At 34.5% G+C, this 72,089-nt stretch overlaps 1 pseudogene; it reads right to left on the reverse strand.

Annotated features, from left to right (window-relative positions):
• Nucleotides 1–13,858: 13,858 nt before the first annotated feature.
• LOC114074054 lies at nt 13,859–53,574 on the reverse strand (annotated as a pseudogene).
• Nucleotides 53,575–72,089: the final 18,515 nt, after the last annotated feature.

The following is a 72,089-nucleotide window of genomic DNA, read 5'->3' on the forward strand; positions in this document are numbered from 1 at the left end:
TGTCTATCACTCTCATTCACGTTTCCTCTGCCAAAATAACTCCAAAAATAGTAGGTAAACCAAATTTCTTCACCCTTTAAGAACTCACACGAAAATATAAGAAAAACAGACGTTAATCAATCAAGTAGGCAAAGAGAAGGTTTTCCGTCGAGTTTAGTGTTGAACTTTTGGTGTTGGACGTGTGTTTGGAGGATTTATTTGGAAAGCAAGGCGAGGTTTGAATGTAAAAAAGGTATTGATTCTCTTGTCTTTTAGTCCCTTTCCCAAGAGACCCCTAAGGTTCAGACGAATCTATTCCAAAAACTAGGATTGTTCCCCGTTGCATGTCCCTATCAGTAGCTCCCACTGAATCATAGGTTGGTTATGTTTGCTGGTAGAAAACTAGGGATGAAACGTGTTTTCGTGATGATTATGTTTTTATATGTATGTTTGGAATTATGTGACTTATGTTGATGTTTCCGACAATGTAACTACGTGTGTATGTGTGTGTTGTCGTGGCTATTGTTCATGGTTTAGGACTTGAAATGGCATGACAGTTCTTTATATTTCATGTACACATGTTGATTTAAATGTGATGTTCATATGAGTTTAAATGTGGCTGATTTGAGGGATAATCTCTTGTCTAAACGAATCCATGAAAATGCACCTAAAACGTTCTAAATGCACTACGAAATTCCCCTAAGAATTAAGGTGTAACTTGATGAAAGGATGCTAAAAAATTAAAAGAACATTTCCAGCTTCTAGTGATGAATTTCGGTCAGCAAAGAGGGTTCAAAATGTTGAAAAAATATGAATTAAAAACAAGTGAGGTCATGGAGTATTGAACCCGTGAACTCACCATGTTAAAAACCATGAAAACAAAGAAGTAAAAAGAAATGTGGTGAACGGGATTCGAACCATGGTATTGGCTGGAAAATGTAACTTAAAAGAAAAAAATAAGAAATGAGAGGAGTGGGATTCGAACCCACCACCTCTCAATCAGATTTAAGGAGGTGAATAAAAGTAAAATAAAGGGGGAGGCTTGTGGGAATCAAACCCACAACCTCTTAGGCAGATTAAGGAGGTTAATAAAAGAAAAATAAAGGGGGAGGCGTGTGGGAATGAACCCACAACCTCATAGGTAGATTTAAGGAGGAGAATAATAGAAAAATAATGAGAGGCTGTGGAGGTTTAATCAAACAACCTCATAGTCAACTCGTAATAGACAAGGAGAAATAGATAAAAATAAAATAAAAGGGGCCGTGGGGGTTTGATCCCACAACCCCTCTTCCAAGTAAGAGGTAATTCAAAGGAGAAAAATAACGAGGAAACGTTGTTATTGGGGCTTGATCTAGGATCCCAATGTCATGTGGATCAAAATACAATAAATGAAAAAAATGTAAGTGTTGTCTAAGGGATTCGAAATTGGGTTCCCTTGCCCAAATTCCGTATAAAGGCATAAGTCATACGTGAATTAAATCTTCACGAATAATGCTGCCTACTTAGATCGAAATCGAGATCTTGGAATACATACAAGATGCATAAGTCTTGTACTACATAATCTTAGAAATATATGAATAAATTCAACGAACTATGAATGAAGCCTCATAGCTTGTATGTATAGACCCATAAGTCTAGAATACGTTTAAAAATAAGTGAACCTAAGATGTATGTAATGAAATGATGTAACCCTAGAAGGGTTAAGTACGAGTGTAAAACACACTAAATGGCCAAGTGCATTGGCATACGATGAAATGATTATTATGTAATGAAATGATGAAACCCTAGAAGGGTTAAGTAAGAGTGTGAAACACACAAATGGCCAAATGCATTGACATATGATGATATGAACATTCACGTAAAAAGGGGTGAGTAATTATGAAGAGCAAATGTGCTAATGTTGATGAATGTGGTGACAACATTATATGAGGCTAATGTAAAAGATGAGAGCAATCTCAAATGAGCCTAAGTAAATGTTACCAAAACATACTCACCTATTAGAGTGTAAAGTTAATGAAGAGACCAGCCTCTATGAAAACTCTAATGAAAGTATTGAGATTACCACACTTAATACTAATGATGAGATGAGAAAACATCTATTGAACTATGATGTCCTCATACTAGAAGCCAACTTCAATGATGTATGAGTTTAATGTAATGGAACTTTATATTGAGCACCGATAGACTAGCAATAAGCGGTGATGCCTTTTCTCGAGAAGGGCGGAGGTTCACGTAACCCTCATAAGATGAGACTGTCCGGCATGCCGGGTATGTGTCTCCTTATATCTCCTAGTCTTTCAACCTATACTGCCAATATAGGGATCTGGCGGGGTTCAATCCTCATGTACGCTAGCATGTTTTGGGTCATTTTGGACGGTGATTCCACCTTTTTTCCGTGTGGGGTTTCATGACACTGGATTTCATGATGCTCAGATGATTTATGTCGGTTAAAGTTAAAGTTCCAAAAAATGAATGAGGCCAACCTCAAATGATGCACATAATGAAACGAATGATACCAAAGGTGTTAGGATAGGATTATCAAGAGGTGAGTTGGATTCAAGTAATGACATTAGGTCATTCTTGGTCATTGCATAACGAACCCGATGAAAGTCTTAAACTACATCCTAGGTATAGCTGGTGTTTACACTCGCCCATGAATGAAATGTAATTAAGTACGTACGAATGAATGAAGCTGGCTTTGTATTTGCTAAATCAGACTCCCTAGTTGAGGTCCCATACGTTGAGCCCTCATTTTTGGGAAGTCTTAATGTCAAGTCCATGATTCCAAGGTCTCATGGCATACGAATGAATGATATGAACAACTTTATGTGTTATATGAATTAAGATATGTGCTATGTGTACGCTCTTGTGTGCTGTGTGCAAAATGTTAAATATGATGAGCATGTTACTATCATGGCATAACTTTCCTGATCCAAATTTGGAAAGCTCATATACTTTCCTAATCCAAATTTGGAAAGCTCACTCACTTTCCTAATGTCAATTTGGCAAGTCCACTGATTTGACCTTCTACAATCATGTTGCTAGGAAAGAGCTATTCTTACTAATGCATGTCCTTGGTGTGTGCTTGCATATACCCATACTTAGTACAAGTGTGTACTAACCCTATAAAACTCTAAAATTTTAGGTGCAGGAACAGGTGGACGCCAGAGCTACAGGATCAACAATGTAGTTATCCGGACGTCGAGCATTCATCCGGACTTGGTAGGCCCTCATCCTTTCGAGGATACTTGCACATTTACATTCTAGCTTAATTGTAGGATTGAGCTAGTGGAGTATGTTCCACTAATGTTTTTTTCCCGTTTTTGTTCAGATATTGTATTGGTGCCATTTTGGCAAGTACATCTTTATCGTTATAATAAATTGTTTCTTTCATTTGATGATCTTAATGTCAGATGGTTGATGGTGAACAATTACGTATGTAGTAGAATGTTTAGTAAGCATGTTAAGAAACAAAACATTTTAAATTTTCCGCTAAAATTAACCTAGATGAAGTAAGAATGACGTATGTAGGCTTGTCTGCGACCTCTAAGAGGTTAATGACGCGGGTCTCGTCTGGCGTCTAGATTCCGGTCGTGACACTGGATTACTCAACTTGATCAACAGTGCATTGGATGCAGATCCTTGTTACTTGCGTCTATATCATTATAGATACAGGTCAATTAACATGAGTACATTGAATGTACGAGCATGCAAGTTTGAATGCTAAAAAACATTAAGCATGAAAATAGTAAGAAGGAACTCGTACTTTGGCTCTGCTCAACTCATACATAACATAACTCTATATAATTGACTCATTCAAATATAAAGCAATTTAAAAGCAAGTGCAATATAATTTTTTTGAAAACATGATGTAAAATCTGAATTTCTACAAAGATACAATTAACTATGAGATGTATGTTAAAAGACAAATAAACTAATGTATATATATAAATATGTCGATTGGGAGCATCCCCTAGACGTAGTCGGCGTCGTCCTTGGAGAGGACTTAGACAATACCTTAACATTCGTCATAACATATTATAGGTCGAAAAATTCAAAAGGTTTAAAACTTTTCTAACATATATACATCGAGAGGTTTACATAGACCTCTCACATACTATTTATATGGAGATTACATAGACTCCGCATAAAATGCTTACATAGGCTTCTCGCATAGGAAGCTTACACAGGCTTCTCGTTTAACCAACATAACAAATATACATAAGGTAGTCTAATAAGATCATCTCACATAAAACCATCTAAACGAGTACAATTGTTGGACATAGCCAATACAAACTCAATATGCCATTATAGCATTACATCAATGTTTCAAATGATTAAAGAATGAAGAATGTCTTTATGACAATACAACTTCAAAGCTAGAATGTCAAAAAGGTAAATTACCCAAACATGAGGACCTACCAATAGTTGGAGGAAAGATTCCAAGTCTTCTTCACTCGACCTCCTAGGAACTCAATGGCTGGAACCTACATTATTGTAGAAAACATAGAAATATGGGTTAGTACACCACTGGTACTAAGTATGGAAACATATGCACACTTGATCTTTAAAGGGACATTTTATTCAAAGTCATGCTAAGTCGCCTATTAAAGCCGTAATGCACAAATAAGAACTCATCCAAGCCATATAACCTTATTTAAGACAAGTCCATAATCAACACATGACGAATATCATCACCACGAAGTCAAGTCAACATGAACAACATCTTACTAATACCATATAGGCATGAATAACTAGAACATAACATTATACAACCCATTCATGTATAAGAGTTAATAACATTACAACATGTACAAGTCTATTACTCACAACCCCTTTACAAGTCCTACAAGTGTAATGGTCAAATGAATTCTCATTACCCCACACAACAAAGTAAACAAAATAAAGAACCACAAGCAATGACTAACTTCATATAACATATAATTTTGAGTAGTCATCATCATAGATAGTAATATAGACCAATAACATGTTCATAAGTAAAACTAACATCACATAAAATCATCACATGTGGAGTCCTCATAAATATTATATTTGTATCATAAGTACATTAGAACAACCTCCTAGGTTTTTTCTTAAGGCCAACTAGTGCAGTATATACGTAGAGTCCCATATCTCTACCCATACTAAGTACGACTTCTTAAGTCACCCTAGTTAATGTCCATTTACATTACTTTATTCATTTTACATTTGGGAACAATTTCCTTAACAAACATAGACCATGTGAGCTAAACATGGAATCTGGTGTCATGAAACCTTACCACAAAAGAATGTGGTTTCCAAGGAAGTACCAAAACATGAACGTAGCAGTCTAGGTGGATCCACTAGCTAGTATTCCTATGGGAGAAACATAGTTCAAGAACTAGGAGACATAATAGAGACCCTCTTTATACACATTGAATTATAATCTCAATCTCATTAGTACAATAGTGAACCTACCTTCTCACATTGGGAAGGGACACATCTCACATCTAGTTCGCTCGGTGCAAAGCTAAAGTTCCTTTTTGAAATGCCTTTAAGATTTTCTTAATAATCATATCTTAGTATTAGGTCATAGGAGACTAACCCATTGTATATCATAATCAGTAGTTCATTAGGTATTTCATGATAACTTCCTTTCATAAAGAACTTTCATTGGTGAGATCAAGGTATCACATTCCTAATATAGTAAGACACACAAGTGAATCACATTCATCCTTGTATCTTCATACCTCCAACATGATTAGACAATAACATAGTCAAGACATTTCATCACATTAATAATACCATCACCTTCCTAATCTAATCATACACAACACTTAAAGTGAACATCGACAACAAGTATAACCCATCGTATTTGAAGTAAAGACTTTCAAGATCACAATATATTACCAAGTAGCCTCCATAGCCTTCATCAAGAATCTCCCCCTCCATTAATCATAATTATCTAATAACTCACTTAACATCATCATAATAAAGTGAATTGAACAATAACATAACCAATTCTAACCACCCTAATCATCTTCATAATCAATTCATAACTAGGGTTAGGGTAAAGTGTCAAATTGATAGATTCATCATAAACTAAGACAAGGATCAAGAACTAAAATATTTAACATATAAAAAACTGTATTATAACATTAATAATAAAAGGAAATCAACATCAAAACCAATTGAAAGGCAAATCACGAAATTGGAAAGAAACCCATGTTTTTGACATCTTTTGGAATCAATTTGAAAGAGCCTTTTGGGTAAAAGAGTCGCAAGAGTGAAGAGATTCCATAACTTAACAATCCTCTAAGACTAATGTAGAGGAAGTTTAATTCTTGAATCCCTAATACACTTTGAACCTTGGTCTTCAATGGTCTTCTTTGGGGAGACAGAAAAAGAGAAGGAGAAGGATTTTGAGTTTGGGAAATGAAGAGGGTGATGGGTTAGTTTAATGAGGGTTAGACATTTTATAGTCCCTTAATTAACTAAGATAAAAACCCCCTAACCCTTAGTTTACAAATTAACCAACAAACTAATTAAATTACTTAACAAAAAACTTGACAGTAAAAGATAGACCGAATCGACAACTCCCCGACCTACGGACCGTAGGTCCATGACAGCCCATGATGGCAGGTCGTTGATGAGTTCAGAGACCGTTTTAGAGGATTTTCGTGAACATTAAAAAGTTTTTAAATATGCAGATATCGACGGAGTTTTGGCAAATCGACGGCTTGTCATTTGAGTAGTCGATTACACACTGTCAAAAGCAGCTTTTCTGTCAAATTGAAGGGTCCACTCCAAGGACCCCTAGGGTGGTCCTTGAGGAGTTGTACCCGGATGTTTCGAACCTAAACACAGTCTAATGCATGTTTAACACCTTCCTACGATATTTTCATTAAATTTCGACTCTTAAAACCCCATGAAACATGCCAAGCCACACTAACCTGTATTTCATTAATCTCTGGACGTCATGACTGTCTGACTCTAAAACCTCCTAATTGATTTATATACATTATTTTAGCCCTATTAACTGTGTTTGAAGCCTTAGTTTAACATGTGAGTCTCTAGAACAAGTCATGGACTTTCGGAGTGTTACATTATCCCCACTTAGGAACATTCGTCCTCGAATGACGCTAAATTATTTTGTATGGAAGGATAGACTCAATACTAGTAGTGCAACCAATAAACATATAATTAACATGACTCACAACTCAAAGGAGTATATCATAAATCCATTCAATATATAAACATGGCATTACATATAGCACTCAAATCACAAGTCACAGTACATAATAGCTTAACTTTCATAACTTATTGAGGAACTACCTTGTCAAACTCTTGTCATGAGCTCAAAATGACACCAAAGAGTTACCATGCTATTTTTCTCAAGACCACATCAAAAGACAAAAAATCTCAAGAAGAAAAAAACATATATTTTACATTAGTGCAAGTTAACACAAAAGCCTTTTTCATGAAAACTCCTTTTGACATAAACTTTTACCAAAATATGCACATAATTAGTGAAAAATCCAATTCATATATAGTCATTATTTTAATTATTAGTAGGAACTACTAACCTTAATTAGGAAAAATATGAGAATAAACGGACTTCATGTCGGCCTCGGCCTCCCATTTTGCTCCCTTAACTAGGTGGTTTATCCATAACACTTTTACAGATGCCACCTCTTTCTTCGTCAACTTCTTAAATTTTCGATGAAGGATATCCATCAGAACCTCTTTATAGGAAAGTATACATCCACACCCAACCCTTCAATAAGAAGAATGAGACCGGATCACCTAAACACTTTTTAAGAACAAAAATAAGAAATACTGGATAAGAAAAAGCTAACTAGGTAATTAAAATTCATAGGCAACCTTTCTGACTCATTAAAAAACCTCATAGGGACCCACATACCAGGGAATCAACTTCTTCTTACTGAATCTCATCACCCCTTTCATAAGTGAGACTTTCAAGTAAACCCTATAACTCTTTTCAAATTCAAGGTCTTCTCTCCTATTGTTGGCATAGGATTTTTGCCAACTATAAGCTGTTTTAAAACTATCCCTTATCAACCAAACTTTATCAATAGCCTCTAAGATTATCTCGGACCAAATAGTGAAGGCTCACCAACCTCAAACCACCCGATCGGAGATCTACATTTCCTTATATAAAGTGATTCAAATTGATCCATCAAATACTCGAATGATAGCTATTGTTATAAGAGAACTCAATCAATGGAAAGTTTTCATCCCAACTTCCCTCTAAGTCAATAACACAAGCTCTTAACATATCCTCCGAGGTTTGGATAGTAAACTCCGCTTGGCGATCCATTTGAGGATGAAATGCGGTGCTTAACTTTACTTGAGTACCCAACCCCTTTTGGAAGGACCTCCAAAATCTAGAAGTCCATTGAGAACCTCTATCCAAAATGATGGACAAAGGTATCCAATGAAGGCTCACTATCTCATCAATGTAGATTGTTCCATAATCCTCCGTCGAGAAAGTAGACTTAACAGGAATAAAGTGGGCAGATTTTGTTAACCTATCCACAGTCACCATATTGAGTCATATTGACTTCGTGTCTGAGGAAAACCCATTAAAAAGTCCATATTAATGTGTTCTCATTTCCAAGTCGTAACTTACATCTCTTGAAGTAAGCCACCCAACTTTTGATGCTTAGACTTTACTTGTTGGAAATTTGGACACTTAGCAATAAATTCCTCTATGTCCCGCTTCAAACCATCACACCAATAAACCTCTATAAGGTCACGATACATTTTTGTGGCACCCGACTGAATAGAATATCGGAAACCATGAGCCTCCTCCAAAATTTGATAACTCAAATCATCAACATCCGGTACACACAACCTATTTTGGTACCCCCCCCCCTCGAAGAATGACTCATTAAGATTACCAAGCATCGATTTCTTAAAATCCATCAATGATGGGTCAAGGGGCTGTTTAGACTTCACCTCAACCACAAATGACGATTTGGAGTTATGATGGAACATGAAACCACAATTTGGAGAATCCTCTAGGCGAACACCAAATCTAGACAACCTATGAACATATCTCACTAGGTCTTTCTTAGATTCTTCCACATGAGACACACTACCCATGGTCATACGACTCAAAGAATCTGCAACCACATTGGCCTTTCCGGTGTGGTAGAGATCATTCATGTCATAGTCCTTCAACAATTCCAACTATCTTCTTTGTCGGAGATTCAACTCCTTTATAGTAAACACATATTGAAGACTCTTTTGGTCGGTAAAGACATCCACATTTACCCTTTAGAGATAGTGCCTCCATATTTTCAAGGAAAATAACACGACCACTAAATTCAATATCATGAGTTTTATAGTTCTTCTCATGCACCTTGAGTTTTCTAGAGGAATAAGCTATCACCTTACAATGTTGCATGAGAACACAATCCAAACCTACTCGGGAAGCGCCACAATACACTACAAAGACCTTGGCACCCTCCGGTAATATCAACACCGTAGTAGAGGTAAGCTTATCATTCAACAATTGGAAGCTTTTCTCACAAGCCTCCGGCCTCTCAAACTTCACACTCTTTCGGTTCAATGTATTCAAAGGAGAAGTAATGGATGAAAACCCATTAACAAACCTTCTATAACACCCAGCCAAACCCAAGAAACTTTAAATATCGATTGGATCCTAATTTCTAGGACAATTTCTAACCGCTTTTGTTTTCTTTGGACCTACCTCTATACCCTCACTAGAGATAACATGACCAAGAAACACAACCGATCTCAACCAAAACTCGCACTTACTATATTTATCATAGAGTTGTTGTTTCTTAAGGACTTGCAATACCACTCTCAAATGGTCTATATTCTTACCCTCATTCTCTGAATATGCAAAGAATTCATCAATGAAGACAATCACAAAGGCATCTAGGTAATTCTGGAATACCCTGTTCATTAGGTCTATCAATTCCGTTGACGCATTAGTTAATCCAAAAGACATCACCCTAAACTCATAGTGACCCCATCTAATTCGGAAGACCATTTTAGGAATATCTTTTTCTCTCACCCTAAGTTGGTGGTATCCCGACCTCAAATCAATTTTAGAAAAGTAGTTTTCCCCTTGGAGTTGATCAAACAAGTCGTCAATCTGAGGGAGAGGATACTTGTTCTTTATTGTATCCTTATTGAGTTTTCGGTAGTCAATACACATATTGAGGGACCCATACTTCTTTTTCACAAACAACATTGGAGAACCCCTTGGAGAAATATTAGGTTGAATGAAAGCCTTTGTCTAGTAAATCGTTGAGTTGAGCCTTAAAATTTTTTAATTTGGCCTGAGCAATCCGATAAGGAGGAATTGAAATGGGATTCGTATCCTGTAATAAGTCTATACCAAAATCAATTTCCCATTTGAGAGGAATTCCGGGCAAGTCATCGGGAAAAACATCGAGAAATTTCCTTACTACGGGGACCTACTCAATAGGAGGAATTTCGGAGTCTAGATCTTTGACTCTTACTATATGGTATAGACACCCCTTAGAGATCATCTTACAAGCCTTTATACAAGAAATTAAATTTCTCCCTTTCCACTCTAAGACGGGTTCATTTGGGAACTTCAACTTAACTACCCTTGTTCTACAATCTATCAAAAAAAAAAACAAGAATGCAACCAATCCATTCCCAAAATGACATAAAAATCAACCATATCAAGTTATACCAATTCAACATAAGTATGTCTATTGTTTAACATTACAGGACAATTTCTATACTCTTTTTGCAATTACCAATTCACCTACCGGAGTATTAATCGAAAAATGGTTCAATTAAGACATCGGGTAATATATAAAATTTTCTAGTTACCAAAGGAGTAAATAATGACAAGGTTGCACCGGGATCAAGTAAAGTATAAACATTTATAGAGAAGACTTGTAGCATACCGGTTACCACATCGGGAGAACTCTCTTGTTCACCCCTAGAGCTGAGAGCATAAAAACGATTCTTCCTCAGAACATCGGAGTTAGAATTATTTGGTTGAACTTGACCAATCCCACTCTCTTGACTCCTCACATTAGGACAATATCTAACCTTGTGGTCGCTCTTGCCACACCCAAAGCAATTCTCCGTCCCAACTATACATTCACCCCAATGCTTCTTGCCACACTTTCTACAAATAGGCTTCCTGTTTGGTGAATTAGCACTCCTTAGCTTTTGGGACTTAGGTTTAGACACCTTATCATCACGAGACTTGAGGTATTTGGAAGGGTCTTGGTTGGAGAACCTCTTTTTGAATCTAGGCTTGCCTTGAATTTCCAACCTTCCCTTAGAAGAGCCACCCTCAAAAGACTTTGCCCGCTTAGCATCACTATTATTTATCTTTATCCTACTCTCTTCCACTTGTTGAGCATGCATCATCAAATTAGAGATATACATATTGTCATGAAACACATCCGTATGACATTCTTCTACTAAAGAAGGTGCATACATGGACAATTTCGTGAACTTCAAAGAGTAGTCTAGAACGCTCATACCTCCTTGACGAAGTTTGATGAATTCTTCCACCTTGGCTTCCCTCTTCTTTCTTTGGATGAATCTATCAAGAAAGGCCTTCTTGAAAATCTCCGAAGTCGCAGGACCCGCTCTCAAAGACCTATTATCCCTCCATTTGTAAGACCCCAAAAAATTACTTAGGTGAAGCTAGAGACTAACATGGTTGTCATGATGGTCTAAGGTCCTAAATATGTCTATAATGTGATATGGAGGAAGTGCCTAAGATATTAGGTGTGTCAGAAGTAAACGTCAAGGGACGACCAAGACGTTCGACGACTAAGTCACCTATGTGCCTCATGATGAGCTTTTTGTTGCCATTGTGAGGTAGCCCTACTGGACCTTTATTTGTTAGGGTAAATCTGATTGGGTTATGAACTTGATATGGAACCCTTTTATATGAACCTTATGTGTAAATTACTCTATGAGAAAGAAGGCTAGCACCGAGTAAGTATGATAAAGGAAATAGTTCTAGTTAAAGAATGAGACTAGATTACAAAGCATGCCCTTCATATTCTTTAACCATACGCCTACATGGGATGTGTCTAAGTTCTACCATTGGAAAGTAGAACACTCTCATCGGAGTAGGTCAGAACTTCAGATTCCATGCTTTGCTATCATGGTCTATGTTGATTATTGCCTATTCTCATCTTATGGAATACCTACTAGCATTAGAGAAGTTCTATGAGGTTTAGGTGGTGGTATGGACCCTATCTAGACATTGCACAATAAGCTTTGAATGTGTTAATTGGAGTTCCTAAGTCTTGTCCAAGACCATTACTTGAATTTCCTTTGTGTGTTGAATGTCTCCTAAATGAACTAGTAAATGTAATAACTTCAGGTAAGAAAGTACATTAAATGAATAAGTACATATCTATAGTAGTTAAAGGTTGTCTAATTAAGGTGTGAAGGGGGGCGTAGGAATGGTCACTTCGTATCTTACCTAGAGAGTCTTAAGAATGACTGTAGTTAAGGAAATTGGTTGATCATGTGGACATGATCTAAACTTAGGAAGTCTTAAGGATTATTTAGGTAGTCTTGAAGAGGTCAATCATGGACGTTATCTTCTTGATTTACTTAAGTAAGGCTTTTGATAGCCTTTGGTATGAGAATGTCATGTCATCTACATGTTGATGTGTTTGATGTCTGCTAATTGTGTATGTGTCTTATTATAAGTATTTTTTAGGGTCATTTAGGTATGCTTAAGGACGTTGTATGGGCGGTATCTTTGTGTTGCTTAAGTGGGTCTTAGGATAACTTTTAGTGAGAAGACTACACGTTAAGAAGTGTCTAAGAAAAAAGTAGACAACTTCACTGGAACAGTGAATTCCTTCACTATTCAGTGAGTTGAGCTTACTGTTAAGTTAGCTAAAAAATGTGTCAAATCGTTTAAATGTTATCTTATGTTTTTCAAAGATGTTAAATGTTTCTATTATGATTATAATATGATTTATAAATTAAAAGATACATATTTCTAATATAAATGATCGTTTTCATGATTTTTATGCATTATGCCATACTTAGTACATGTGGTTGTACTAATCCATGCTTTTATCTATCTCTATAGTTGTTGGTAGGTGAGAAGCATTTGGGAAGTGAAGACTTGGACCGTAGCATCATTCAAGTGAAGTCGAAGTATGTTATCATTTGATTTGAGGGCATACATTATCTTTTAGTTTATTTTAAAATTATTGTAATAGAATAAGTATTTCTATATTAGTATTGTGTATGGGCCGTGTCCCAAGTATTCTCGTGTCTTATGTTTGATGAGACTCAGACTTAGTATTTCCTATGACATTATATGAAAGCGCTTTTAAAGAATATGATATATTTTGTGAAAAATTTTAATTCCGCACTACTTTTCATTATGTATATGCGATTAATGATATGTAAGGGCTTGTACAAGACCTTCGAGAGGTCAAGTACGCCGGTTGCAATATGAGATTGCCCCTAACTTCTAGGGTGTGGTTTTGGGATGTGACACCATTGATTATACAAATGTTTGGGCCACATCCTTGAGTTGATAAGCGACTAGCTCGACTTTTTCAATTGAAGTCACCCCATAGCAAATAGGATCTTGTAGACCTCATCAAGAATGTCTTGGGGATCTTCTCAAACCTTGGATCCAAAGAACATAGGAGGATTCATCCTAGTAAAGTCCCTCAAACGGTAAGCCGTGTGCTTGCATGTTGGTTCACTCAGGGTCCAATCTCTCTATTTGCTTGAGCCGTCATGGCTTGTACTTGGGAAGTCAAGGCTTGTCTTCAGTAATCATAGCTTGAGCCAAAGTCACTAAATCCGACCTTATCTCTCCATCCTTCATAGCCGGGGGAATGACCAGAGGTTGGCCATCTTAAGAAACTTGCTCTTGATGAGGGACTTGATTGCCTTGGAGAGGAAATTCCGCATTTGCAATCTCTTCCTCAACTCTTATTGCTGCTTCCCTTCTAGTAGTCATTTCCTATAACACAATAAAGGGATTAGATGAAAAAAAGACAGAAAGAGTTACTACGCATGAGGCACGACATAAGATTACCAAGAAGGTGATTATCTCCTAAGCATATCATAGTCTCTTACTCATAAGTGTGGCGTGCTTCACAATTATGAATAAGAATCTACATAAACGTGGTTCAGTGAGACATCAATCCTAAGATTTCTTTAGCCTCATGCTCTGATACCAAGTTTGTCATGACCGGGGAGCACCCCCTAGACGTAACCGGCGTCCTCGTCCTCCGGGAGGACTTAGACAAGTCCTTAGCATTTATCATAGCATATCTAGGTCAAAAATGTAGAAAAATTAAAACTTTTCTTACATATATACATAGTTAGGTTTACATAGACCTCTCACATACTATTTATATGGAGATTACATAGGCATCTCTTTTAACCAACACAACTAATATACAAAAGGTAGTCTAAGAAAACCGTCTCACATAAAACTATTAAAACGAGTACAATTGTTGGACATAGCAAATACAAAGTCAATATGCCATTATAGTCTTACATCAGTGTTTCAAATGATAAAGAAATGAACAATTTCTTTAGGACAATACAGTTTCAAAGCTAGAATGTGTAACAGGTAACGTCCCCGAACATGAAGACCTACCAATACTTGGAAGAAAGAGTCCAAGTCTTCTTCAATCGGCGGCGTCCTAGGAACTCAATGGCTGGAACCTACATTATTGTAGAAAAAATAGAAATATGGGTTAGTACACCACTTGTACTAAATATGGAAACATAAGCACACATAATCTTTGAAATCATGCTTAATGGACATTTTATTCAAAGTCATGCTAAGTCACCTTTGTAAGCCTTAATGCACAAATAAGAACACATAAAAACCATATAACCTTATTTAAGACAAGTCCATAATCAACACAAGACCAACATCATCACCACAAAGTCAAGTCAACATGAACAACAAAATACTAATACTATATAGGCATGAATAACTCAAACATAACATTATAGAAACCATTCATGTATAAAAGTTCATAACATTACAACATATATTGACTATCTCACAACCCCTTTACCAAGCCTACAAGTTCAATGGTCAAGTGAAGTCGCATAACCCCACACAACCAAGTAAACCAAATAAACAATAACAAGCAATGACTAACTTCATATAACATAGCATTATAAGTAGTCATAATCATATATAGAAATATAAACCAATAACACGTTCATAACTGAAACTAACATCACATAGGATCATCACATGTAAAATCCTCATACATATTACATTTGTATCATAATAACATTAGAACAACTTCCTAGGTTTTCCCTTAACTCCAACTACTGCAATGCATAGGTAGAGTCCCATACTTATACTCATACTGAGTACGACCTCCTAATTTACCCTTGTTCGTGTCCATTTACATTAATTTATTTATTTTACTTCTGGGAACAATTGCCTTAACCGACGTAGACCATGTGAGCTAAACATAGAATCCGGTGTCATGAAACCTCACATTGAAAGAAGGCGGTTTACTTGCCAGTACCAAAACATGAACATAGAATTCTAAGTGGATCAACTAGGTAGTATTCCTATAGTGGCAACATAGTTCAAGAACTAGGAGACATACTAGAGACCCTCTTTATGCACATTGCATTATAATCTCCATCTCATGAGTACAATAGTGAACCTTCCCACATTGGGAAGTGACACATCTCACATCTAGTTCGCTCGGTGCTTAGCTAAATTCCTATTTTGAAATGGCTTTGTTCCTTTATTATTGATAATCATATATTAGTATAGGTCATAGGAGACCAACCCCTTGTATATCATAATCATTAGCTCATTAGGTATTGCATGAGAACTTCCTTTCATAACAACCCTTCATTGGTGAAATCAACATATCATATTCATAACATATTAAGGCATACAAGTGAATCACATTCAACTTTGTATCTTCATACCTCCAACATGATATAACAATTCACATAGGCAAGACATTTCATCAAATTCATCATATCATCAGCTTCCTAATCTAATCACACACAACACTTTAAGTGAACAACAATTACAAGTACAACCCATCATATTTGAAGTAAAGAGTTTCAAGATCACAATATCTTAGCAAGTAGCTCCATATCCTTCATCAAGAATCTCACCTCAATTCATAATAATTATCCAATAACTCACTTAACATCATCGTAATCTAGAGAATTGAACAATAACATAGTCAATTCTAACCACCCTAATCATCTTCATAATCAATTCATAACTAGGGTTAGGGTAAAGGGTCAAATTCATAGATTCCATCATAACTAAAACAAGGATTAAGAACTACAACAATTAACCTATAAACAATCATATTCTAACATTAATAATCAAAGGAAATCAACATCAAAACCAACTAAAAGACAAATCACGAAATTGGAAAGAAACTCATGTTTTTGACATCTTTTTAAATCAATTTGAAAGAGCCCCTTGGGGAAAGGAATCGCAAGAGTGAGGAGCTTCCATACCTTGAAAATCCTTGAAGATTGATGGAGAGAAATTTGAATTCTTCCAGACTTAATTCCTTTTCAACCTTGGTCTTCAATGGTCTTCTTTGTGGAGGGAGAAAGTAGAGAGAAGGAAGAAGATTTTGAGTTTGGGAATTGAAGAGTGTTGGGTAAGTTTAATGAGGGTTATACCTATAATAGTCCCTTAACTAACTGAATTAAACACAACTTAACCCTTAATTAAACAACTAACAAATTAACTATTACATAACTTAAATTAAAACTTGACGGTAAAACACAGACCTAATCGATGACTCCCCAACCTACAGATCGTAGGTGAATCGACGGCCTGCGATGGCAAGTCGTCGATGAGTTCAGAGACTGTTCTTTTTGGTATTTTTGGGAAAACGAATAGTTGTTGAACGACAGAGTGTCAACCAATCCACAGCTCGTCGCTTGGCTCGTCGATTGCACACAGTCTAAAGCAGCTTTTTTGTCGAATTGAAGAATCCTCTCCAAGGACCCCTAGAGTGGTCCTTGAGGAGTCGTACCCTGACGTTTCGATCCGAAACACACTGTAATACATGTTCAACTTCTTTCTACCAATTTTTATTGAATTCTGACTCTTAAAACTCCATGATACATGCCAAGGCACACTAACCTGTATTTCACTAATCTCATGACGTCATGGACGTTCCTTGACGTTTTGACTCTAAAACCTCCTAATTGATTTAGATACATTATTTTAGGCCTATAAACATTGATTCAAGACTTAGTTCAATAAGTGAGGTTCTAGGCCAAGTCATGGACTTTCTGAGTGTAACAAAATACAATTAACTTTTGTGACAATTTCTCTAACCGACAACCAGATGACACATCGATCTACCTTATGCTGCCAGCGCATCCTATACCCAACCAAAGGTATAAGACCTGAAATACTTAATGGATCCACTACTTTGGTGTGAAAAGGGTTCAGCTGAAAAGTATGACCCTTTGTACCCATTGTGGCTACATGATCTTATGGAGATGTGAGTTATCTGAACTCATGCTCGTCCCCAATTCGGTGCTCAATACTACCCCAAAAATATTCTGGCTTTTATTTTATTAAAACATACTGTTTTTGTGATTTGATATTAGTGATAAAAAACATAGCTCAAAAGTTATCTTAAAAATCTTAGTTTCCCTACTTGCTTCATTTTGAAAGCTATTACTCTTTTTTGAAAACTAGACAGAAGGCTCTTCGATATCTCAGTTCCCTTATTTTTAAATGTTAAAACATTTTTATACTTATTGGGGAATACATAGTCTCTTATACTGCTTTGATGAAAAGACTTCACCTTACTCTGAATTGAACTCAACTTAAGTCACAAAACGACATTCAAACTTTTTTGGAAGACTTATGAAACTTGAAATGAAATTCTTCTTCTTGAAAAGGATTATAAGAACTTTCTAGACATGACTCTAAGCTTTCCTTGAATTTGAAGTTATGGATTTAAGGTTGTAATTAATTTTTATGGATGATTTCTATAAGATTAGAAGTCATTTAGAGTAGTTAGAATAATTAACAAGTGCTAAAACACTTTACAAAGGCTTAATCGGACTAAATTACAAAAATTGGGCAAAAACGCGATCCGGGCGAGCCACGCTAGCCCCATTGGTCTAAGGCTAGATTTGGGTGCACTACAGGCGCACCGCCTTAGACCCTTTGGCTTAGATGGGGCACGGTGTGCCTGGCCTTGCCCATGTGACCCCTCACGAATTTTTCAACTCGTTTTGTGACCTTTAACCATTTAAATTCGATTTATTTTCTCAAATTAACTTAGATTTCATGTACCCACATCAGATATAGAAGGATCTAACCCACTGAATTCAAGAACATCACTTACCATCAAAAAACTCCTAAATCTCAACTCATATTCAAGAATTAAAGCAACTCAATAACCACATTCAAGAACATTCAAATTCCAAATCTTTTTAAGATGAAAACATGCTTGACACATGGGCCAATGAATCAAACATTAAGAGAGACCCACATATTTTTTTAGGGATCAACCCCAATGAAATTCACAAGTTAATTTGATGATCTTGACAAATCTTGAACGCCCTTCTCATTTTTCCTCTTTCTCCTCTTCATTTCTCTTCTCTCAAAACCCTAACTCTTTTTTAGAAGTGTAAACAAATAATTTAAATTAGAACCCTAACTTAATTAACAAAAACAAAATAAATTTCCTTATTCTGACAGCCCAACTTCCAAAAGGCACTACTCACTCATACGAAGTCGAAATCCCACAAACTGGTTGCGTTGGAAAAATCATTCCAACCATATATAGAATTATACCTACTTCATCATGAACTAGGAAAAGGACCAAATTACCCCTTTAAAATCCGGATTTGGGCAATTTCCTTATTCTGACAGCCCAACTTCCAAAAGGCACTACTCACTCATACGAAGTCGAAATCCCACAAACTGGTTGCGTTGGAAAAATCATTCCAACCATATATAGAATTATACCTACTTCATCATGAACTAGGAGTTATGGTCATTTGAAGTTGGTCAAAAACACACTTTTCAACTTACTTAAATTTCCTGATTTTTATAATACTTTCCAGGAATAAGTATTGCCAGATTTTAAACTCATTCTAGTTCTTCTAGTTTTGTGGATTTACATTTAAAAGTATTCAATGCATAAATCCTAGCCTACCTTGACGTCAAGCGGTTGTATGGGTTTTTTGATTTCGTTTCCAGCATTTTTAGGTTCGAGATAGTGAGTTTTGCTAAGAATTTGCAAGATTCCACCATCCCAACGGTAGAAATCTCTTTCTCCTTAGGAAGATGGATAAAATAGAATTTTTGTTAGCGGCAACATACCCCATTGCGGCGCCGTCGCGCCAGGGGCATCTAGCTTGCTGTAGCTGGACAGGGTCCAGACTTTTGACGATTTAGTTTCTTCCAATTACAAAAAGTAATAGTCAAAGTTCAAGAAAATGATATGATATTAGTCAACTATGAAATTAATAAATCAATAATTTTTTAAAATCTTGCATAAATCAAGAATATGGTATAAAATTGATTTTGTTGTTCAAATGGCATCATGAAATTAATTAAATCCAACCAAAATAGTCATCAATCAAGAATCTAGGTTTTGTGTTTGTGTGAAAGAGAGAGAGAGAGAAAGGTTAATTAGAAATGTAAGAACTACTTTTCAAACGGCGGTGACCAAACATTGTGAGTGCCAAATTTGAGTTGTTTGTAAAGAAATAGTAGCATTTAGAGGTTTTCTTTAACAAAAATAAACAATTTAATGTAATTTAACATATATAAATTATCCATCTTACTCCCTCTATTTACATTAATAATTTTTTAGGCTTTTTTATTGTTTAAAATAATTGAAGGGATGAATTTTTTCCATATTTGTAAGTTTTATATTTTTAGGAGATGAATTACATTATTTACAAATTTATATTTATGATTTCACTAAGGACAATAGTGCAAATAATGATATAAAGTATGCTCTTTAATGGTTTTTTTAATTGGTGTGCATAATCCACAAGTTCAGTTAAAATGAATAGAGGGAGTATTGTTTATTTGTTATTGTAATTATTACTTGTACTACTTTCTCTATTCTATTTTATGTAACATACTTTTCATTAGTTAGGGCCTAAAAGAATGACACATTTTCGTATTTGACAAATGTTTAATGACCCTATCAATATTATTTGACAAAACATCCATACATGTGTATANATTTTTCATATTTCATAAATTTCATTCTAAATGCATTACATTAGTAAGTTTGAAAAAGAATAATGAATTTTTGTATCTGACAAATGTTTAATAACCCTATCAATATATCTGGCAAAAAGTCCACAAATGCGTACCCTTCTATTTTAAAATGTAATTATTTTTTGTGTAGTTTTCAAACATTGAAAATCTTTTTCATATTTATAAATCTTCTACTAAATACATCACATAGATTAAGATGGAGTAGTTAATTTGCACACGCATTATTTAGCTTATATCTTTTATTATTTAGAGAGAACTTTGTTTGAATAAATAAAAGTTCAATCAATGAATTGTAGCAATACAACTTCCTACACGATATTTTGAATTTTATATATTTGAGTTCAAACTAAATAAAATGAGTAATTGATGTTGAAGATATAATTTTATTTTATTTTTAAATTAGTTGGATTTTTGCATCAATTTCACTTGATACTTTTTTCTTTTAACTAAAAGTTTAAGTTCATGAGTGAATCAATTCTTGACTATATCAACAATGCACCCTATAATATGGCTAGAGGGAAAATAATCATAAAATTCTTTGAGAAAAAATTGTAGTTAAAATAAATGTCGGTGATATTATAATATTCAAACTTTGTCATACAATACCCATACAAATTCACCTCCTTCTCTTTAAATATTTTCTTATTATTGTTGAAAATGTTTTTGAATTGCTTTTTTAAATGCACAAAAATGTAGTAAAACATCGTGATTTATTTTTTCATGGGATAAAGTCACATAAATTTAGAGAAATTGGTGTCCAAATTTGATAAAAATAGGAGACGACTGTCAAATATTAAAATGAATAATGTACTCCAGTTGACGAAAGCTACAATAATCGACTAAATTAAACGGTAAATGTAGGAAATACAATTATTGCTAATTCATGTTTGTCTAAATCACAAGCTTGCATAGCACTCAACTATTACTACCCATTAAGTGAGCGCTATCTTAGGTAGCTCAAATTTACAATAGAACTCAGACGGTCTGCTTATATGGACTTGTACAATCTCCCTTCATGAGCTAGCTTTTAGGATTGAGTTAGACCCAGGTGTATTAGAGCCACGTCCATCCTTATTTGGTCTCCCGTCTCACTCTCCAGTTGGGAATGGGAGTGAAAGAGGGGGTTAGAGTGGATAAATATCTCACATTGGCTGAGGATTGGATTGTCCACTTATATGAACTTGAGCAAAAGTCCCACAGCAAGGCAGAATTAGTAATCCTTTAATTGTATGATTACTCGTAACCCATTGTAGGCTTACCATTTTATTGTAGTTTGAATTAAATCTTAAAGCTTTTATTTTTAACATGGTTAAGATACGACACTTCAATCACATTAATTATTGCAGTCACTTTCTTTAGAATCTATTCTCGTTTGTTAAAGTGGAAGACCTACTAAGTCGAATGACAGAAAAAATCACTTTCTTGTTTGCAGCAATAATATAATTGTTGCTACATTATATTTAGCTGCAATTATGAGTATTTATAACCACCACTTATATAAAGTCCTAAGTCATCTGTAGCCTCTTAAAATTGTTTGCATAATTCATTTAGACACCTTAACTAGGACATATACCTTTTAAACACCTCTACCCTCTAGAATTTGAACCATTTAAACACTTTATGCAGATGTGGCATAAGAAGTGTGATGCACGCTTGGTAAGCGCGTGAAATCGTAATTTTAACATTTTCCTTTTTCTTTTTTAATTTTTTAGTTTTTTCCTTTTTATTTTTCAATTTTTCTTTTTTCTCTCATTATTTTTTATAAAAATAACAATCTTGTCTCTTTGCAGATAGCTCCTGTCATTTTTGCAGCCATTTCTTGAAAACAATGTGATGTAAGATTTTTGTTATATGAATTTCCATATTTTTGTTCTTCATTTTGTTTAATTTATTTTCTTATCATTATATTATTAATTCTGTTGATGTAAAAAGAACTTCCCTTTTTTCCAAAAAAATAAAGATCACTATTCGACAGTTCTTTTCCGGAAAAAATGAAGATATAAATCTACATTTTCTTTGCTAAAAAAATGGAGACCAACATCTGTATCTTTTTAATCGAAAAAAATGAAATTTATTATTTCAATATATTCTCTCTCCATCTTCACCTCTCCACACACACCAGCCCTTACACATACTCCTTTTCCCCCATTGCTCGAAGCAAAAATAGAAAATAGAAAAAAGGCAAAATCAAAATAAATAAAGTAAGAACAAATCTTTTAAGAAACATTTTCAATTTAATTGGAAATAAGAATTAAGACGTAAAGAAAAAATAAAAACAGTAAAGTTCATCATGGAGAACTAACAATGGTGAAGAAGGGTGAGTATTAGGAAAATGAAGAAAGGAACATCAGGGGTGGGATGAAATGGGGGTGGGTGAGAGGTGTATGATAATTTTTTTAAAAAAATTAAGTTAGAGGAATTTTCTTTTTAAATTTTGACTTATTTATATGAAGAAATTATATTTATAATTCTTTTAAATTAAAATTCCACGTGTCTTTATTTGATTATCTATTTGACACATCATATGCATGTGTATTACAAGCACTTCCTTTTTTTACCAATGTCAGAAAATTATTCAATAGGTATTTATTTTTTAAGATTGAAGAGTCTAATAGGACATGAGGTCTGTTAAGGTATCTAAATGAATTATGCGGACAACTTTAAGGGGTCACACATGACTTCAGCCATATATAAATGTTGCTAAAGGCTTTAGTGGTTGTAGATGCACTGACATTAACTCAATTGCTGCTAAATATTTGTTATTCACCAAAACTTATAAGGTTAGTCAAAACAGAAACAGAAATAAGATGAAGTAGATAGAAAACAAAATAATCTGATTCCACATAAACTACTATGTCCTATTAAGAAATGTAATACCCTCACTATATCCGATGTTACAAATTAATTTCTTCCAAGATAAAACGGATTAATATTGTTAAAGAAAAGTTGTATCTAAAACTTCTTTAACTTCAGTGTACTTAAGAACAACAACAATTCACACAGACTCAGTCGATCGACAATTTCGTTTTGAGAGATAATATATGCAGAGAATAAAAAATTTCAGTGTTTGAAAAAACGAAAAATGACTTCCTTTTATAGCCATTTTCAACAAGAAACATGTCTGTTCGGAGAAATATGTTTAAACCCTTTTTATCCAGAAAGTTGCATCTTTTGGAAAAAATGTGTCTGTTGGGTAAGTAACGACTTTTCGGAAAGAGTAACGACTTAATTATGTTAATTAACTAATTAAATAACGTCCTGAATTAATTTATAAGAGATAAGATTAATAGGATTATTTGATTAACAAAATCAATTAGATAAATTTTGTCCAAAAAATTTATCAATCAATCACATCATTTGCCAAATCCAAATCCAATCCAAAGCCCAAGTCGAGGCCAAGCGAGCTAGCGAGAACGGCGCGAGGGGCACCTTCTTTTAAGTTCTTTAAGAAGTAAAGGAAGTGTTTCCTTATATACGTACAAAAATTTCCCTTTTTTGCCAATATGGGAGATATGACTTTTCATTTTCCTCCAAATTGTTTTCCTCACTTTTCCATATTCTCTCTTTTCTTTTCCCATTCACACTTTGTTAAACCCAACAATCCCCCACATGAATTAGGAATGACTATTGTTAAAACATATGCATGAAAAACTTGTGTGTAAGGGTTACTCTCATCTGGATAAGTAGGTTTCCCTTTAAACTTTCCGTAGTGAACATATATCGGATATACTCGGTCAATCGGTATATTTGATATCTTTGAACCATCGAGCTTTGGTGTATACCTAGACAACATAAGTTACACAATCAACCCTTGAACTGTTCTTACTTCTCATTGTTTTTTTCGTTTCAGCCATGAATGCATCACGGTTAGTAAGTGGTTAGAGAACTAGCCTTACTAGATTCTCTTTGACGCAGCTTACACTTCACACTCACATTGGTGGTTTCTAAATGTGTTATCCCGTAGAAACACCATTTGATATACCCTGTATCAAATTTAGAAACCATTAAAAAGTCGTTATGCCTTTATGCTGGTTACTGAACATTGTCTCATCGTGAGAATAGACCATAAAATAATTTTTGACAATGTTGAACCATAATCAATGACTTTGTTTTATCTCCTTGAACCTAGATCTTGGGATCTCCAGTATTCTAGGTAGATTTACCACCACGATGACTTGTTCTCGGCCATAGTCCCATTCCCTTCAATGATTTATCAGCTCCCTCTCAAGTTAGTCCTTTTGTTAGTGAATCCGACACATTATCCTTTGACTGTATATAGTCAATTCTGATAGTTCCACTAGAGATTAGTTGTCTCACAGATTTATGTCTTCGTCTTATTAAACGAGATTTATCGTTATACATAATGCTTTCAGCCCTTCCTATTGCAACTTGAGTATCAGAGTGTATGCATATTTGCGCCATTGGTTTGGGCCAAAACAGAATATCTTCTAACAAATTACGTAATCATTTAGCTTCTTCACCTACTTTGTCTAAGTCGATGAATTCAGAGTCCATTGTAGCGCGAGCTATACATGTTTGTTTGGATGATTTCCAAGATATTGCTTCTCCACCAATAGTAAAAATGTATCCACCTGTGGATTTTGTTTCAGATACCCAGTAATCTAATTTGCTTCCCTATATCCTTCAAGAACTGTTTGATATTAGTTGTAATGCAAAGCATAGTTTAGAGTGTCATCTAAGTATCCCAAAACTCTCTTCATTACCAACCAATGAATTTAATTGAGATTAATTGTGTATCGACTCAGTTTACTAATAGCGCAAGCTATGTCTGATCGTGTACAATTCATGACATACATTAAACTTCCTAACTATTTAGCATAGTCCAATTGAGACCGACTTTCACCTTTATTCTTTGCAAGATGACGGTTCACATCAATTGGAGTCTTTGACCTTTTGAAATTCCAATATTTGAATTTTTCAAGTACCTTTTGAATATAATGAATTTGAGACAATGTTAGACCGTTATGAGTTTCGAGACTTTTAATTCCCAATATCACATCAGCAACTCCTAGATCTTTCTTATCAAACTTATTAGCGAGCATATGCTTAGTAGCTTTTATATTGGCAATGTCCTTGATCATTATCAACATTTTATCCACATATAGGCATACAATGACTTCTTGATATGGATTATCTTTAATGTAAACATATTAAACATTCATTGATCTTAAATCCATTTGACAACATGGTTTGATCAAACTTTGCATGTTATTGCTTCAGTGCTTGTTTTAGTCTATAAAGTGACTAAATAAGTTTGCATACTTTATTTTCTTTATCAAGAACTACAAAACCCTCAGGCTGTTCCATGTATTGTTCCAGCTCTCCATTTAAGAAGACAGTTTTCACATCCATTTCATGGATCTGAAGACCATATATTGCAGCTAAGACAATTACCATCCTAATTGATGTAATCCTAGTTATTGGCGAGTATGTGGAAAAATAATCAAGACCTTCTTTTTGTCTAAACCCTTTGACAACAAGTCTTACTTTATATTTGTCAATAATTCCATCATCTTTCATCTTCCTTTTAAAGATCCATTCTGAACCCAAGGGTTTGTTTCCTTGAGAAAGATCAACCAACTCCCAAGTATGACTGCTTAGGATTGATTCAATTTCACTATTGACAGCCTCTTTCCAATAAGTTGAGTCGCTAGATAACATTGCTTCCTTTAGTGTTTGAGGCTTACTTTAAAGAAGGAATGTTACAAAATCGTATCCAAATGAAGTAGTTGTCCTTTGACGTTTACTTCGCCTTGGACTCTCTTCATAGGTTTCATTCTCTTTTGGTTCTTCTCAGGGTTGTTTAGACCCCCCACTAGATGACTCAAGTCTAGTTTTATATGGATAGATATGTTCAACACTACTTCATTCCATTACCGTATTGTCATGAATATCCGGACGATCGGACTTATGAACAAAAATCAACATGCCTTACTATTTGTGGCTTATCCAATAAATACACACAATCTTAGGCCCTGTTTTTACCTTCATAGGTATAGGAACTTGGACTTTGGCTCGACACCTCAACACTTTGAAATATTTCAAGTTGTGTTTTCTAATTTTCCATTTCTCATATGGAATAACATGTGTCTTTGAGTGAACCACTCTATTGAGTATTCGATTTGCAGTAACGATAGCTTCCCCCCACAAGTTCTATTGTAAATCTGAACTTATAAGTAATGCATTCATCATTTCTTTTAAAGTTGGATTTTTCCTTTATGCAGTCCCATTAGATTGAGGAGTGTACGGAGTAGTAGTTTGATGGATTATTTCATTTTCTAAACATATTTCTGCAAATGGAGATTTATATTCTCCACCTCTATCACTTCTAATCATTTTGATTTTTTTGTACAATTGATTTTTAACTTCAGTTTTGTATTGCCTGAATACATCTATTGTTTCATCCTTAACATTTAGAAAATAAGTATAACAATATCTAGTGCAATCGTCAATAAAAGTAATGAAATACATTTTCCCACCACGTTATCGTGTTGACTTCATGTCACAAATATCAGTGTGAATCAGTTCTAAAGGATTTGAATTCCTTTCCACAGATTTATAAAGATGCTTAGCATGCTTAGATTCAACGCAAATTTGACATTTTTGATTTATTGCACTCAAATTTTTGCAAAACATTTAAGTTAATCAGTTTTCGCAAGGTTTTGTTATTAAAATGTCCCAAACGTTCATGCCATTAACATTTAGACACAAGCAAGTAAGAAGAAGCAGAATCTTTATTCATATCAATTGCAATTACACTGAGTTTTAAAAGGCCATCACAAAAGTAGCCTTTTCCTACATACATATCTTCTTACTTACTACTACATTATTTGAAACAAATACACATTTGAATCCATTCTTAGTGAGAATTGGAATTGAAACTAAATTCTTTCTTAATTCTAGAACATACGAGACCCTGTTAAAAGTCACCACCTTGACTAATGTCATCTTTAATAGGATCTTATAAGTTCCTTCCACCTTTGAAAAAATGGAGTTTGCCAGAAAAAACTTCACATCTGTAGTTGCTGGAGTATATGATGAAAATAATTCTTTCTTGGCATAAACATGGTATGAGACACCAGAATCTATCCACCATTCTTTTGGATTTTCAACCAAGTTACATTCTGAAAGCATTGCACAGAGATCATCTATTTCTCCTTTGAATTCAGCCAAGTTTGTTTGATTCTTTTTTTTCTTGTCCTTCTTAGAACCCCGATATTCAGTAGCCCTATGACCATGTTTATCACAATTGAAGCAATTTCTATTGAATTTCTTCTTAGGAGGAGTACTTTTTGGACCAGATGTTTTCTTTCTTTTCTTTATTTTTGTGGGATCTTCTTCAACAATATTTACTCCAGATATTGTTGAGTTACCATGTGACCTCTTTTCTTCAGCTTTATTATAATCTTCGATTCTCAACCTTGCAATGAAATCTTTAACAGTCATCTCCTTGCGTTTATGTTTCAAGTAGTTTTTGAAGTCCTTCTACAACGGGGGTAACTTCTCAATAATGACTGCCACTTTAAAGACATCATTCACAATCAAACCTACATTGAAGATTATGTAAGTATTAAGGAAAAACTCTATATTTCTAACATAAGCATTAAGTAAATTTATACATTCAGCAATGAGATCATGGATTATGACCTGCAGTTCTTGAACTTGGATGACGACGGTCTTACTGTCTATCATCTTACAATCAAGAAACTTTACCAAAATGAACTTCTTCATTTTGACATGATCTGTTTTGTACTTCTTTTCTAAAGCATCCCAGAGTTGTTTTGAGGTTTTGACATTGATGTACACATTGTACAGATCATCTTGCAAGCCACTCAGAATATAATTTTTACACAAAATCTGAGTGTGTCCATACTTCTGTTACCAAGAATTGTTCTTCAGGTGGAGTATCATCCGACATAATAGGAACATTTTCATTAATGAACCACTACAGACTCAGCGTAGTGAGATAGAAGAACATCTTCTGCTGCCATCTCTTGAAGTCGACTCTAGAAAACTTTGCAGGTTTCTTAGTTGGTGCTAAGGCAGCAGTTGAATGATTGTGTGCAACCGATGTTGTTGCAGCACTTACTGTTGCAACACTCATTGTTCCAGCATTGACTTGACTTGAGTTAGTCATTTTTTGTCACAAATAAAAGATAATTTTAGTATTTGAAATACTAACAGTAAAGAACAAATCTTAACACACATTGTTTCTAATTTAAGAAATTTTTTTTATGTTTTTTTAGTTGTTAATCAAATGAATTTTAAAAATTCAAGCAGAGTAGAAAACCATAATGGTTTTAACCAGCAGAAACCTTAAATACAGAAACTTATTAAGTTTCTTAAGATTGTTATTAACTTGTACTTATAAGGTTAGTCAAAATAGAAACACAATTAAGATGAATTAGACAAAATAAAATAATCCGAGTCCACATAAACTACTGTCTCCTTAAGAAATTTAATCCCCTCACTGTACCCGAGGTTACGGATTAATTTTCCCAAGATAAAATGGATTAAACCTGTTAAAGAAATAGCGGTACCACAAACTTCTTTAACTTCATCGAACTTAAGAAGAGCAACAAGTCACACATATTCAGTCAATCGACACTTTGGATTTGAGAGAGCATATATGCAGAGAAGGAAAAAATTTCAGTATTTGAAAAAATGAAAAATGACTTCCTTTATAGCCATTTTCAGCAAGAAACATGTGTATTCGGAGAAATCTGTTCATACCCTTTTTATCGAGAAAGTTGCATCTTTTATAAAAAATAACAAGTTTTCGGAAAATGTGTATGTTGGGGAATTAATGACTTTTCGAAAAGTAACGACTTTTCGGAATGTTACCATATACACACGAATTAATTCTATTAATTGTCCTGAATTAACTTACAAGATATAATATTAAAATGATTTATTTGATTAATAAAATCAATTAAATAAATTTTGTTCCAAAAAATTATCAATAAGCCCAAGGCCAAGCCCACGCCGAGGCCGAGCAAGCTACGACGACAGCGCGAGGGGGCACCTTCTTCTTAGTTGTTTAAGAAGTAAAGGAAGTGTTTCCTTATATAAGGACAACAATTTCCCTTTCTTTTGCCGATATGGGAGAAATGACTTTTCATTTGCACTTTGCAAATGACTTTTCATATTCCCTCCAAATTGGTTCCCTCACTTTTCCACATTCTCTCTTTTCTTTTCCGATTCACACTTTACTAAACTAACAATATTTTCACAACATTAATAAATATTTTCACTAAAAGAAAATTTATTGCAAGTAAATGTTTTTTTTGTTGCAGTGTCAGTGGTCGTCTAAGACAAAACTTCATCTCTCTTCAGACCAACAAAAAGAGACCTAATATCTCTCATCTATTCTATGGAGATGACACTATTGTGATCCTTAAGACTCAATTTCCTTGCTTGAACTGTAGAACTAATTGGAAGGAGTTGAGTGCTTAAGTTGCAGATCAAATTCAATTCTTAATAACAGGTTGAGTAAACCATAAGAGTCTCTCAGGACTGGTCACTGCGACCCCCTTTGTGAGGAAACACCCTTCTCTCAAAGTTACTCGGATATATTGCAGAGTTCTTTAGATAGAGTTTTCTTGCACAGAGTCGTTCAAACTTTTTTTTGAGAATATGGCATGGGTTAATTCAGCGCTTCAGTGCCTGGTGAAGCAACTTGTTGTTGATTTTTCACATACCATGATGGTAATATGGATATGATCTCCCATTCTTACTTTGGCATCTGCAATACGATAGAAACAAACTTCTTGATTATGTCTAACGTGATAATTGAAAAGGCTAAAGTCAGTGTTTCCAAATCAAACATTATTATAGAGAAGCTAATTGTTCAATTGACTACCTTGCTAATTTTGGTTCATAGTATACGAGATTAGGTTCTTCTAGATAAGATGGCTATTAGTATAGAAAGTATCTGTGATATTAAAGTTTAGTTAGCTGTGGTAACTGCCTCATAATTCCTTAGCAAATGCACATGCCTGAAAAACATACCAAATTTTTACTTCATGAAGGAAAAATTAGTTTCGTAATTACTGCAAGACATAATTAAACTACACAACTTAATGCTTCTGGAATTAAGTTCTAGTAGTAATCGTCTTTCTCAATCTATCATTATCACCTTGAACATGATATCTATCAGGTCGGAAAGTTCGAGAGGGTTGTTTTACTTGAAGATCTATTCCGCTATCCTAAATTGAACCTCCACGTTTAACGTGGTACACATATGAAAACGTCCCCTGCAATAGTATCGCAAAAGTTAGAGAGCTTGATCATTAGATTTCACTACCAAACTGTTTTACAAAACTTATAATATGTCAAATTAACCTGCCAGAGAAACATACAACAAATCCAAATAAGCTATCAGGTACATACAAATTTTAAGGCAAATTCACTGATACACTTTTATCCATTCCCACCATGCTTAATGGTAAACGCTCGTAGTGACATGGAATTTGAAGCAGAGATGTCATGATGCATTGAAAAGACATTCTGACACAACTTGGAATTGAAAAATGTATTGAATTTAGATCCCTCATCATCACACTAGCATGTGAATCTCCGTCTACGGTTCTATACTTCCGAGATTTCACGAAAAATTTCTAAACTAGAGCACACCTGTAGAGTAAGATATTTAAGGGAACTGATGCACAGAGATGGATACCCCTTAAGCATTTTACAATTAGTTAATATTATTTCACAGAGATATTTGAGAAATCCCAGGGACTGATGAATCTCTTCAAGATTGTTCGCAGCCCTACCTTGTATTTGTGCAAGAGGTTGTTTCCACGAAATGAACGCGTGACCTCCCGACCAAATGGAAACAATTTATTTAGTTACTCTAATGTCCACCCTAGCACACACTCACACACACCATGGAGGTGGATTAAAAGAAATAGTTTTCTTTACTTTAAAAGTATGTAACCAACTTTCATACTTCATTAATAACTTTCATAATAACATGCTTTGAAAGTTTAAAAGAACATTTCTTCACGAATCGATAACATGTAGAAAAAAATAGAGCTACCATCAAATATTCCGTAGCTTGTATACAAATATTATCGTATTTTATCCTAAGATTTGGAAGCAGCCACTTATCCAAATTATAGTTGCAGCAGATTCTAATTAATGGAGATATAGGCAGGGTATGTTAATTCTATTTCCTGCTTTGATTTGCTTGATCTGTAACAGTGAAAATCTCTTTGGTTAGGAAAAGATAACCGATACATACTGATTTTTGTCACCATATTTACAGGAAGAACATTATCTTTCAAAAATATTTAATTAAATTAACTTATGAGCATCTCTTTCCTATGAAAAACTTCTAGTTAAGACTAGTCTGAACCAACTTCACGATTCTTCCTTTCTAGCAAGGCTAACTTCTACATTTGCCAACATCAATCAGCATACAACTAAATGTACATAATAATTGGGGTTCGATTTGTCACATCAAATATACCGTTAATAGAAATGATACTATAACATTTATATCGTCTTATTAGTTACCTACGTTAAACATTATGTCATACCTTCTATTTTATAATTATTTCTTCCATTTAACTAAGTCTCAAATGATCCTATAACATTCATATCGTCTAAATAAAGATGGATTTAGATTCATCTATGATAATTAGGGCATGTGTTTAGGGGTGTCAGATGAGTGTGTAGAGTCGAATTTGGTGGGGGAAAAATAAAACGTGTTGAATTAAAGAATGAGTTGGTTATTAATCCGCTCAAATGTTACTAATTGAGCTGAAATGAATTGAGTCAAAATGGGCTAATCAATTGTCAATGGGTAGGCCAAGACGCTCAACACTTATGTTTCTGAAGCAAAGCTTTTATATGGGCTGAATTACATTGATCAAAATGAGTTGAGTTAATAAATGACGCTAACGAGTATGTTTAGAATATTAGGGTTGTTCGGACATAGAAAAGTCAAATCAGTCAGGCCTATTATAAAATGGACATATATAGTAGAAAGGCTTAGAACATTAAGAGATGGAAATAAGTATGGTAGAACGAGGCTCCTTATGGCACAATCAAAGTGAACAGTGAACACTGATGGGAGTTTCTCAAAAAAATATGAGAAAAGATAGTATATGTGGAATTGTTAGAGATAGTCAAGGTGATTTAATGTAACAGTAGGAATATCGCTAAATTAAGCTTTTCAACAGAGTTTGAAGTGAAATGGTGTGGACTCAATGCACAACCAACATGGTGACAAAGGACGATTCTTTCTACCTGAAGCTTTTCCAGTTTGTTGACAAAATCATTAACTACAACAAGAGGGCTGGAATCCAAATCACTCGCCGCTACAGAGAAGGAAACCAAGTAGAAAATTTCCTTGGTGCATTTTTAATTCTAAGGACACAAACAGAGACTAATGTGGCAAAAAAAACAAATACTAGTGCGCCTGCTACACTCAAACATGGACGAACAACAACCTACAGATCATAGAGACAAGAAAAGTTGGTAGAAGAGAAATGGAGGAGGAGACAGAGGTTTGTCTGATGTATGTCAACACAGGCTAAAAATTAGATATGTTTTGAAAAAAACTAAAAAAAAATGTATAGCGTTAAAAGCGCGGGAGAAACTGGCCACGTCATTAAATTTTTACATATAAAGTAACAAAATAGAATACTCAACTACTATATAATGACTCATAACCAAATTATAACACTAACACTTAAACTATTGAATTACAATGGAAACTACTAAAATAACATGTAACTAAAGAATAGAGATAAGAATGGATGATGAGAAACTTAGACTCTAGAAAGTGTTAAGAATTCATCACCAACTTAGAAAGCTTAGACATGCCAGAGAAGTACCTAGAATATTCAAAGTTGTAAACAAATGAAAGGATGTATCTAGAATGATTGTTCCTAAGAGAAAGTGTAGATATTTTGCAGAATGTGTAGTTGGAGGAACACTCTAGAGTAGAATCGTACATATCCGATCCTTCACTAGATCCTTCAATCGATCACCACCTATAAATAAATGTGGTCATTTGAGTTGTAGCCAAGAAAGAAAGAAGGTAAGAAATCAAGTAAGAAGTGCGTGCACAAGACAAGAATGGGTGCTCAACCTAGACCCCAAGTAAATATATTTTTCGGATGTCTAATTCGTGATACTTTTTGTGACTTAGCCCTAGGCCCAATAACTTGGCTAGCGTATGGGCTATATGTGTTAACAGCATAAACTTCCATCCACAAATGGATACTGTTTATATACTATTCCAAATACACATGGATACTATTTCTATACTACTCCACTAGATTAAAGTAGAAAAATCAGGAAGGCATGATATTGTAACATAACAAAGAACAAAAACAATGATCAGAGAAAACCAAACAGAATAAAAATGGAAGAAACCAAATAAATGAGAAGTTTCAAATAAGTGTATCATTATAAATGACAATTGCGACAACACATATCTCATAGTCTTGAGATTTTCAAAAGAAAGATAGAAGGGAATGCATCATCTTTGAAACCATCAATTGTCTAAGTTTCAAAATCATCAAAACGAACAAATAAAAAACATGAAATTAAAAAATCATAAACCAGAGCAACCCAATGTTGCTTTGATTTTTAAAATTATGATGCTCAAAAGGTAATGAACAGAAGCCACTACCTATATTTGTTGCTTCTGGGAGGTTTGATTATTATGACCACTAATCAATATTTCAAAGGTCACTGTAAAAATTGAATCATTTTCTGCATTTGCAGTACTATCCCTATCCGAGGAGAGGCGACCATCAGGACTTACGATGATACCTGAGGGAAAAATGGGAACTTTCGTTGCATCACCTCCCTTGACAATTCAAGTGACCGTTGGTAAATCTATGGGTGCATATACTAAAAATTCTCCCATACTATCAATGCCTGTCTCTTGGAGCACTAACATTTCCTTTTGCATACTAGGTTGTATATACATTACAATAATTATAAAATATTAGTGGAAGTACTAAAAGAGATAACACGAAAAATATTTTAAAATTATCAGTATATGTAAATTAAATATGTGTGTGTTTTTATTTTTAACTGACTAAAAGTCAAAAGTGAAATTGGACCATATAAAAGGTCTTTTGATTCAATAATCAAAGATTAAGGATGAAAATATACAAGTTAGAAACATTGTTATTTATACATATGAAAAAATAAGAATCCAATCATAAATAATATTATTTGTTTCTTGAAAAATTTCATTATTACTGGATAATTTAAGTATTGAGATTTATGCAGTTTTGATGATTAATAAAGAACGGATAATGTTGATTTTATGAGAAAATCCAGTGGAAATAAATATCCGATTGATTGAAGAATCAATGAGTTTGATTTGAAGGAGTCTAAAGAGATAATGAGTTATAATTGAAGAAGGAGTCTCACTTACAGTAGAACTCTTCAAATTACTGCTGAATTGAAGTGTGGAAGTTCGACTACAATACCAAAGAATCAATAAATGAAATTTGAAGAAGAAGTCCAAAGAAGCTAGGAGTTTGAATTGAAGAAGGAATCTTACTTGAAGTAGAATTCTAAGTCAATATGGAGTTTAAAGTTAACTAGTGTAAGACAAGAATACATATAAAGACCCTAGTAATTTGGATCTCCTGTGTAGAGAGCTTAAGGCTCATACTTTTCCTATTATATGAATAGTGATATTATAAGAGAGATAAAATGATTCATACCTTACTTTGGCCATTACCCATATGTTGAATTGCACAACCACAAGGAAACTTCCAAGGATAAGAATGTATACCACTTTGAATCTCATTGAATAGATCATAAGAAACATCCATCATAATCCATGTTGGTGGATCAAATTGTCTACAACAACGTAAGAAAAATTCTCCAGCTTCCACTAGAGGAGATAAAATATGCAACTTTTCATACATTTGTATTCAAGAACCAAGAAAAAATTAGATCATTTTATGAAATAATTATAATATTTATTTAATCTCTATGGAAGAAGATCTAAAAGATGCATCAGTATCGTACAAATTGTATAGAGCCTCCCAAACTCCCAGAATCAAGTACATCTATTTGACCTGCATAAACAAATTAATATCTTTTAAGTATATGATTAATCATAGGACATTGACAATAATAACTATTTCTCAAAATAAGTACTCATTTGTCCATGTCCCTCACTCCATCTAAACTCATCCTAATCAATAGTGTGGGATAAAATTTAAATTAAAATCGTATCAGTCTACTAAAAATAGACAATTTATTGAATTCATGACAATGTGTTAGATTCAAATAAAAAATGAATATATATTCGATCATTCATATGCTAGAGTTCGAAATTCATGATACTAACATGGTATGATTACGCATCAAAAGTAGTAAGTTTTCAACGAATTCTCAAACAATAGCTACTTTCCAAAAATCAATTCAAAATCAATTGCCTAGCACACACACAATCTGTATATAGGCTTAAATCCTACTACTGATATGTTCTATAGCAATACATCATTCTAGGGCCAACGCATGTAATAAAACATGTGAGCTGAAAAATTATAACATGAAAGAGTTCAAGAAACTTACTAGATCAAGAAAATTATGGATCAGCTCACTTGCAGTCATTGACACAACTTCACAATCCTTTGATGATTCAATTCGAGTAGCCGATGATTGTTAATAAGGTCGATTTGGATTTGGAAATGTTCTTTTATAACTCTCATGATGAACAGAACACCTTCCTTCACTTGATGAATCTACCCAAATTGGATAATTTCTTTTCCAAAGTTCAACCATTTCATTCATAGAAGCCACATCAATCTCATACATTTTTTTTTTGCCTATCATGAAGTTTGTAATGTTCTTGTGAGACATTATTGAAATATTATTAGTATTTATTGAATGTGCTTGAACATTATTATTAGTATTATTTCCTGACCAAAGGGAGTATGATATCCAATAGTTGATTTTGATGGTGCGAAAATTGAAACCATCACACAAGACCTTTCAGGAACACTTGAGATGAGTTTTAATACTCTTTCATACTGCAAAAAAAGTTGTTAAGTTAATTTACTTATGATAACATGTATATATTATTTATAATAAGCATGATTTGAGAACATAAAAGGATAGGAGTACATAATTAATTTTTTATAAATAAAATATAAATTAAATTCTTTTCATTCAACTTGATATTTCTTGTCAAGGGCGGGTGCAACTTGCAACTCATAAGCATGGGGCATAAATGAATTCAAGATCTAAATTTAATGGGTTAAGACTTTTTAGGTATTTAACACTTTTTTGGTTGGGATGGGTGGGGGGATTTTCACCTAGTTTTTAGTACCCACATTAGGACATCCACATATTTGGATTAACATCATGTAAGGGGTAGATGTTACAACCCTTTATAGTTGGCATATAAAGATTAATTCATTCTATTTATACAATTATGGATCTAGATACAACATTTTAAAAGAAAATCTAGTGATGCTTTTCATGTATCGATGCTTTGTGTAAAATTATGGGATTCAAATGAACTCGGTTCCTATAATATGCATCCACCTCAATAGATATCCTAAGGGTAGAATATATACATATATGTGTAAAAATTAACTAAAACATAAAAAAAGTAGGGCACCCAAGCGCTTTTTAAGCCAACTCAGTTCTCTTATCCATTAGTCCAATGCATTGGTCGTAAATCTAACCCCCTTCATTTCAAAATTCAAAGTATAACATTGAGATAGGTGCTAAATGCCTTAAATCCCGGATTGATCAATTAAGTTAAACCACAAATCTGCCTGTCTTTGGTAATATATAACTGAGCAACAATACAAATTTAACATAACATATTAGATAATTAAGTAAGTGTACAACTTACCATTATGTTAAATTTGTGAACATTTACAAACAACGGAATCAAATGTGCACATTCCAATTAACAATAGGTTTAGGTACTGAGCAAGACATTGCTATATCAAAATGAGAATTTTATAATAATCGAAGGAACAAATTAAGCCTTTTTTTAAAAAAAAAAATTGTGAAATTATTTTCTGCTTCCACCTTTGTTTAAAATTTTAAATTGCCGCTCTGATTTTGAAAAACATACACTTTCTTCCTCATATAAAATATATATTTTGAAGAGTATTTACATAGGTGAAAAATTAGTCCACGAAAATTTAACTTACCCAATTTGAACATGTTTTGCTAGCATATTTCATGCGGGTAAATTTTGGTAGAAATCAAGGTATAACATGATTAAAAATCGGTTGATATAAACTAAATATTTAGCTCAAAATAATTCATAAATGAAGTTTTTAAAATGAATATAGTAAACAATAACATACCTAGTGTAAATAATAAAATGGGGCATGAAAGGATAAAGTTTACACATATCCTACAACTACCACGGAGGTACAAAAGTCATTTCCGATAGACCCCCGTCTCAAGAAAAATATAGACAAACACATTATAGAGAAAGAAATACAAAACAGAGAAAGTCTTGTCAATTCTGTAGATAACCTATCAAATCATCCTAATCAATAGCCATAATAAGACAAAACAATAATAGAAGCGGAAAATTCCATTACTAATAACCAAAATAATAGTACGACTATTAGTGTAGAATTATAAATTAGACAACTCAACAATCTAACAAACCTCTTACCCTAATATGTGTCCTTCATAAACTACTATCAAAGGCCTTAACTTTATTACACATATAACACCAAAAATTGCAATGCTCTATGAGTGCTCCAACTTCCCCAGTACAATGTCATTGTCCCTCTCTTTGTTCAAGAGTTTGTGGAAGTAAGATTGCACCTCCATATGATGAGTATCTACTCAATGAAGACTTCTTCAACTTGACAGTCATTGTTACATTTGTATCTCAAGGTAAGGCCTAGGTCAAAAACTTACAAACCTTGAACTCACCGAAAATTGTTTATTTTACTAAGTAATTTCATGATCACTGCAAGGAGTTGATACAACTGCAATAAACCCACTAAACTACCAAGTAAGATCCTCATTTTAAATTTAATAATCCTTATAATTTTTTGTTCCTGGTTGTTATGTTTTGTTAGCTGAGACATCCGAAATATTGTTCTATAGTGACTGCTCCTTTTTGTGCTTCTAATTTGTAATTGGAATATACCAAGATGCCTATTTATTCTTATTCCTCACACTACCCAAGTAATACAACTTATAACAATCCACATACTATGCCTTAGATCCTAGCCATCTGGTCTCCTAGATAAAAGCTATCCTCCTCTTCTTGAGAATCCTCATTAACTATGGAATTCCTCATCAAAAATCATACTCTTAGCTTGGACATGATAAATTTAGTTGTAAAAAAAATTATTTAGTATGGTAATTTCACAGAAAATGAGAAAAAACTGTAATAAAAATATTTGGTTAGAGCTGGAAAATTGGTTTTGGTCTATTTTAAGCCCAACACAAATAATTTATTAATTGGTTCATTTGTTTATACAAATCATTTTCACAAGCCTGGACTTAGTTCAGTCCATCCATGTAGCAAGATTTCCTTCATTCATAAAATAATATAGAAAACAAATTAAAATAATTATTTCTTAGTTGCAACACCAAATTTTCTTTGACTTTAAATTCTCAAAATCCTTGGGAAGTTATGGAACTTGCTTGAGAGTTAATGTACTTTGAATAATTTAACATGATTCTATCATTTGTTTTATTGAGAAACAAAACAATCAACTTGGAGGCCGGATGATAAAATAATTTTAATGAAAAGAATCTACTTTAGTGAAATTCATATATTAGTGAGGCAAAGAACATACTTTCAAATATATTGATCAATCAAAGAGGCAAAAACAAATGACTGATTTAGGAAAATTATATTGGAATTAAAAAGTTCAATCCTAAATAATTGAATTGATTGTACAAGGAGGAAAATATAAAAATGAAAGTGGAAGAAAATAACCTAATTAATAAAACAAAGAAATTGTTGTATTTATCAACACATTCTAACAACTTAACCCAATTCAGAGAATTAATTTAACAAGTGATGCACTGGCCTTGTCATACAACGATCTTACCTTTATAGTCACTTTTACTAGATTTTTGAAAAAATTAATTTAAGAAATAGTAATATGTTGTTTTGCGTAAAGAAAAACAATAACAACTACATATCTTCAATTATGTACAATGAATTTATAGAAAAAGAACTAAATAATTAGAATTACCTTTATTTGCGTCCTTTTGTTTTGAAACTAAATCCTGACCAGCTTAGATTCAAGCTCAGCTTCCCTAGCCAATCGATTTTGTTGATTTTCATTTGGAAGCGGACAGTTCTCAAAGAATCTTCATTGAAAATTCAGGAAATTTTTTTTATTGATCATTTATTTAAAAAATAAACCTAAAAAGTAAAAAAAAAATAAGAATGAAAAGAAACATGTCATAAAAAGCATGGTGGATTGGCAGTAGGAACATAAATCAGCGTCTCAAGTTTGAGAATTGGAACTAAAGCCTCCTTGTTAAGAAACGTTTTACCCTAAAATCGAACTTAATTCCCCACTTGAATTTTGATTAATCGAGCCTAGATCAAGTACCAGATACTCCTTAATACTTAACTAGAGGCCTCATTTTGAGTAATGGAATAAGAGTTGTCACATTCCGCAGAGAGTAGTTTATCCGTCAAAGTGAGACTTTCTAATGTGAATCTGAACTAACCTTCCTAAAATGGGACTTTTGAATGCAAATCGATGTAGTCAAACTATAGTGAATTTTTTAAGCGATCTGGATTAGTTGAGCTGTTAAAAGGGGTTTTTAGATGCAAATCAACATATATTGTTCCTCAAAAGGAGTATCGAACATCATGAGAAAGAGACTCTTTTTTTTGTGCAAAAATAAGAAAGAAATCGAAATTAGATAATGAATAATCAAGAATAAACCGATCATTGATAAAGTTGTATATAAAAACTAGATTAATCATCCGAATAAGCTATTTCAAAACCATATTAGCAACCCAATAGAAAAAATTAAAATTGAAATCAAAAGTACATATCTTCTATTAAATTTGAATGGCCATATTGAGAGCAAGAGAAAAAAGCAACACCAGAAAACAATAAAAATTAAATATAAATTAATACACAAAAAACACATACAAAAAATAAGTTATTTTATTGCTAATGATTTTTTAATTTATCACTCATGGATTTTAAGAAAATAAGATCATCTCTTTAAACAAAAAAAAATTAATTTTTTTTAATATATTTGAAAGATAAAGTTCTTTAAAAAAAACTTATCTTACACTTCAAGACTTTGGATTTGTTCCATACTGTGTATGCTATGCCTTTTTAATCCTCTATGCGAATTTGATGATTCTTCATTAGGCTCTTCCGCAGAATCTGTCTTTTTGTTTTCCTGCTAATTTATGCTTGATAAAACAAATTTACAAAAGAAATACAAAAAATCAAGTGTTAATCTATTTGATTTATTATGTAGACAGTCAATTTCTATAAGAAATAGCTAAAATAGAACAAAGAGAAAAAAAAATATAAGAGAGAAATTTTTACATACCTTTTGATTGATGAGTAAAGATAGAGAAAAAGAAATATAAGTGGTCTATTTATATCGTAGAAACTAAGTTGATTGTACATGTGAAGACAAAGATAAGAATTGTGTTGTGTTTGTTTTTCTTACAAAACATTAAGTTTGAGATTAGTGCATATGATTTGTTATTTATACATGGAAAAATAACAAGTATACCCCTGAACTATCGTAAATGGTATACAGATACCGTCTGTCATACTTTGGGACGTTGGCGTCCCTACCGTTCAAAAACTAGATCATATATACCCTTTATAGTAACGGACATACACGTGTCATAATCTTATCTTATCCACCGATCCGATATTTATTAAATTTCATATCGACGGATAAGATAGTGCAACATGTTCCTATTTAGTCTTCCGTTAGAGTGAAGGGTATATATGCTATAGTTTTTGGACGTTTGGCACCAATGACCAAAAAATAATGACACAGGGTGTCTGCATATCATTTACGTCAGTTTAGGGGTATATTTATCTTTTTCCCCTTTTATATATTGTCTATTTAAATAGCATCATAAGTTATATTTCATAAAAGGACATATTTATAACTTTCTTTCCATTAAAAGCTCATAATTATTTTTTCTAATAGTAAAATCACTATTTTTTAAACCATATTTTAATATTTAATCTAATAAGTACAAAACTCGATCAAAAGAAGATAAAATTGATACGACCCAAAAATAATTAGGGTTAAAGGGCATTATACACCTATCAATTTTGCAATTTATAGTAAAAATACCGGTCATTTCAAAAGGGGCTCACATATACTCCTATCATTATACAAATGAGTCAAATATACCATGTTTGTCTAATAGAAGTGAAAAACTTAATTTAAATTAATTTTATTTTTAAAATTTTTATCAAAAAAATAAATCTATGTAGGTACATTTGATATTTTTGCAAAATTAAGTGGTATATTTGATCTTTCTCACGCATGAGTTCTTTTTTCTTGCCTTCTTCAATGGCATGACCCAAAATTGGACGTGATGACACTCATCTATTTCCACCAGAAAAGTAAGCCTCAAAACCAACAACACGAATAAAAGCGAAAAGTAGAACAAGGATAACATAAGAATGGAAAACTTAGTCATTCTAATATATATAAAAAGTTGGTTGTCACGTGTACAAGCCACTAATATTAATGCACAATTGAAAGATAAGTGTAAGTGTCAATGTATTTGTCTATGGAATAGAGTAAAACATAAAATAAGAAACAAGAGGGCTCATAGGGATGACATGAAACTAACTCTCAAAGTCTTTCAGAAGCCTTGGAAATAGAAGCAGAGTAATCACACGGATAGGAGCTCAGAACCTACAAGTGTAGAAGTAAGGGGTGAGTATTAAGCCACAAAATACTCAACAAGCAACCTATTAAACAATGAAAAACTAGGCTAGAATGTGAGTACTCCCTTCATCCCAACTAAAGTGTCTGGACTACAAACTGCATAAAATCAGCTCAAAAGGCTTGGAAATCACAGGCCAACAGTCATAGTTCAATAACTAAACTTTATCAAGTATATTCAGGTTTTCTTAACCTAATTTTATATTATATTTTTTCATTAAATTTTTTTATTTTTGATGTTCTTACTTCTTTAAGTTTGTGTATATCCAACCTTTTCTAGTTTGTACTCATAGCAATACCACTACAACAAAAATAACTTTTAGTGATAATAAATATGCACATCAACAAAGTATGCTAACCTTGTTGAGATGACCTGGGGCGGAGTTAATCGAGCTCTCCAAATGGACGTGAGTTGAAGAGCCGGTGGTCTTTTTGACTTTTTAAATTAATCCCTCTAAATTCTTGCATTTGTTCTTTTTCCTTCTGTTCATCCACATTTCTTTATTAATTTTCTACTTTATTTTAAATAATTCAGTATAGTTTATCATAATTGCATCTGATTTCCATCATTCCCTGTCCCCCCTATGCATCATCATTATTTGTTCTTCGTCCACTCTTTGCTATTTTACATTACTCCATAAGTTTCTTGAATCCATGTTCTTAGAGTTCTAGTTATCGTTCATGATTGGGTTGTTGTAATTGCATGATTGTTTCAATTACTCCATTAAATGTTTCTCTGAGATTCGACTCAATCCACACCCGGAAGCACAATCCGTAAAACAAAAGAGGAGTGAGATTCTTTTGTAAGGCCATCAACTATCTTATTACTGCCACGGAGCCTGTTCCAGCTTCTATTCGTGGTACCTAGACCCTAGGATTCTAAATCATATCTAAGTTGTAGGGATGCATACTATTCTTGAGGAGACACAGTTGTTCATGGATGGTGTGATGGATAGATATCCTGAGATTTGGTGAGATCTTATAAGGTTTCATAAATCTTTACAGTTCACAAAGCCCATCACCTGTATGTTTCACTAAGGTGAGGGAATTTTTATGATGTGTATACACAATTGTTACCAAGAGGTAAGATGAAAAAGGTTAGGCTTGACCCTATTGAAGTTGGTGAAGTTCGAGGTAGGAAAGTGAAGTGTAGAGAAACTTACATTAATAATGCATTGGACTACACTGTACGAATTTGTCACAAGTTGGCCGATAAGCTTTAAAATACATTAGATGGGTTGAGGGGTTGGCTTGCCCCATTGTTGAGTGAGACTACAACTCCTTAGATTAAGGTGGGAATGATAATTGAAAACAAATATATACACATCACTATGTGATAATGGTTTGGGTTTGTATGTAGCTCTTTGATGCCATCTCAGAACAAGTCTATCCTCCGCTATCCAAAAGATTATCTGTTAGGGTCGATCATTGCTAAAGAGAGGCTAAATCTGGTTTCAATCATTGATCTAGAGAAAGCCATGAGGGATAAGAAGTACATAGACATCACTATGCCAAAAAGTAGGTGTTTCTTTTGTTGACAAGAAGGGTATAGAGATGACCCCAACATCAGCCTATGATTTTCATTGGATTGAAGTGGAGTACCTTTAAGATAAGGCCGAGCGGAAGAAGACAACACTGGTGGATAACTCCCTGGTTGTTTATGTAGAATCTTTGGAGGGTGACTCTATGCCTCCCACTTCTTTGTCTATGCCTCAAGTACTCCTACTATTGCTACTCTCTCTCACCCTCCATTGATTCAAGATGTTGTGTTATAGATTGGTAACCTTGTATATTCTACAGCTAAGCGAGACACTCGGTTTAAGGCACATGTTCCCACCATGATTGACCGGGCTATAAACACTTCCTTGTACCCCTTTGGAAGGAGATACAGGGTGTATAGGAAATTACTACAGGTGTATGAGAAACGTATTGATGGATTATATGCTCGAATAAAAGAGTTGATAAGTGATGTGTATCAATCAAAATCCATTGATCTTTCACGTTTGTGGACTGATTCTGGTGTCCCCAAGGGCACCACATAGAGGTTCTTGTGATCAGTATTGAAGAGTCTCAAGTTACCCATGATTTAGAGACCTTCGAGGTTGAGCAGGAGAGGTTAGGTTCTGAGGAGGAGACGAGACTATAGCCCACACAGTTAATCCAAATGCAGAGTTGAAATACCTTGAGAAGGCGATTGTGCAGATTACTACTGAGGTGTCCCTTTGTGACACTTCTATGATTGGCTCTAGTGGGTCCAAGCCCACCAAAGAGCCCATTACACCTACCTTGGGGGATGAGCAAGGCATTGATGCCCTAAATGAGGATGAATTGTTGGCCATACCTCTCCACTTCCATAGATGACATGGCAACCCTCTTACTCTCTCTATCATTCTCTACTTATTTTTGTGGCTTAGAGGACAATGTCTATTTTTTAGTGGAGTAGAGGGAGTTTTCTTTGATTGGGTTGTAATTTTGATATATACTTTGATTTTTCGTACCTCTTGGATTATTATTATAACTTGATGGTAATTAACTTCTTGTTTGGTTTGATAGTACAATTGCTTTTGTTTTGGTTTAGTTATTTTGATTCTCATGCTTGTCTAAATTTTGAATATCGATTGTGCACAACTGTGTCGTCTCAAAAAGTGATCTTGTGGAGATGTGTGTTGGTGGATAACTTGAGTTGTTTAAATTGAGTTCCGTAATTGTTGCATGAATTTTGGGCATCTTATGTTGACTAGTTAGATATCTATTCATGTAATTTTGTAATGATCCTTGCAGGCCAGCTAGGGTTGTAGTGTCACGACCCAAGTTAGGAATGTGACTGTCGCTAAAGGGGAGAATCCCAAAACAAGCCTTACCAGAATTCTACAACATAACGAGCAGAGTTTCCTTTGTATTTAGGCCTATCCTAAATTTTCTTGTTCAAAATTCACAACACAACTAATAGCAACTATAAACCACAACATAATATTCATCAGTGATCTAATTGTCACTCAATTACTCCAATTCATCTCTAAATTAAGGAAAAGTTCCAAACTAGTCGCTTGACTACAATTTAAAGGACTAATCTTCGACTCAAATCAAAGGAATGACAATGGAGCGACTCTAAGATTATTTAAAAGAAACTAAAGAAACATAGCAAATAAATAGTTCTCTTGCCACACGAAGCAATGCGGGCCTCAATAGATGCTACCAATTCACATGCTAGTTAATGAAATCCTTTTCAATAGCACCTGAGTTCTTTGTAAAAACAGTTAGCGAGGAGCGGGACACTAGCTCAGTGAGTAATAATACTTAACCACAACAATTTTCAATGAGGGGCAACTCATAAAACATGCAATTTTGATAGTCAAAATGTTAAAATCACTTCTTTTTCAGAAACATTAACAATATTCAATCATATCTTGCTCATATAAGTCAAATCCATGTAAATACTGAATAATACACTTAGAAAAACATTTTCACATCAAATCTTATTGCGGGGAGGTTTATTAAGATTAATCATGCAATCAGTGTAGTCTTCTATTTAAGAATTACCAATAACAGTGAACTCGTCATAAAAAAGTTAAATATTCTATCAATGAACCCCTACTCGAGAGATATCAGTAAAAATACACTTGTTCTACCTTTCCACTAGCAAAGGCATTATCAGTAATGCGTTTAACTACAAGCTACATCAGGTCTAACAAACCTATCGTTAGCTAGGGATTCATCAAGGTCTACTCCATTTATATTTTTCTTGTAATTCTTAGAAGCATTTCAAAATCAAACAAAACATTTAAATCTTATCAAATCATATCATTTCAATGTTTAACAATCACATGTCAAAATACTATTTCTAAAATAAGTGTAAAACCTTTTCAATAAAAATAATCTTCACTTGTAAAAATGAGATAATCTCAAATAATATTTTCAGTATCATATCAGTAAAAGACTTGTGCCACATGTTAGAGAATGAAGAAAGAAGTAACAACGTACAAGAAGATAGAGGAAGAGTTCCAGAGAACTTTATATATTCTGATATTTGTAAAGAAAATACACATGACACATTAAATAGGAATTAAGACTAAACCACCTAAGAGAAACATGATCCACTAACTTAACCACAACCTTATCAACTAAGCTAAATATTATCAACTACCAGGAGATATGCTTTGAATCAACTAGGACTTCTAATGTCACATCCGGGTTTTCCCCCTAGACGTAAACGACACCGTCGTCCTTTTTAAAGACTAAGACTAGCTTCTTAGTTTCATATCATTACATTCATAGGTTTAAAAAAGCTGAAAAATTTGAAACTTTCATTATCACTACTTGAGGTTTACATAGTCCTCTACATACACATAATATATATTCATATCGAGTATACATAGACCCTTCATATAGGAAGGTTACATAGCCTTTTACTTTTATTTCACATAGATATATAAGAATATAGAAATAGTCTCAATGATTATCTCATCTTATACCATCGAATCGGATATCACACTATGGGCATAGCCCTTACATATATTCAACAAGACCATGTATAGGTCATACGAATGTATAATATTGAAATAACAAGCAAATGAATAATAGAGTCAATAATCTCGTAATGAAATCAAAAGCTAGAGGATGGCATTGCCCTCGAAATTTGAGGACCTACCCCACTTGGGTGAAAGGAAGAATTTAAGCCTTCAATAATGTCGCCTCCCAAACTCCTCAACGACCTGAACCTAAAATTTTTGGGAAAAATGAAATAAAATGGGGTTAGCACTCCACATGTACAAAGTATAAAATCTTATGCACATACATAAGCAAAACATGCTAAAAGGTACTCTTTATTAAAATATGTCATTTTTACCCCTTTAGGGACTTAATACAAAGTCAAGTAAGTCGTATCAATCAACCAACATGCTTGCAATCATACGAGTAATAATTATCCCAACATACTTGAAACCATGATTTACTACAACCCTAACATCAAGGAATAATATCACAAGAATGAATAGGAGTTAAACATATCATAATAAGCAAGACAACTACTCACAGGTCCTTACCAAGTCCACAAGTGCAATGACCAAGCAAAGCCCTATAACCTTACTCAATCAAGTATCCTCAACAACAAAACATGACCATTGTCCAATTTTACATATCATGGCATTTAGGATTGCATTTCATTGTATATTATCATTATAATCCAAGGCATATTCATAAATGAACTAATCAACATATAGTATCAACAATGTTACATGGTTATCATATACACATCATATATTATCATAACATAAACATATATGAACCTCCTCCTAAGACTCCCCTTAAGGCTTACTACTGCAATGTCTAGGTAGAGTCCTATACCCCTACCTAGACTAAGCTAGACCCCTTAGATTATCCAAGTTAGAGTTCAAATCCTATAATTCATTTTACCTTTTGGGAACTTCTTGCTCTAACCGACATAGACCACATGTGCTAATGTGCAATCCGGTGTCATAAAAACCTACACCGAAAGAAGGCGTACTACATGCCAAGGTAGTACCAAAACATGAAACATAGTAACTACGTGGATCCACTAGCTAGTATTCCTATGGAGGCAACATAGTTCAAGAACTAGGAGATTTAGTTGGGACCCTCTTTATGCGCCAGGCATTATAGTCTCCAATCTCAAGAGTGGCAAAGGAAATTTCTTTATCTAGTTCACTCGGTGCTAAGCTAGAATCCTTTTTTGAAATGTCTTTAAGCCTTTGATTATCAATCATAACTTAATTTAGGCCATATTGTCTACCCCTTGTATAATCATCATCATCAATAGCTCAGTAATAATTGTATGAGTATAAGTCCTTTCATCACAATTCATAGAAGTGAGGTTAACACTTTAGCATTTCATAACATATTAAGGCACATTGATAGTTTTCACCATCCTTATAATCCATACACATTAATCAACCTCACAATATAGTCAAGACATTTCAATTCAACATCGTACCACCCTATATTCCTAGTATAAGGCATACTCCAATAGAATATCATGACTTAACAACAATTAATCACAATTGGAAGTAAAGATAGAGATTCAAAGTCTTACGAAGTATTCCTCATAGTCTATCATCAAGGTCTTACCATCAACCCATAACTCAAACCAACTTGGGGAGTAACATCATCACACAATGATAACAAATAAGATAACGAGGCCAATTGCACCTCTATAACACAATTCATCTTTAGGTCTCAACTTAAGACAAGGTACATAGGCTAATTTCACATTATAATTCATAACATCTCAAGAACTAGCATCATAGGCCTATATCTCATCTTAATTTAATAATAATAATAATGCCATAGGATAGTAATCTAATTAACAACCAACTCAATTGAATGATCAGAATACAATATAGGTCAAGATCAGTACCTAGGGTTAGGGATTGCGGATCATACTCTTCAATTTAGACCAAACCATCAACAATTACCATAAACAAGTTCATTTAAATGATAATCTACACAATATAACGCTAAGAATTCATTAACAACTCAATCCATAACTCCAATTTCGTAATTGAATGAAACCCATAAGAAAACTCAACTTTTTGAAATCTATTTTGAAGGAACCCTTTGAGGAAAAGATCTCAAAGGTGAATAGAACCTATATCTTAATGTTTCTCAACAATTTGATGAAGAATCCACCCTTTTCCAGCCCCCAATTCACCTTCAAAGCTAACCTTTATGGATTCTTCCAAATAGAGAGAAAGAAGAGGGTTTATTTGAGAGATGTGTTTTGATTAATGAGGGTTGAGAGTATTTATAGTAGGACTTAATCAACTTAACTAGTCTCCCTTTAATCCTTAACTAATCCCTAAACCACTTAATTAATTAAATTAACTAAATTTAAAACGTGCAGGAATTTGCAGACCCCATTGATGAGACCTTGATCGACGGACCGTTGGTCCATCAACCGTCCGTGTTGTTCATCCGTAAGTTCGGTCAGAGAATAGTGCAGGAGAGGCTTTTCTCCATTTTTTTAAGTGTGGGACGACGGTGTCATCGACGCCCTGTCGATCCATACACGAACCGTAGCTTGCACCTCTACACTCTGTCGATGATTCATGAGATTTTGCAGGTGAAGGGATCTTCTCCACCTACCTAAGTGTGGGACGACGGTGTCATCAACTCCCTGTCGATCCACACACGGGCCGTTGTTTGTCCCGTCGATGCACACTGCCAGGCAGTGTTGCATCAAATTGCAGGGGTCCTCCTGAAAGCCCTTAATTGGTCCTTGGGGAGTCGTATCCGGACGTTTCAACCATGGAACAACTCAAACACCTATCAGTTACCTTCCCACTAACGTTCGTACAGTTCCGACTCCTAAAACTTAGTCATGTAGGTAAGGCACACTACCATCCCTTTGAACTAACTTCCGAGACGTTTTGGATGTTTTGGTTCTTAAATCTCCTAAATGACCTATATTCATTAAAAATAGACATAGAAGCAATGTTTAAACTTTATGAAACATATGCTAGGCCTTAATTCTTTGATTTTCAAGGTGTTATATTATCCCCCCCCCCGGAACATTCGTCCCCGAATGAAACTAAAATTTTTTTGAAGGAAAGAATAAACCCAAGACTAGCAGCCCAACCAATCAACAACATCAAATCAACATAAAGCATGTCATTTCAACAAGGAAAATATTAAAACTCATATTATCACACATAAGGCTCAAAACACTTTATCGTGAGGCATTTACTTCTGGCAACACTTATGAGATCAACATACATTACATGAGTCAATTAGCACAAAGTTCAACTTAACAACATGCTACCTACCATTTCATGAAGACTCACCATATCAAAATGCACAACATAACTGAAAGATTCATGCATAATCCTCCACTGAATATAAAGACTTGACAGGAATAAAGCGAGCGGACATAGTCAATCGATCCATAACCACACATATGGAATCATAGGACTTTTGAGTCCGAGGTAACCCTGCTACAAAGTATGTATTGATGTCTTCCCGCTTCCAAGTAGGAATTTGAATCTCTTGTAGTAAGCCACCCGACTTTAGTTATTCGGCCTTTCCTTGTTGGCAATTTGGACACTTTAGTGACAAACTCCGCTATGTCCCTTTTTAGACCTTTCCACCAATATATCTCCCTTAGGTCATGGTACATTTTTGTCGATCCTGGATGAATCGAGTAATAGGATACATGTGCTTCTTCTAGGATCCGATCCATCAACCCATATACATCGGGAACACATAATCTCCCTTTGTACCTTAACACACCATCCCTAAGGAGAATAATTCATTCAACTTGCTGAGAACTAATTCTTTTAACTCCATTAAGGCTAAATAAAGGTGTTGTTTGGACTTCACCTCAACCACTAAATATGACTTGGAGTTATGATGAACTATGGAACCCCCATCTGGAGAACTCTCCAACCTCACCCCCAACCTAGCCAACCTATGTACTTCCCTTGCTAGGTCCTTTTTGGCTTCGTTAAGACGGGATACACTACCCATAGTCATCCGACTTAGGGCATCCGCAAATACATTAGCCTTGCCGGGGTGATAAAGGAAACTCATATCATAATCTCTCAACAACTCAAGCCACAATCTTTGTCGGCGATTCAACTTCTTTTTGGGTAAATACATATTGGAGACTCTTATGATCGGTAAAAACATCAACATGAATCCCATACAAGTAATGCCTCCAAATTTTCAAAGCAAACACCACGACCGCTAATTTAAGGTCACGAGTAGGGTAGTTTCTCATATGTACCTTTAGTTTCCTAGAGGCATAAGCTATCATCTTCCCGTGCTGCAAAAACACACACCCAAACTCACTTAGTATGTGTCACAATTCACTACAAAACCCTTTGTACCCTCCGGGAAGGTCAACACCGAGCAGAAGTAAGCCTATCTTTCAACAAATGGAATCACTTCTCACATGCCTCCGACCACTTAAACTTTTTACTCTTTTGGGTCATAGTAGTCAAAGGAGACGCAATGGATGTGAAACTATCCACGAATCTCCGATAGTAACCCCCTAAACCAAAGAAATTCCTAATGTCTGTCGGAATCAATGGTCTAGGCCAATTTTTCACCGCTTTCATTTTCCTTTGGTCTACCTCAACTCCCTCACTAGAGATGATGTGCCAAAGAAAAGTCACCGATCTTAACCAAAACTCACACTTGCTATATTTGTCATACAATTGATGTACTTTAAGGGCTTCCAACAATACCCTCAAATGACCCATATGATCATCCGCATTCTTCGAATATACCAAGATATCATCAATAAACACAATGACCAATGAATCTAGGTAATCTCGAAACACCCTATTCATTAGGCCCATAAAAGCCGCCGGAGCATTAATTAGATCAAAAGACATTACAAAGAACTCATAGTGCCCATACCTAGTCCGGAAGGCCGTCTTTGGGACATCCTCACCTCTCACCCTAAGTTGGTGATACCCCGACCTCGAATCTATCTTTTAAAATTAACTCGCCCGTTGGAGTTGATCAAACAAACCATCAATCCAAGGAAGAGGATACTTATTCTTGATAGTAACTTTGTTGAGTTGACGGTAGTCTATACACATTCTCAAAGACCATCTTTCATTTTGAAAAATAACACCGGAGCACCCCATGGAGATATATTAGGCCTTATAAAGCCTTTGTCATGTAAATCCTTGAGTTGAGCCTTTAACTCCTTCAATTCAGCCGGAGCCATCCTATATGGAGGGATTGAAATAAGATTTGTTTTCGGTAGCAAATCGATAACAAAATCAATTTCCCGTTCTGGTGGAATACCGGGAAGGTCATTTGGAAAAACCTCTGGAAATTCATTCACTACAGGGACCGACTCAATAGGAGGAATTTCGAAACCCAAATCTTGCTCTCATACTATGTGATAAATACAACCCTTTGAGATCATTTTACATGCTTTTAGACAAGATATAATGCGACCACTAGGAATAGAATTCCCACCCTTCGACTGAACAACGGGCTCATTTGGGAAATTGAACCTCACAACTATTGTCCTACAATTAATAGTAGCAAAACTATCATGTAACCAATCCATACCCAAAATGATATCAAAATAAAGAATATCTAGTTCAACTAGATCCATTATAGAAACTCTATTGGGCAATGTAATAGAACAATTTCTATAGACTCTTTTAGCAACAACCGACTCTCCCACCGGAGTAGACACTAGAAAAGTACCATGCAAAATATCAGGTAAAGTATCAAACTTTTTAGCTACTAGAGGTGTAACAAATGATAAAGTAGAGCCGGGATCAAGTAAGGCATATACATAACGAGAGAAAACTTTCAACATACCGGTCACCACATCGGGAGAGGTCTCTTGCTCACCCCTAGAGCGGAGAGCATAGAAGCGGTTCTTCTTTGGAGCATCACTAGAACCACTTTCTTGAGCTTGGCCACTACTCTTTTCTTTACTCTTCATGTTTGGATAATCTCTCATTTTGTGACCACTCTTGCAACAACTAATGCAATTATCTGTCCGATTCAGGCAATCACCATAGTGCTTTTTACCACACTTTCCCGAAGTTGGCTTCTCATTTGGTGAATTAGTACCTTTCCACTTCTTGAATTTAGGGTTAGACATCTTATCACCACTAGCTCCTTGGAATTTTGAAGCGACTTGATTAGAAACCCGCTTCTTAAATTTAGGCTTGTCATATATCTCAAGCCTATTCTTTGAACAACCTCCATCAAAGGACCTTGTCCTCTTAGCATCTCTTCTTTTTCACTTACCTCTTACCTCCTCTACCTTCTTCCATAAACCATAAGACTGGAAATGTTCATGTTGTCAAGTAGCATGGCAGATTGGCACTCCTCTTGTAAGTCCTATAACACCCCCGTGTCAAAAGGCTCATTTAGTCTATAGGATCGGAGACCAAAGAAGGAGCATATTTGGACAACTTAATGAATTCCAAAGAGTACTCATGGACACTCTCCCNCCCCCCCCCGTAACAAATATTGATGAACTCTGTCACTTTCTCCTCCCTCATCTCTCTAGGAAAGAACCGATCTAGAAAAACCACCTTAAAGATATCCTAAGTCACAGGACCACCCCTCAACGACTTATGATTCCTCCATTGCACATACCAAGTTTGAGACACATCCTTGAGTTGATATGAGGCCAACTCGGCCTTCTCACATGAAGACACCCCCATAGAATATAGTACCTTGTAGACCCCATCGAGGAATTCTTATTGGTCTTCATCAACCTTAGACCCATAAAAAGTAGGAGGGTTCATCCAAGTGATGTCCCTTAGACTTGAAGCAATAGTAGTGACTTGTTGATCAGGACGAGGATCAACTTCACGATTGGCTTGAGTCGTCATAGCTTGGGCTTGAACCATCGCGGCTTGTGCTTGAGTAGTATTGGCTTGAACCATTTAAACAAGAATATCCCTCTTCTCCGCCTTCGTCACTGGTGGAGGTTTAAATGGGGCTTGATCAACATTAGCATTTTACACAAGTGGAGGGACTTGGTCATCATGAGGAGGAGCTTCCACATTAGAAACTTCTTCCTCAAGTCTTTGAGCCGCATTACTTCGAGTGTTCATGCTTACTATAAGTACAACAACAGGATTAGATGCAAAAGAATACCATAAGTATACTTTATTGGCACGATATAAGATTTCCAAGAAAGAGAGCAATTCCTAAGCATCATATAGGTTTCTACTCATAAGTGTGGTTCGGTTCACAAGTATGAATACAAACCTACATAGACGTGGTAGAGAGAGAGACATAACTCAACGCCATTCAACCTCATGCTCTGATACCAAGTTTGTCACATCTGGGTTTACCCCCTAGACATGACCGGCATCGTCGTCCTTCTTAAGGACTAAGACTAGCCTCTTAGCTTCATGGCATTACATTCATAGGTTGAAAAATGCGAAAAATTTTAAATTTTCATTATCACTACTTGGAGGTTTACATAGACCTCTACATACACATAATATATATTCATATCGAGTATACATAGACCCTTCATATACGAAGGTTACATAGCCTTCTACTTTATTGCACAAACATCTATTGGGCAATGAAATAGGACAATTTCGTTAGACTTTTTTTAGCAACAACCGACTCTCCCGCCGAAGTAGACACTAGAAAAGGCTCATGCAAAATATTAGGTAAAGTATCAAACTTTATAGCTACTAAGGTGTACCAAATGATGAAGTAGCGCCAGGATCAAGTAAGGCATATACATCACGAGAGAAAACTTTCAACATACTGGTCATCACATCGGGAGAGGTCTCTTGCTCACCCCTAGAGAGGAGATCATAGAAGCGATTCTTCTTTGGAGCATCGCTACAACCACTTGCTTGATATTGGACACTACCCTTGTCTTGACTATTCAAGTTTTGACAATCTCTCACTTCGTGACCACTCTTGCCACAACTAAAGCAATTATCCGTCCCTTTTATGCAATCACCATTATGCTTTTTACCTCACTTTCCTCAAATTGGCTTCTCATTTGGTGAATTAGTACCTTTACCCTTCTTGAATTTAGGTTTAGACACCCTATCACCACTATCTCTTGGAAATTTGTAAGGGACTTGATTCGAGACCCGCTTCTTAAATTTAGGCTTGTCTTGTATCTCAAGCCTATTCTTTGAACAACCTCCATCAAAGGACCTTGCCCTCTTAGCATCTCTACTTTTTCGCTTAGCTCTTGCCTCCTCTACCTTCTTGCATAAACCATAAGATGGAAAATGTTCATGTTGTCATGTAGCATGGCCGATTGGAACTGCTCTTATAAGTCCTCCAACACCCCCATCACAAAATGACTCATTTAGTCTCTAGGATCAGAGATCAAAGAAGGAGCATATTTGGACAACTTAATGCATTCCAAAGATTACTCATGGACACTCTTCCCCCCTTGACAGAGATTGATGAACTCTGTCACTTTATCCTCCCTCATCTCTCTAGGGAAGAACCAATCTAGAAAAGCCACCTTAAAGATCTCCCAAGTCACAGAACCACCCCTCAACGGCCTATTATCCCTCCATTGCACATACAAAGTTTGAGTCACTTCCTTGAGTTGATATGAGGCCAACTCAGCCTTCTCACTTGAAGACACCCCCAAAGCATATAGTACCTTGTAGAACTCATCGAGGAATTCTTGAGGGTCTTCACCAACCTAAGATCCATAAAAAGTAGGAGGGTTCATCCTAGGTAAGTCCCTTAGACGGGAAGCCATAGTAGTGACTTGTTGATGAGGACAGGGAGCAACATCCCGATTAGCTTGAGCCGTCATAGCTTGGGCTTGAACCATCGCGGCTTGTGCTTGAGTAGTCATGGCTTGAGCCATTTGCGAAAGAATATCCCTCATCTCCGCCTCCGTCATAGACTGAGGGTTAACTGGGGCTTGATCAACATAAGCATTTTCCGTAAGTGCAGGGACTTGGTCATCATGGGGAGGGGCTCCCGCATTAGCAACTTCTTCCTCAATCTTCCAGCTGCATTCCTTCGAGTGTTCATGCAACCAATAAACATAACAATAGGATTAGATACAAAAGCACACCATAAGTATACTCTATTGGCATGATATAATATTTCCACGAAAGAGAGCGATTCCTAAGCATCATATAGGTTTCTACTCATAAGTGTGGCGCGCTTCACAATTATGAATACAAACCTATATAGACGTGGTAGAGAGAGAGACATAACTCAACGCCATTCAACCCCATGCTCTGATACCAAGTTTTTCACATCTGGGTTTACCCCCTAGACATGACCGGCATCGTCGTCCTTTTTAAGGACTAAGACTAGCCTCTTAGCTTCATGGCATTACATTCATAGGTTGAAAAATGCGAAAAATTTTAAATTTTCAATATCACTACTTTGAGGTTTACGTAGACCTCTACATACACATAATATATATTCATATCGAGTATACATAGACCCTTCATATGGGAAGGTTACATAGCCTTCTACTTTATTGCACAAACATATATAAGAATATTGAAATAGTCTCATTGATTGTCTCATCTCATACCATCTAAACGGATATCACAATATGGGCATAGCCCTCACATCAATTCAACAAGACCATGTATAGGTAATACGAAAGTACGATATTCAAATAACAAGGAAAGGAATGATAGAGTCAATAATCTCATATCAAAATCCAAAGATAGAGGATGGCATTGCCCTCAAAAGTTGAGGACCTACCTCACTTGGATGAAAGGAAGAATCAAAGCCTTCAATAATTTCACCCCCCAAACTCCTCAACGACCGGAACCTAAAATGTTTGGGAAAAAGGGAATAAAATGGGGTTAGTACTCCAAATGTGCTAAGTATGAGATCTTATGCACATACACAGGCAAAAATTGATAAAAGGGACTTTTTATCAAACCATGTCATTTTACCCCTTTAGGGACATTATACAAAGTCAAGTAAGTCATATCAATCAATAAATATTCTCGCTATCATACGAGTAATAATTATATCCCAACATACTTGAAACCATGATTTACTACAACCTTAACATCAAGGAATAATATCACAAGAATGAATAAGAGTTAAACACATAATAATAAGCAAGATAACTACTCACAAGTCGTTATCAAATCTACAAGTGCAATGACCAAGCAACTCCCCATAACCTTACTCAATCAAGTATCCTCAAAAAGAAAACATGACCAATGTCCAACTTTACGTGTCATGGCATTTAGGCTTGCATTTCATAGTATATTATCATTATAATCCAAGGCATATTCATAAATGAACTAATCAAGATATAGTATCAACAATGTTCCATGGTCATCATAACATCATATATTATCATAACATAAACATAAAGAACCTCCCCCTTAGACTCCCGTCAAGGCTAAGTAGTGCAAGTCTAGGTACAGTCCCATACCTCTACCTAGACTAAGGTAGACCCCTTAGGTTATCCAAGTTAGGGTTCAAATCCTTTAATTCGTTTTACCTTTTTGGAACATCTTTCCCTAACCTACATAGACCACATGAGCTAGTGTTAAATCCGGACTCATAAAACCCTACACCGAAAAAAGGCGGACTACATGCCAAGGTAGTATCAAAACATGAAACATAGCAACTACGTGGATCCACTAGGTTGTATTCCTATGGGGGCAGCATAATTCAATAACTAGGAGATTTAGTTGGGACTCTCTTTATGCGTCAGGCATTATAGTCTCCAATCTCAAGAGTAATGTAGTGTTCCTACCTTCCCTATGTGGGAAAGGACACTTCTTTATCTAGTTCACTCGGTGCTAAGCTAGAGTCCCTTTTTGAATTGTCTTTACGCCTTTAATTATCAATCATAACTTAACTTAGGCAATGGAGTCTACCCCTTGTATAACCATCATCATCAATATCTCAATAAGAATTGTATGAGTATAAGTCCTTTCATCACAATTCATATAAGTGAGGTTAACACTTTAGCATTTCATAACATATTAAGGTACATTGATAGTTTTCACCATCCTTATAGCACATACACCTTAATCAACCCTACAACATAGTTAAGACATTTCAATTCAACATTATATCACCCTATAATCCTAGTATAAGGCATACCCTAATGTAATATCATGACTTAAAAATAATTAATCACAATTGGAAGTAAAGATAGAGATTCTAAGACTTACCAAGTGTTTGTCATAGTGTATATTCAAGGTCTTACCATAAACCCATAACTCCACCCAACTTGGGGGGTAACAACATCACACAATGATAACCAATAAGATAATAAGTCCAATTGCACCTCTATAACACAATTCATCTTTAGGTCACAACTTCAGACAAAGTACATTGGCTAATTTCACATTATAATTCATAACCCTAAATCACATCTAAAAAACAAGCATTATAGGCCTATAACTCATATTAATTTAATCATAATAACGCCAAATGATAGTAATCAAACCAACAACCAACTCAATTGAATGATCACAATACAATATAAGTCAAGATAACTACTTAGGGTTAGGGATAGAGGATCATACTCTTCAATTTAGGCCAAACCATCAAAAATTACCATAAAAAGTTGAATTACATTTAATTTACTAAATATAACCCTAAAAATTCATTAACAACTCAATCCATAACTCCAATTTCGTAATTGATTGAAACCCATTGGAAAACTCAACTTTTTGAAATCTATTTTGAAGGAATCCTTTGAGGAAAAGATCTCAAAGGTGAATACAACCCATAACTTAATGTTTCTCAACAATTTGATGAATAATCCACCCTTTCGCATCCCCCAATTCACCTTCCAAGCTAAGCTTCAATGGAGTCTTCCAATTAGAGAGAGAATGAAGAGAGCAGGAACAGTGTTTATTTGAGAGATGTGTTTTGATTAATGAGGGTTGTGGGTATTTATAGTAGGACTTAATCAAATTAATTGATCTCGCTTTTATCCCTAACTAATCTCTAAACCACTTAATTAATTAAATTAACTTAATTTAAAACGTGCAGGAATTTGGAGACCCCATCGACGAGACCTCGATCGATGAATCGTTGGTCCATCAACGGTCCATGCTGCACATCTATAAGTTTGGTAAGAGACTATTCCAGGCGAGGCTTTTCTCCATTTTTCTAAGTGTGGGACGACGGTGGCATCGACGCCCTGTCTATCCACACACGGACCATAGCCTGCACCTCTGCAATCCTTCGATGATTCCAGAGACTGTGCATGTGAAGGGACCTTCTACACAAGCCTAAGTATGGGACGACGGTGGCATCGATGCCCCATCGATCCACACACGGGCCGTCATCTGTCTCGTCGATGCACACTGCCAGGCAGTGCTGCATCAAACTTTAGGGGTCCTCCTCAAGGTCCCTTTATTGGTCCTTGGGGAGTCGTACCCAGACGTTTCAACCATGGAACAACTCAAACAGCCATAAGTTACCTTCCCGCAAACGTTCGTACAATTCCAACTCCTAAAACATAGTCAAGTAGGCTAAGGCATACTATCATCACTTTGAACCAACTTCCCGAAGTTTTTTGATGTTTTTTTATTCTTAAATGACCTATATTCATTAAAAATAGACTTACAAAATAGTGTTTAGACTTTATGACATCTATTTTAGGCTTTACAATGTGTCTTGGATTTTCAAGGTGTTACATAAAAAATGTGTTACTCTGCCAACTAAATAGGAATCTCTAATTACGTTCGAAGCAATGAGAAACTGAAAATTGAGAACAAAAAATGGCTACCAATATATCATCTACCACATCTCAACGACTAATACTTAACCACCTAAGAGAAGCATGACCCACTAACTTAACCATAAACATTTCCACTAAGCTAAATATAACAACTAACAGGAGATATGTTTTGACTCAACTAGGACTTCTAACATATATGTTACTCTGCCAACAAAATAGGAACATCTAATTACATTTGAATAAAGGAGAAAGTGACAATTGAGAATAAAAAATGTCTACCAATAAAGCATCTACCACATCTCAACAACTAATTCCCATATTTGATGGGAATAAATATGAATTTTGGAGAACAAAGATGAAGAATTTGTTCAAGTCTCAAGAATAGTGGGATTTGGTGGAGAAGGGCTATGATGAGGAAGATGAAGCACAAAGATTGTGCGAGAACAAAAAGGACTCCAAGGCTCTGTTTTACATCCAATAAGTGATGCGTGACTCAATTTTTTCTAGAATTGTTATTGCACAAACCTCAAAACATGCATGGGATATTCTGAAAATATAATTCCACGGCTTGACAAAGGTAATGAACGTTAAACTCCAACTACTCTGACTGGATTTTAAAAATTCATCCATGAAAAGTAGTGAATTCGTGCATGGTTACTTATCTAGGGTGAGTTCAATTGGTAATCATATCAAGACATATGGTGACAAAATTACATATTAGACTATAGTTTCTAAAGTTTTGAGAAGTCTTAATAAAATATTTGATCATGTCATAGTTGCTATTGAGGAGCCCCGTGACTTATCTAATTATAGTTTTGATGAATTGATGAGTTCATTGCAAGCTCATGAGGATAGACTGAATACTTCTCGAGAAAAGGGTGAATAGAAGGCATTTCAAATATAGGAGGAGTCTTTTTTCAAATGCAAAACCGATGTTTCAAATGGCAGAGGAGGTAGAGGTAGTTTCCGTGGACAAGGTCGTGGCAGAGGACATGCTCAGTTTGGTGGTGAGCACCGTAATTCAAGAGCAATATACAGTGCGGCTATTGCAAAAAAATGGGGCAGAAGGAAGCTAATTGATGAACTAAACAGAAGGATGAACAACATCATTCCAATTTCACTGAGCAACAAGAAGATAAACGTAATTCGTTCATGGCTCAATTCTCAATAGATGTTCAGATAACGTATGGATAATTGATAGTGGTTGTTCCAACCACATGTCAGGTAGATGGTCACTCTTCAAAGAACTTGATGAATAAAAGAAGTCAGAAGTTCGTCTTGGAAATATCAAGGCGATGACAGTCGACGGGAAAGGCACATTCGCTCTAAAAACTTCTCATGGTAATGTCAAACTTCTCCATGATGTGCAATATGTTCCTTGTTTGGCCCATAACTTATTGGGTGTTGGGCAACTAATGAATTGTGGATATTTTGTTTTGTTTTATGAAAACTCCTGTAGAATTCAAGATAAAAATCCAGGACACAAAGTTGTTGACATTCGAATGACTCAAACTAGAATGTTTCCTCTTGAAGTTTCTGATGTTAAAAGTTTTGTGCTAATTACCAAAGGCAATATGGAATATAATTTATGGCATTTGTGGTATGGTCACTTGAATGTAAAGGGGTCATAATTATTATGTCGTAGATATATGGTTCTTTGTTTGCCTTGAATTGATGTTCTTGGATTTTGTGAAGGATGTGTGTATGGGAAAAAAATAGAAATTCCATTCCTGTAGGTAAGTCTTGTATAGCATCATTTTGTTTTGAATTGGTTAATGTTGATCTATGTGGTCCTATGAGTGTTGATTCCTTAGGTGAAAGTCAAGGTTTTTTCTTTTTACGGATGATTATAGTCGAAGGAGTTGGGATATTTTGTTGAAATTAAAAAAAGAAACATTTAAGAATTTCAAGAAATATAAGTCTTTTGTTGAGAGACAAAGTAGTTTTAGAATTACGACTCTTCAAAGAAATAGAGGTGGTGAATTTATATTAAATGAATTCAACACCTAATGCAGGGAAAATGGTATTCACAAAGAGCTCACAGCACCATATACTCAGGAGCAGAATGGTGTTGTCGAAAGAAAGAATTGGACGGTCATTGAAATGGTTAAAAGTATGATGCAAGCTTGAGGCGTACCAAAATATTTCAGGGCTGAAGTTGTTGCTACTGCTGTCTACATGCTAACCATTTCAACCACCAAGGTATTTCTTAATCGAATACTTTATGAAGAATAGATAGGTAACAAGCCTGAGGTAAGCCACTTACGTCTCTTTGGATGTATGACTTATTCTTTGGTGAATTCCCCAGCTAGATATAAGCTTGATGAAAAATCAATGAAATGTATCTTTGTTGGATATAACACACAATCCAAAGCTTATAAGTTATATAATCCACTGAGTGGAAAAATTGCGGTCAATAGAAATATTGTGTTTCATGAAGATGGTAGCGGAACATTGATTATTAGAATGTTAGTTCAAATATTAAAATACTGCCTACTGATAATGCTTTTCATCAAGAAACTACAGTAGTTTCTGCAGGTTTTTAAAAGATGTGAGTGGAAAATGAGGAGTTACGACTTTTATGAAAGGTTGCGATTTTTATGAAGAGTTATGACTTTCACGAAAAGTTGCAACTTTTATGAAATTGTGACTTTATGAACGGTAACGACCTTTTTGAAAGGTTGTTACTTCTCCAAAGGTTTGTGACCTTTCCAGTAAGGAACAATAAGAACCTTTTCGCACTACCCTTTATTTTTGATAAATTGAGGATTTTTCTCATTTTAAAATATATAGACTAGAGAATTTCTTGACTTCTTCTACTACTACTAAATCTAGTAATCTAAGTGTATTTTACTGTCATTGAGTGGCTCGCTGACACCAGCGTTTTGGAAATCAATACACTGATGATTGAGATTATTCTATCTGGGGATGTCATATTCCAAATCAAACCTCGGCTACTAGAGGGGAATAATTTCCTTAAGGGGACACTATGCATTCAGTTGGCATGATCTTCTTTTTGTTTTTCCAAATTCTGGTATGGTGTTACAAATATTAGATCCGTGAATTAATTTTTATTCTTCACTGGTTCATTAAACTTTGGTAACTTCGTGTTTCTGCAAAGTTTGTTGGAATTAGTAAGATTCTTTAAACACAGATTGACAATAATTCTTCTATAAGAAAAATATTTTGTATACTTTTATAATTTGTTTCTGATCTAGTTTCTCTACTAGTTTTATTTTTCTAGTTGTGATAATGTTCTTAAACTTTGTTGTGTCTTATCAAGTATTTCAAAGTTTTGTTCTAAGTATCTTAGGAATACAAGATTAACAACAATCTTTAGAAACTATTATACTGTTAGTATTTTTTGTATTATACTGATTGAGAGAATCTTATCATGAAAGTAGAAGATAAATGCATTATTTCTCCATAATTCGTTACTTTATTTAGCAAGGTCGAAATGAGAATGTAACAGAAAAAATTTGTGGTATTCCAATTAATGATTACCAGGTAACCTTCTTATTATTTTATCTAAGGAGGAAAATAGTTTCTAAGAGTTATCATCTTTGATTTTTTATCATGTGTATCTTTGGGAAAAAATCTACAAACCATATGTTGTGGAATGAATTTTACTTGGCAAATATTGTTACCTTTAAAATTCTTTAGTTTGCAAAAATAAGCGATGCATATTTTTGTTTGATAAAATAGTATGTCAAAATGTTATAGTTGGAAGACTATTTGATAAGAAAACATTTCTATGTGATAAGGAATATGTTTAATTCTGGTTGGAGACTAAAGAAGAAAAATTTTATAGTTTTGTACTCCTTGTGAATTTGATTATGTCATGTTGTTGTGGATTAAAAACTTTTGTAGTTTCCTACTCTGAATAAATTAGACTAAGATTGTGGAGTACTTTTGATTTTCTATAAATTTCGTTGTAATATAGAAATATTCTAAATACTAAATGGTATTTGTGATAGAGGAAAAAGACCAGTGACTTAGAGTTGGTGAGTTTGTGCCTCTATGAAATGAAATTTTACACTATGTAAACATTGTCAAAGAGATTTGAAACTCTAAAATTTTTTAGTAGAATAATAGTTTCAAAATAGGTTTCATACTGCCAATGACATTTTGATAGTCTGGAAAAATATGTGGAAAAACTATTTTCAAATACTTAAAAAATATATGTGAGATCACATTTAAAATGTGGGGGGGGGTTGCTTATAATAAAGATAAAATTAGAATTGATGTCTAATTTAATTTTGAGCAAAATATATAAAATTCAATGATACTTTTGTATTATGTTAGACCCAAAAAAATTCTTGGAGTATATTTGATATTGTGGCGGTTGAGTTTCTCTATTACTAGTATATGATGTGACTAGTATGAACCTACCAAAATATATTTATACATGCCCAAAATAATTGTGTCTCTTAAAATTGATTGACAATGACATTGGTGATATGAGTCAATACCATCTCGTGGTGGAAAAAAGTATCACGTTACTTTTATCGACAATTGCAGGAGAAACGATTATGTCTATTTGCTGAACGGTAAGGATGACGCAATAGAAACGTCTAGACAATATAATATTGATGTTGAAAATCAGTTGGGAAAAAGATAAGAAGTGAAAAAGATGGATAGTATAAATCTCATTTTGCAAAATTTTTTTTGAAAAGTGGAATTATCCATAAAATAGTTGCCCTATTCACCTCAGTCTAATAAAAAACTGAACGTTGAAATAAATGATGGATGCATTATTTATTAGTTTGGGTTTACCACATAACTTGTATGGAGGAACAATCTTTACTGCAAAAGGGAACAGCAAAAAGTATTGTCTTTTAGAAATAAAACCATTTTGTTTGTTCAGGACACAATCTATTCCATATGAGAAATGGAAAGAAAGGAAATCCAACTTGAAATATTTCAAAGTGTGGGCGTGTCTATCCAAATTCCATGTTCCTATTCCTAAAATGATAAATAGGACCTAAAATTGTGGACTTTAAACTTAGACTTGAATAGTCTAGTGAAAGGTGTAAACGACCTTGGGAAGAACAAGAGGAGAATGTACTTAAGAAAGATATTCAGAGGCGTAGTAAATGTCAAAGGATATCCACTTCCTTTGAATACGATTTTGTACATCTCTTGTGTCTTCTGTAGACTCATCCTTTTAGACTGATGGTGTCAATAGTGAGATTGGTTCAATCTTGAGCAATCCTATTTGACGTTGATTGATCTTCCTTTAGGAAATAAACCTTTGGGATCAAACTGAATCCTCAAAAGGAAAAGGAAAGTCGATGGAATTGCTTACAAATAAAGCAAGACTTTTTGTCCAATGTTTTACCAAAAACAAGTTCTTGATCTTTTCGACACATATTGTTTTAGCCAAAAACAAGTTCTTGATATTTTCGACACATACTCACCAATAACTAGAATGACATTCATTTGGATGTTAATTGTGTTAGATTTGGTATATGACCTCCAAATTCTGCAACTGGATGTGAAAACAACTCTCTTAAACAGAGTTGGAGGAAGAAATTTACATGGAATATCTCGAGGGTTTTGTGGTTTCTTGTAAATAAAAGAAAGTGTGTGAACATGTTAAGTCACAGTTTGACTATAATAAGCACCCAAACAATGACATAAGAAATTTGACCAAACTATGTTGGTAAATGGATTTAAGAATGATGGAAGTGATAAATGTGCTCACATTAAAATCACAAGGTCATTGTTTTTTTGTATATTTAGTGATATGTTGATCATCAATAGAGACACTAATGACATAAATTCTACTAAACATATGCTAGAAAGCAAGTTTGGAATGAAAAATCTTGGAGTTGCTGATGCGATCTTAGGTATAAGAATCCTTAAAACTCCATAATGTTTAGCATTTCCACGGTCTCTTTGCATTGAAAAGGTACTTGACTAATTCAAAAATTTGTTATGTCAATATTGTCAAGTCTCCAATAAATGTGAGCTTTGCATTTCAAAAGAGTGAAAGCGAAAGTGACTCCCAATTGGATTGTGCTAACGTATTGGGAAGTATGATGTATATCATGAAGTGTGCAAGATCAAATACAAAATTTATTATTAATAAACTGGGTCGGTTGACAAGTGATCCCAATCAAAATACTTAGATGGCAATAAATAGAGTTTTGGAGTATTTAAAAAATACATAAAATTTTGCCTTGCATTGTAAAATTATCCAGCAGTATTGAAAAGATACAGTAATGCGAATTTGATCACAAGACAAATGAAGTAAAATCCACGAGTGCATATATATTTATTCTTGGTAGAGGAGCAGTCTCTTGGATATATTTCAAAAGAGACATGTATCGCTAGCTCTATAATGATCTTTGAGCTAGATGCTCAAAATAAGGTCGATGAATACGTTGAAAGACTTCGGAATTTCTTGATATATATTCTTTTTTGTCCCAAACCATTGACATTCGTATGCATACACATTGATAGTCAAGATGCAATAGGTAGGGCATGAAGGATGATGTATAACAGAAAGTCTCGTCGTATAGGATATAGACATGATACCGTTAGAAAACTACTCTCTAGTGGAATTATAAAAATTGACTATGTAAAGTCAAAGGATAATGTGTCAGATCCACTTATAAAGAGGTCTAACAAAAGAGAGAGTTTAAAAATCATCTAAGGGAATGGATATACGGCTTAGGACAATTCATAATGGCGGTAACTCTATCTAGCAGACTAGAGATCCCAAGAGCTAGATTCAAGGAGAAAAAAAAGTTGTGACTGACGGTTCGGCATTGCCAACAAACTCAATCCATTCTCATAATGAAGACACTGCTCAGGACAAGGATACAACATTAAAGCTTGCTAATGATTTAATAAAGCTTTATGGTTTTAATGATTTACTAAGTTTGGCAGGGTTAACCAAATAGTGTATCTACGCGATAACAGTTAGAAATTACCTATGTGAATGTGAAATGTAAGCCGCTTCAAAGAGGATGATTGTCAAAAGTTCATTTCTCTATACACTCATGAAACCAGGAGGTGTTTATTGTTCAAATGAACACAACCGTAAGACCATAAACTGTAAAGGGTTAATTGTGTGACATGTGGTTGTCTGGGTATACACCAAAGCTCGACGGTTCAAAGATATTGCATCTACCGATTGACCGAGTATATCCCACATATGTTCACTACAAAAAGTCCAAGGTGAAACCTACTTATCTAGATGCAATTAATTCTTGCTTGTAAATTACAAATACTTGTTTGTTTCTTTGTCTTGGAGTTATTCCTTTTTGATGCGGGGGATTGTTGGGTTTTAAAAGGTGTGAATGGAAAATGAGGAGTTGCGACTTTTATGAAAAGTTGCGACTTTTATGAAAGATTGCAATTTTTATGAAAAGTTATGACTTTCATGAAAAGTTAGGACTTTTATAAAAAGTTGCGACTTTTATGAAAAGTTGTCACTTTTATGAAAAGTTGTGACTTTTATTAAAGACATAATACATAAATATGCCCTTTAACATAGCTTCGAATCACATTTATGCCCTTCAACTTGAGTGTGCAAAAGTAGACACTTAAACTTGTATGATGTTGAACAAATAGATGTACATGTCCTACATGTCATCCTACATATACTTTTTTGTCCTACATGGCATCCTACGTGTATTGTGCCATGTAGGACTCACATGTTTATTTATTTAAAAGTTTGATAGTTAAAGTGTCTGTTTGAGCATTATGAAAGTTGGAGGTCAAAGAAACTACAGTAGTTTCTGCAGGTTTTTAAAAGGTGTGAGTGGAAAATGAGGAGTTACGACTTGTATGAAAGGTTGCGATTTTTATGAAGAGTTATGTCTTTCACGAAAAGTGGCGACTTTATGAAAAATTGTTACTTTATGAAAGATGACGCCCTTTTCTAAAAGATTGTGACTTTTTCGAAGGTTTGTGACCTTTCCAGTAAGGCACAATAAGACCATTTTTGCACTATCCTTTGTTTTCTATAAATTGAGGGTTTTCTCTCATTTTAAAAAGATATAGAATATAGAATTTCTTGACTTCTTCTACTACTACTAAATCTAGTATTCTAAGTGTACTTTACTGTCATTGAGTGGCTCACTGACACCAGCGTTTTGGAAATTAATACACTGATGATTTAGATTATTATATCCTGGGAGGACATATTCCAAATCAAACATCGGATAGTAGAGAGTAATAAATACATTAAGGGGACACTATGCATTCCGTTTGTATGATCTTCTTTTTGTTTTTCCAAATTCTGGTATGGTGTTAGAGATTTTAGATCTGTGAATTAATTATTGTTCTTTACTGGTTCATTAAACTTTGGTAACTTCGTGTTTCTGCAAAGTTTTTTGGAATTAGTAAGATTCTTTAAACACATATTGACAACAATTCTTCTTTAAGAAAAATATTTTGTATAATTTTATAATTTGTTTTTGATCTAGTTTCTCTAATAGTTTTATTTTTCTACTTATGAAAATGTTCTTATCAAGTTCTTCAAAGTTTTGTTCTATCTATCTTAGGAATAAAGATGATCAACTTTTTCTGTTTCAGGGAATGCATCCAGCTCTTCTCCAACAAGTAGCAGCCATGATACTCATCAATCAAGAACCTCTGCTCCAGCAAGTGATCACAGCTTAACCCACTAAGGAACTGGCAGCAGTTCTTCTTCAAGTGATTCTTCCGGCGAGACTCCACCAGCGAAATTCAGATCGTTAAAGGAGATTTATGAAAATTGTTATTTTTCTTTCTATGTTACTGAACCTAGTTGTTTCAAAGAATCTATAGAAAGTCAAGCATGGAAAAATGCAATGTTAAAAGAGATGCAAGCAATTGAGCAGAATATATCAAACATGGGAATTGGTGAATCTACCGGAAGGAAAGGAACCCATTGGACTCAATGGGTGTTCAAAATCAAGCGTCACCCAGATGGGAGAATACGACATTACAAATCAAGGCTTGCAGCTAAAGGATATGCACAACATCAAGGTATTGATTATGATGGAACGTTTTCACCTGTCGCTCGCTTTGAAACAGTGAGAATACTCTTATCTTTAGCTGCTAAAATGAGCTAGCCTATTAATGACTGTGATGTTAAATTTGTATTCTTAAATGGGAATTGGAAGAGGAAGTTTAAGTTTCCCAACCCGAGGGTTTTGGTTTTAGTGGCAATGGGAGCAAAGTATACAAGCTCAAGAAGGCTCTTTATGGGCTAAAACAAGTGCCACGGGCATGGTGAAACAAAATTTACTCGTACTTCCTAAGGAATAGATTTGAAACGAGCGAGAATGAGCCTACGTTGTATGTAAAGAAACAAGGTACAAGTGATTTTTTGGTAGTTTGTCTCTACTTGGATGACATTATCTATATGGGGCCGGTCATGTGAAACTTTATTTTCTGAATTTAAATCTTTCATGATGAAGGAGTTTGAAATGTCAGATTTAGGTGTTTTACCATACTTTCTTGGTCTTCAAGTGAAACAGGTAGAAGATGGTATTTTTCTTTTACAAACGAAGTATGCAAAAGACCTCTTGTTCAAGTTCGGTATGCATAATTGTAAAGCTGCTGCCACGCCTATGAATGCAAGAAAAATTTCACTTTGAAGATGGGACAGATCTCGCTGATCTTAGTCACTACAGAATCTTGATTAAAGGTTTAAACTATCTAACACATATTCGTCATGTTATTATGTTTTCTATTAGTATTGTTGTCTAGGTATATGCATAGTCCTAGGAAGCAACATCTTGGTGCTCCTAAAGAGTTTTGCGTTATGTTGTTGGGACATTTGACTGCGGAATTCGGTACTCAAAAGATGCAGATTTCAGCTTGAGTGATAGTGATTGGGCAGCCAGGGCAGGAAGTATAGATATCAGAAAGAGTACTTCTGGAAATGTGTTCAATTTAGGATCTGGAGCGATCTCATGGAGCTCAAAGAAGCAGGATGTGGTTGCATTATCATCATTGGAAGCAGAATATGTTGCTGTTACTTCAGCAGCCTGTCAAGCTGTATGGTTATGAAGAATGTTAGTTGATGTTTCTATCGGCAAGAGGGTGAGATAGAAATATTCCGCGATATCAAAGCAACAATTGAAATGACAAAGAACCCGTCTTTTCACAACAGAACAAAGCACATAGACATCCGTAATCATTTCATGCATGACCACACAATAAGAGGTGATATAGAGTTGAAGATTTGCGATACAAGGGATCAATCTGCAAATGTTCTCGCCAAGGCAATCCCACAAGCCAAGCATGATCAGTTCTTGCAGAAACTTGGAGTTTTTAATTTTGAATCAAGAGGGGTGTTAAATATTGAATCAACACCACATGCAAGTACAAAATATTCGGTAACACATTTACTTTATAAACCATGTGAAAATCATGCAAATTATAGTACATCAATTGTGGTAAGTTTTCTACTCACAGTATTCGTGTCGAAATACCAAACTTACCACTTCATGTAATTTGTACAACTTTCATTCTATCACCCACATTCATGTCATATAAATCTTGTGTTAAATCTTCTTGATAGAGCTATTTCAGAACTAATTTACAACACCCAATCCCCAAGGTTACATTTCACCCTCATTCGTCAACTCATATTTATTAACTAGTCTGTCAGTCGTTAAATTTCCACCAACAGAGAGGCATAATTTTATATTTCTGTTTGAAACTTTATATAACTAATTCACTATTTAACAATCACAATATAACTCACTAGTGAGACTAAGAGTATCTTAGGGTTCGATTAAAAATCTTCCTTTGTTCATGGGTATTCTCATATTGAAATCAGTTGAAATTCATATTCGAATTATCAATGTCACATCAACCCAACCCCTGATAATACATAATAGGCATGTCAATGAACTGAAATAAAATACATTGAAATCCATATTTATAACTGCACATGTTTAGTTCTTTATTTTTCTTTCGTGTGATGACTAACTTCGTGCTCCTTCATACTTATAACTGCACAGGTTTAGCAGTCATGAAGCCCCTTTTTATAAAAATATATTTGCATGTGAGATGGGGCTAAAGCCCATTCCCCTTCCTTTTGTTTTTAACTAAAACTAATGACTAAATTGCTCTAATTTAATAATAGGGTTTAATTATAGGGTATTACATGTAGAGTTGTTGTTTTGAAATTGTGTTTGAGTTCCAACTCCAATGATTTGGTACTTTTAAACGTGAAAAAGGATCATGGGCAACTTTTTTGCAAGTTAACCGTTTTGTTTGAACCTATGTTAGTGTGACCACCTTGTGAGTTGTGTATTTCGTTTTTCCCAACTTGTGCCTGCACCTTTTTGTTGTTAAAGAAAATAAACCTGCAATCCCAACCAGTTTCAATTGTTATACCTCTTTTTTTACCCAAAATATTCTTAAAGCATTGAGGTGTAATTGTATGCCAACTTAGGCTAAAGTGAATGTGTATATTAAGTTCGCATGGTTAATATATGTCGTGTCAATGTAATATGATAAACTACTGTGGCAAAAGCCATCTACAATTGAATATTTCAACACTTCGGAATCCTTGCTTCCTTACAGATGTTAGATTAGAAGTGAAAGCATTTGGTCTAGTCAAGATACAACACAAAACAATAAATCAAATCCTCAACACTAAGCATCAAAGTTGGCAATGTTTCTGAATGCATTAATATAATCAAAGCAAGACTTGAGTGAAAGAAGGTTTAATTATTCTGGATGATGTGGATCATATGATACAATTAGAATCCTTAACAAGAGATAGAAGCTGGTTTGGGTTTGATAGTTTAATATTTATTACAACCAAGGACGAACATTTGATATGCCGGCTTAGAGGAAATGAGAGATGAAGGACCAAACTTTTAAATCACGATCAACAAATTTTCTTGACATACTTTTAACAGTCTTTCTCCACCACAAGAATATGTTGAGCTTGCATAAAATAAAATCAAATATTCAGGTGGGCTGTCATGATCTATTATGAGGTCACATTTGCAAGGGAGATCTGTAAAAGAATGGAGATACGAATTCAGATAAACTAAGAGAAGTTCCTCATTGTGATATTCAAAAGATTCTCAAGATAAGCTTTCATGGACTTGATTGTGATGCTCAGAGTATTTTCCTTGATATCGTGTGCGCCTTCCATGGATTTTTTGAGGATGAAGTTACCAAAACATTAATTGTGTGTGGTTTTTATTCCGAAAGTGCAATTACAATCTTAGTCTAAAGGAACTTGTTCCAAAGCGATTGTCATTATTTTGTGATGCATGATCTTCTTCAAGCAGTCGCGGAGCCTCAATATTCTTCAAGGGGGTTCGACGTATAAAGTAATAAACACGTGAGATGGAAAAGAAAAATATTAATCTTAACTCGCTAAATTTAACTTGTCTTGTTATACTGCATTTAGGTTTTTCTTACTCTTTACCCTGCTCCATCGAGTTTCTTTTTCAAAGTCTTGTACCTTTTTTTTCTTTAAATTTACCTGTGTTTTATTTTACTTTGTTATTTTATTAATAAAATACTAAATAGTTGCCTCTCAATCATTTGTTCCTATAAAAATCACCAAGATCTTATAAAAGGAATTAAAATTGACATATTCAAGAAATAAATAAATGACATCAATATTTTCTAGTTCATTTAATACAATTTACTAGGTTAGTCATTTGTAAAAAAAAATCAATAAATCAAATAAGTTTAGTTTAATTTTCATCTCGTTAGAATAAAATTGAAAAAGTACAATGAAATTAATGAAAGAAAATTTAATTAAATAGATTTTGTCAGAAA

The sequence above is a fragment of the Solanum pennellii genome, chromosome 9 (assembly GCF_001406875.1).
Source record: "Solanum pennellii chromosome 9, SPENNV200".
Lineage (NCBI taxonomy): Eukaryota > Viridiplantae > Streptophyta > Magnoliopsida > Solanales > Solanaceae > Solanum > Solanum pennellii.